Consider the following 51514-nt stretch of genomic DNA (forward strand, 5'->3'; position numbering starts at 1 on the left):
AATACATTAAATTTCCGTTACTTATATGTTATACTTATTTAATCCTAAATTTAATTATAATTCATTTAAAAAATTCAATCCTTCAACTAAAATGAAAATAATATGAAGTTTCAAGAAAACAAGGATACAAATAAAGGGATTAGAACAAGGATACAAATAATATGAAGTTTCAAGAAGACAAGGATACAAATAAAGGGATATAAATAAAGCACGGTACCTGTCATTTTGTTTTCCCAAAGCAGTTTTCCATGACACCATGTCCCCTCCCATCCATTGACATTTCGAATAAGCTTTTTTGTCTTCTTCAATTTAACACCATTCTCAAATGGTTAATTATCAATCATTTCCTCTTGCAATGGTGTTTCTTAGCTTTCCCATTGAAGAAGATTGAACTCAAACCAAACAAATTTGCAGAAGGAACATTGAGAACCACGGGATTAACATGAACACCGTAAGGCTTATGAGCACCACTGGTCTTCTTCAATGGAGGTTTTTGATAGTTTGTTGAAGTGCTTTTATGTGGATTGATCTGCTTAGGGTTATTGGAAGGGTGTTTAGGGTTTGGTTTCGAGCCTGTTGAATTGCTTCTTGACAGAAGTGGTAAAGAACATAAGCTTCTGCCATAACCGCTTCCACAAGTGAAGCTTCTACTCCTTTTGAAACCCCAGAACGACGACGACTTTGAACTGCTTTGCTTTTGATAATCTTCTTTTCGGCTCTCTTTCGTGGAAGTGATGTCAACGTCATCGTGAGGCGGCGGCGGAAACGGAGGAAGCGGAGACTGGTGGTCAGTTTGTTTGGAGGGAATGTTGTTTTTCTTGATGTCTGTAGGAAGGATTTTGCCGCCGGAGAAAAGTTCATCGGCTGATGATGACGGTAGTTGCTGTCCGAGGCTTTCGCCGACGCAGAAATCGAAATCGATGCTTGAATTCAAGGACGAAGGTTTTGATGATCTGAGGGGACGTTGATCGACAGGCACTTCATCGAAATGACAAAGATCGAGAGAAAATGAAATCCTGGGACTCATACCAGAGTTGTCTGAGCAAAGTTCTACTGCCATTTTTGTTTTGTAACTTTTCCAAAGCAAAATCAATCATCCAAATGCAGAAAGTCTGAAACAGCAAATACCATATGGTTATAAATAAGAAAAATTGCATTAAAACATGAAAAAAAAATCAAAATTTATAGGGAGAAATTGATAATGAACACTCAATTATCATGTTGCATCGTTAGTGCTTGATTCTTTCACACAAAAGACAGTCTATCTCAATTAATTGGTCCAACAATAAATTACAACTAATGAGGTTATTATGGATAGTTTTAATATAGGGTTATAGGTTTATTAATTTCTAGAGGGACTGAAAATATTTTAATTTTTAGAGTCAAGGCCTCTATTTGTGGAACATGTTGAGTCAATGAATCCACCAAGATACAATTATCCAAACCACACACACAAACATTGACTAAGACTTCCTATTTTTTTAATAGAAGACTTTCTATTCTTAAATTAAAGAATAAATTATCTATTTTGTCAATTATCTATTATTTAATATTTGTTTTGATTATTTAATTATTAATTTTTTAAAAATATATTTAATATTTAATTTTAGTTTTATTTTAATCACACGTAACTAAAAAGTATTAACAAAAATTCTAATGTGGTCAAATAAATAATTTACCCTAAATTAAATATGAATTGCCTATTACCTTTACATCAACCAAGAAAGTTCATTGGATCTAGATGAGCATAGACCATAGTCCACTACAAAACTCCAACGTCTCAAAAATCTTTGAATTTGTTGTTTCAAAAGTTTTTGTCACGCAAAGTAAACTTTTAATAATCAATATAACTATCCAAATAAATAAAAAAATAATTGTTCCATCCATTTATAATTATTTTTATCAGTCCATATAATAATAATAATAATTCATAAATAAATGTATGAAAGAAAAGAAAAAAAGATAATGCCAGACAAAAGAATGATAATGTTTTTGTTCTGTTCTTTGCCCTAATCATTCTTAGGTTGTCTGGTCCCTCCATCTGCATTCTCCATTTCACGATAATAGTGCAGCTCCTACGAAGGCTCTCCATTGCTTTACAGTAATTGAAAACAACACTGCACTGCGGTTGTTTTCCCACTTTATTTTGATAATAATTTTTTAATCCATGTCGATAATATTTTTTTTTTCAATTATGATTTTCTTTTTTAAATTTGAGAATATTTTTATTAATAGAAAAGTGATTTTTCACCTCATAAGCAATGTTAAATATTAAAAAAAATTATGATTGGAAATGTAATTTTCAAGATAATCTCAATAACTCAAATTTCTAGATTTTGTCGAAGAAAATTATTTTTTGGTGAAATTATATTTTTGTACTTAAATACTATATTTTTAATTTATAACATAATATTTAAAATGAACATTTTATTTTTTTAAATCAATTTTTTACATTAATCTCAAACAGTTAAATTTTAAACTATATTTAAAAAAATAAAAATAGTTTTTTCCAACATTTTTTTAAATCACTTTTTTAAAAATAACATCCAACCGAGCCTTAATATCAATAATTAATATTATTATTCGATTTTTATAAAGTACGAATATCAGATTTTGCGATCAATGCCTCATTTCCCCCATATGCTTTCATTACTTTTATTGTCGGCTCTAAAAGGTTTGTCGTCACTGTACAAAATAATTTCTAAATCGAGTATTAATTAAATATTTTATCGGGAAAAGAAAAAACAACTAGAAAACAATGATCACCTTACTTGATATAACATCACTTTTCTTGTTAAATTATTGATATCCCTCGCTTGATAAATTAGCGATCAAAACCCTATTTTTATTAACTTGGAAACTTCATTTTCCTTTCTTGAAAGCAACTAACCAAATATTAGTTTGGCGTGTATCACTCGACTTATAAAAGAATTTTTTTTAATAGAATCTTGAGCCTAATCTCTCTTGTCGTAATGAAGGATTATAAGATTGTATGTGTTAAAAAAAAATTAGTTCATTGACCATAAACGCGTACATACACTTGCATACGTAACTACTCGAATTCTAAATTTTTATTTTTTAAAATTAAATTAATTAAATTCGAGCCAACAAATTATTTTATCATATCTATTTTTGTAATCAAATTGCCATGCCTACATTAAAAATGAAAAAGAGATTTTTTAAAGAAAGGGCCGTTTCTTTATCAATTATTGAAAGAGAAAAGACGGGGATGGGATAAGGAATAAGCCCAAGCCCCACCACATTCCCTACAACTATTACAAGTTCTAGAGCATGAGATAATAAGAACCGCAATGATGCCACCTGTTTTCTCAATACAGGCGAAAAAGAAATATACAATGTGTTTTTTTACTACCAAAAAAACACCATAATTTTTGACACGGAAACCACAAAATTATAAATTTGAGTATGCTTAAATGTAATTTATTTTACCAAAGAGTTGAAAAACAATTAATAATTAAACATCGGGTAAAAATTATTATAATTAAAATTTAAAATTTACACAACCCATCTAAACAAAACTTTGAATTCTAAAGTGAGTTACTCATGTACCCGATTTCTCTCTAACTTTAGTTTCATATTCTCTTTTGGTGTTTTCTCACATGGCAAGTGACCAAACATAGAAAAGTAGAACAAATTTTCATGAAAAAAGGATTGGGCCATTGCTATTTCAATCTTATTATCAATTGGTCAATATGAAAGAAATGGGCAAAAGGAAGATAAAGGGGGAGTAGTGGCCCATTGTTGACAATTATATTACAACTAAAACCATTGTTTATTGTGAATGTGACAATAACAGATATTATTAAGTATCATAATTATAAAATAATAGATTCAAATAATACGTTTATCATTATATAACAACGGTTATTCTAATAACCTTCTATTAGTAGGAAAAATTATATATATAGTCTCTCTATTATATAACACATTTTAATTGATTATAAAAATTATAAATTGATCATGTGTCAGTTAATAAATTAATATAATATTAAATTTAATAATTAATGTTGATATTTTATTTTAATTTACTTTAAAAAATAATGATTAATATTTAAGTTTTATATAAAATTTAAGTTCTATTAATCCATTTTCAGTCATTATCACTCAATATTCACATACGAATTTTTTTGCCTTAATTTATTTTTAAAATAATATTCTTCTTATATTTTTATATAATAAAAGATTACAATAAAGTGATTAACAACTCTTTGTTTCTCTTCCACTGTTATATTACATTAATTAATTTAAAATTGTATATAAAAATATAAGAGTAAATTAGGAAAAACGAAGATATTATTAGAAAAGAAAAAAGAAATTCAATATACACTGATTCCATATTTCCATTTGAGAGTTCCAAGGTATTCAATTAGAAATATTTTAATTAGAAAAACGAGTAGTGATGAGTACAACTAATGATAAACACCATTAATTTAATTTATAAAAAATTAAATTCTAAACGACTCAACGTATAATTATAAATTAGTTAAAAATTTAAAGATAAATTATTTAAAATAAAGAATAAACTATATCAGTTACCACCTAACTATTGCAACTGAGAAAATTAACATAAAATGATTACCCAATCATTTTTTTTGATATTGAATCAATTAAGTTAAATTTGAATATTAAAATATTTTATAGTATCTTGAACTTGGTTCAAAATATCTGTAGATTTTAAAACGTTAATAAGCATGTGTTTTATTTTTTATTTTGAAAGAAACATAAGCATGTGTTTTAATTGTTATATATAGTGGTTGTTAGAATTCTTTCAAATATATCAATTCTCTTACTCAAACAAAATCAAAATCTAATTCATAGGCATGTGTTTTAATTGTTATAAAAGAGTTGCATAAGTAAAAATTGTTTAACAAAGTTGCATATACGCCCCTAAGACTAAGTGTTAAAAAGATAGAAGAAATCAAGATATTTGATCAATTTTTTTCATAAAATTGATTGAATGTAGGGATTGGCAAAAAAACCCGAATCCGATGGGAAAAACCGAAAACCGAATTAAACGGGGATGGAAAAAAATCGTTTATGCTGAACGAGGACGGGAACAGGGAAAAACCATTTATGCTAAACGGGGACGGGGACGGTAATCCCCGCCCCAATTACCAGATTACCCGACCCGATAAATATTAAAAATAATTATTATATATATATATATATAATATTAATAAATTTAATTTAAATTAAAAATATAAATAATATTTATATATTTAATTTAAATATATATATACCCGACCCGATACCCGTTTAAATAACCGTTTATGCTAAACGAGAATACCCGTTTCCCCGTGGTTTTCCCCGATTACCCGATGGGGATCCCCGTTTAAATCCCCGCGGTTTTTTAAGCGGGAACGGTTATGGGTTTTTTAAACGGGGACGGAGACGGGAGGATCAATACCCGGCCCGTTGCCATCCCTAATTGAACGTCGTTAAGGTCACACATGAATTATAACATACACAAAAATCATTTAGAGTTGTCACAATTATCTCAAACAAGTTATGCATTTATAACATGCTACTAATTTAGTGGTAAGGGTAGTTCGGTTATGCAAGGATATTTTCTTCCAACAATCTAATCTTATTAGTAATATGTTTTGTGTTAAAAAGATATTTGAACACATGAATTATGACATACGCAAAGATCATTTAGAGTCGTCACAATTATCTCAAACAAGTTATGCCTTTATAACATACTATAAATTTTGTTTTTGTGATATATTTTTCTGTCTTTATGGGAAGTTTATCGTTTTTTTCTCAGTCTTTTGATTATTCTTTTTATTTTTATGTTTTCTTAGAGTTGGATTTAAACATATCACAACTGATTAAGATGACGGTTATCTAAAATGTTGTAAATCTTCCTTACTATGAATTATCATATTGACTTTAGATATGTAATTTTGCGCTCATAGATAATTTCTTATGACGTTTGGCTTTGATTTGTAATTTTTAATAATCTTTTAATAGTTTGATTCTTTTTTATAGTTTGTTTTTCGATGCAATTAGATTTATTTGTGATATATTTTTCGTTGGAATCTTTTAGTTGAGTTTTAAAAAAAAAATCGTCCCAAGTATAATTTCGATCCTGCTGCTACTCTTCCTCATTATAGAGTGCTGCGCGAATCTTCTTGGATTTGGAGTGGTTTCCACGCCACTTGTTTAGGTGTAAAGTATGAGCACTCCATAAAGAATTTGCGTCAATTATAAGTAGACAACGGAGAAAGAATTAATTTTTGGCAGGATTCCTGGTCGGGAGCTAGTCCGTTAAAGGAAAGATTTCTTAGGATATTCACGCTAGCCGGATATAAATGTGGTTCTATAGCTGACTTTGGAAGAAAAACGGAGCAAGGGTGAGTCTGGAATATTGTTCTTCGACGGGCGGTGTTTGATTGGGAGGTCCAGCAGTGGGAAGCGTTGATGCATGCCGTCGATAGTTTCGAGAGTTCTCCGGTTTCTTTGGACTGGGTTTAATGGCTTGGGGCAAGCGATGGGTGCTACTCTGTAAAATCTGGTTCGTCGCTCGGTGCCCCATCACATCCCTCTATGTTCAGTTGGAACAAGTGTATTTGGGTAGGCATTGCTCCTTTCAAGGTGGAAGCATTGTCTGGAAGGTGTTGAAGCGGAGGGTTCCGGTAAGGGTCGAACTTGTCCGTAGAGGAATTCGTATTTCTGATGTTAGTTGCCCTTTGTGTTTGAAGGTCCGTGAGTCCTCTGATCACCTTTTCTTCTCGTGTGACTTCTCGTGGAGGGTTTGGGGAGTGTTTCCTGCCATTTGGGATCTCTCTCTAGTCTTTCCTTTCGATCCTATCTCTTTCTTTTCTGGTTGGTACGTTCCCTTACCTTATAATGTGTGTTGTAGTCTTGTTTGGAGGACAATACCATTTGCAGTCCTTTGGTCGATTTGGCTCCATCGGAATGATGTGGTATTTAATCAAAAGAAGGCAAATTTTCGAAATTTAGTCTCTCTTATCAAATTTTGAGTCGCAGTTTGGTTGAAGGTTAAGTATCCTGCTTCTGTGTTAGATGTGGAGTTATTTGCAGGTGATCTTTCGATTGGTGTAGACTCTTTGTTTGTGGGTAAGGAGCTTGATCATGGGTTCCTCCTCCGAGTTGATGGCTAAAATTTAATGTTGATGGTTCCATGAGGTTGGATGGCAGTGGGGAGGGATTGGAGGGGTTCTTCGGGATTCGGATCGCAACTCTTACCTCTCGTTTTCGGTCCCAACTCCCAATTGCTGGTGGGTCTTCTTTGTTGGCGGTATTTTTGTCGGTTGAGCACGCCGTCAAGTTGTTTATTGGGTCTAAATGGTTCCAAGTGTTCGATCTCATCATTGAATGTGATTGTCGAACTCTTGTCGACTGGATTCTACAACCACAACTTGTTCCACCATATTGGGTCTCTAAGATTGGTCCGGTTGCTGCGATAATTGTTCGGGAAAAGTTTGTTGTTCAGCATGTCAGTAGGGAGTGTAACTGGTCGGCTGATCGCCTTGCCAAGTTAGCTTTAAAACTTTGATTCTTCGGGATTATGGGCTTTTGCGGATTTCTGTGGTTTCTATGCTGCTTTTCGGTTTTACTTCGGTTGTGTTAGCTAGAAAACCGGTGTTTGCTCAGATTTAGGGAAGGTGTTTGCTTTTGACTCTGCTTTACCCGTGACTTTTGGCCCTCTTTTTCCTATCATTCTCTTGATTATTTAAAGTCGCGGAAGACTGTCTGCCAGTATCAATGTCTGTTTTGTTGGATTAATGACTCTATATATATTTGTTTTATGTAGTGATTCAGTTAAAGTAGACTTCAAAGGCAGGCTTGGAACAAAGTAGGTTTTATAGTTAAGAAATGCTTGTATCTTTTTGCCATTCATCTCGGCTGGTGATTTGGGTGTTGCTAAGCCTATGTTTGGGTTGGTGTTAAGTAGGGAAAATAAAGAACAGTAAGGGAAACAATCATCCTTTTCTTTATTTGGATTTTTTGTTTATTTAAGCAAGAGGAAGGAAGAGAGGTCACGTACCCATAAACCAGAGATTGTATAAAACAATGGAGTAATAGATTCCAATTTCAAATGTTGAAGCCTCTCTTGGACAAATTACCTGACAACGATTATCCACTAGAGACTGGATTTGATGCATTATCTCGAGCAACATAACAATCTCTTCAATACAGAACGCATGCTTCAATAGCATTAGTTATCTTGCTAAAAAAAGTAGTTATATAATAGATTAAAAGATAGTCTCGTTAGTTAATTTTTTTAATTGGTGTTTTTATTGTAATAACTCAAAGAAGTGTTTTTGTATATATTGTAGATATAGATTAATTATGATTAAAGTGTATAAAGAGTACTCCAATTATAGGGTATTACTTTGTTAAGTCCACTAACTATTAGAAGTTATAAAATAGTCCCCTAATTATAGGACGTTGTTTTTTGTGTTCTCTGACTATTCATATATTCCAAACTCCTCAATTTTCGTTAAAAAATTTACGGTCGTTTGAGTTGGACGTTAACCTAATAGTTGAGATATAATAAAATCTTATTGTAATGATGTTTACTGGCATCGTAGTTGCTTTCAAGCAATGGTTCGACGACATAATATTTCAAGTATTTACTTGAAGTCATAATGTAAATGAAGATTCGATCCACAAAATGCAGCTCAAACAGTTTTGGGATCAATTTTTATTATATCATAGTCAACAAGTTAATGCACAACTCAACTACTGCCAATTTTTTAACAAAAAATTATGAGTTTAGAACATATGAATAGTTGAATGATCATTTTATAACTTTTAATAGTCGAGAACTCAACGAACCAATATCCTATAGTTAAAGTATCATTTTACAAATTTTAATAGTTAGGGATTTAACAAAATAACACCTTATAATCGGGGATCATTTGTGGACTTTACCCATTAACTATTTCTTTAAACATTTTAGAGTTAATACATAAATAAGTGCCCGAATTATGTCTCGAAAAATATTTTAGTACCTAAAGAATTTTTTGATAAAAATAGGTGCCTAACGTTTTCTTAGTTATATTTTTAGGTGGCTACTATATATATATATATATATATATATATATTAATTTTTTAATAATAAAAAAATTGTTTTTAATTAAAAAGTATAATTTATTTATAAAAAAACCTAAATTTTATTGGAATTATAAAAAACCCTAAAATCTCCCATTTCAACCCCATTACCAACCGTTGTCGGTCATCTCCGGCCACTATCGTCATCGTCGAATGGTCACCCACTCATTGATCAATTGTCATTCTTACCGTCCCTAAAAATCCCTAAATCTAAAATCTCGAATACTTAAATCCCTAGTTCTCAATTTCAATTTCTTAACCCCAACGATCGCCGGCCATATCTGGCCATCGTCGTCGTCGTCGAACGGTTGGGTTTTGATCAGAATAGCATGGTAATTCGAATGATGGTGGCGGTGTGGCTTATAGATATCATAATATGCCGGAATCGACGAAGAACAACTACATTAGCTTAAAATCTGACAAAACTTTGAACTCTTCTCCACGGCAAACAATAGCATATTACGACGAAAGATCAACGGGGATTCGATCGAAAGTCAACGTCAGTGATGATGATGGTGACAGTCGTCGTTGGTCGACCAACGACTTTTGGAAGGGGAAATGGGGAAGGGAGAAGGGGGAGGGGGCTGTTGCACGGGGGCTATGGTTTTCTTTTACAAAAAAATATTTTTTTTAATTTTTAAAAAAATTCTCAAAATTTAAAAAATGTGACACATATCACTTAACGGATATATTTAATGACGGTTAATTTTCAGACACTAAAATTATACCATTTAAAACATTAGACACTAATTTTTTTTTTAAAAAAAAATCTTTATATACTAAAATATTTTTTGAGCTACAGTTTCAACACATTTTTGTATTAAGTAAACGTTTTAAGAAACTAGGCATCAATACAGCGTGGCAGGCCCAAATCAAAACGCACGGGATTCTCTTCTATCCGCCACCTGTCGTATGATCATTGGACCACTCCATCTTTCTCTCATACTCTCTTCGTTACCATTTTCCTAGAAAAACAAAATAAATAAAAAAATCAGCCCTCTTGGCCTCTTCAGTCTCCACTCCCTATAATAAATTTATCCGCATTATCATTTCCACCAATAAATCAGAAGGAAAATTAAAGAAGGGGGAAAATATCGTCGATCGGTACGTTATTCTGGGTCAGCTTTTTATTGATAATTTTGGATTTTTTTACTTTACTTTGAGATCTATAGCGTTTTAAGTTTTCTTTATATTCATTTCTCTGATTTTGTTAATGGCTTTTTTGTTGATGCAATGAATGCTTTTACAGCTTTCTTTACTGGTTAATCTTAGTGGTTTGGATTCAATGTGTTTAGGATTTGGTATTTTCTTTGGTTGATTTGACTACTTAGGGTTTTTTTTTTCCTTTCTTTTTGTTGCGATCTGTTCGGTTTCTAGAAATTGGGTGAAAGTGAAACTGGAAATTTTTTTGCCAAGATTTAGAGTGGAAAAGTTTCTCTAACAAAAAACAACAGTTTAGATTCCGTGAAACTGTTGGAACGGAAAAGATAGGAGCTAGTGCTAATTAAATTTAGGACGTACCTTTTGGTATTTTTGATACAAATTAGATCGGATCTGTGATAATTTATGATACCGTTTTGATGCTTTAGGGTTGAAGGGTGAGAATGTATCGAATGATTGTTCTAGATATGGATGCTATTGTTTTGACCCTGGATTTGTTTAGAAACGTTTTTATAATCTTTCTGTTTTGCAGGATTAAGTGTTAGATTGATATTATAAAGATGTCCCCAACAGAATCATCCCGAGAGGAAAATGTTTACATGGCCAAGTTGGCTGAGCAGGCCGAACGTTATGAGGAAATGGTGGAGTTCATGGAGAAAGTTGCAAAGACGGTGGATGTTGAGGAACTGACGGTTGAGGAGCGGAACCTTCTCTCTGTGGCTTACAAAAATGTGATTGGAGCAAGGAGGGCTTCATGGAGGATCATCTCTTCCATTGAGCAGAAGGAAGAGAGCAGAGGAAATGAAGATCATGTTGCACAAATAAAGGAGTATAGGGGCAAGATTGAAGCTGAGCTCAGCAAGATCTGTGATGGGATTTTGAACCTTCTTAAATCTCACATAATCCCTTCGGCCTCATCCGCTGAGTCAAAGGTGTTTTACCTTAAGATGAAGGGTGATTATCACCGGTATCTTGCTGAGTTTAAGACTGGTGCTGAGAGGAAGGAAGCTGCCGAGAGCACTCTGTTGGCTTACAAGTCTGCTCAGGTGGGTGAATTGGTGCTGCTGTTTTGTCAATATTAGTTATTTTCTCTATAATTCCTGAGCATCTACTGAAAGGTTAAGATGGAATTTCTTAGCTTCTCTTTATTTTTGTTTATGATGGCAGGATATCGCTCTTGCTGAGCTTGCTCCTACTCATCCAATTAGGCTTGGCCTTGCTCTTAACTTCTCTGTTTTCTACTATGAAATCCTCAATTCACCTGATCGTGCCTGCAATCTTGCAAAACAGGTGTTTATTCTCTACTGCTTTGCTATTAATGTATTCTTTTATTATTTTTATTCACTTAGTTCAGTCATTGATCTGGAACAGCTAATAAACTAAACTCTGCAGGTTTTTAACTGTCTTGGTGTGGTTCATTGGTTTTGGATGGCATAGTAAATTGTTTTAATTTAATCCTACCCGAACTTGATTTAATTGTGATAGCAGCTCCTTGTATATAAGTTAGCTAGTTGAATGTTTGAGGAGCCAACCTGTTAACACTTAAAAGAATTAATGTGCCATTATTGAATTAAGTTTTCTGTGTTCTAGCTTAGACCAAGTCTGAACTGAAATGTTTGTGTTTGCTTTTATCTATATGAAGTCTGGTAATGTTGCAAATTGATATCCGTTTACTTGGATTTATTAGTTTAGTGTATTCAAGTTATGAGGATTAGATTGTTCTTATGTGAAGAGCCAAAAATGGCTTCTCAATGACATGAAGTGGTTGTCCAAAGGTTGCTTGTCAGCTAAAATGAATTTTTTTAATTGGCAGGCTTTTGATGAGGCTATTTCTGAGTTGGATACTTTGGGCGAGGAATCTTACAAGGATAGTACATTAATCATGCAACTTCTCCGGGACAATCTGACGCTTTGGACATCTGACATCACGGTATCTCACAACACACTGTTTCCCTTCCTTTTGTGTGTATATACAATCATGAAAATTTCGTGCAGCTCTGCTGTCTTTGGACATCGAATAAAAATCTCTTTAAATTGCCATGATTTTTTGCATCGACATGGATTTGAAAAATGTCAAAAGCTATGTTCTCGAGCAAACTGTTTTGCTTTCATCATCATGACTACAATTATCTACATTTCTAGGCATTACATTTTATAGATTAATGCCTGGACTAACATCCCTAAGTTTCAATTGATCTTCAAGATAATCCCTTGCTTCTTTAACCGTACTAAGAATGTTCTGCCACAGTATACATGCAAACACAATTTTTTGATAAAAATGGGAGGCCTCATTAAAAACCCCCTTCATACCCATCAAGCTACGAAGATAGCTTAACGGACATTGGAAAGAGGAAAAGAGTATCTCAAAATTTTATTCCTTAAATACTAAGTACATCAAGAGTTCATTACAGCCATGCACAACCAACATACAACCTCAAAAATGACCAACAATTTGCTGACATCTCATCAAACACCATATCCCTAACTTAGGAAGACTTGCCCCACACAGCAAAACAGTAGGTTGAACTACAAACAGTTACCCAATTCCCGACTTTACAAGCTTGTCAGTCTTCCAATTGCAACATCTCTGAAATATGCCTTACAATTACATTTTTATTCACCACCACGGCACAAATTTCCTTGACCAAAGATTCGAACAAAGCTGGGCAAGAACCAGGATTTTGATCCACTCCAAGGCCTTCAAACAGTCCGATTTCCAAATCAATCTTCCTTTAGATCCCCACTCCTCAAAGAAAAAATTTAATCTTGTTTTAATTGCAAGCAGTTCAGCCAAAATAGGAGGGCCAGTCTCCACCTTTTCTGAGAAAGATCCCAACAACTTACCATTCGAATCATGAATAAGACCACCAATACTAAGCCACTCCACTGTTCCATCAACATTAATCTTCAAAAAACCTGAGGGAGGAGGGGACCAAGCAGGTGAATAGGATATCACTTTCTTGGCTTTCCAATGAATATCTGCCAAAGATGGGTCACTCACTAAGCCATCAAACTGCATATTAGCACTAGGAAATTTTGCAACAAACCATGAAACCAATCTAAATCTAATGAGGAATGACAGTTGAACTGAATCAAAATAACCCTTCTTGAAAACTATTTCATTCCTACACTTCCACATCGACCACATAATCGCACCTGGTATTAACTTCCAAATGTGAGAGTAACAACCCAACTCCATCCAAGCCACTACTAAATCAGCAATATTACATGGAAGCACTGTTGTAACTTTCCAAAAACGCAGAAAAATACACCAAATGATGCGAAACAGTTTCAGGTTCGAGTAGACAAAGAGGGCACAAAACATCTTCCAAGCCTTCAACATCTCGTTTAGCAAGCTCCAATTTAACAGCCAACTTCTGATGAATTATTTGCCATACGAAGGTTTCCACTCTCGGGTGTGCCACCCTGTGCCAAACCTGCTTCGTCCAAACATAATTTATAGGCTGCCATTCGTACATTAGCCTAACACAAGACCTTACTGAATAAATGCCCTCCCCATTCCCCGACCATATGCATCCATCATTATTCTCCTCACCACAAGGAAGATTCTGAAGCAAAGAATTTAGGTTTACCCATTGCTCCACCTCCCAATCAGCAAGGTTCCTTCTCAAAGGAATGTTCCAACACCAACCCCAATGATTCCGTCATCTAAACTCAGCAATTGTTCCCTCCTTATTGACTGATAAAACAAACATTCTCGAAAATTGCACCTTAAGAGGGTAACCACCCAGCCAGTTATCAAGCCAGAACCTTAAAGATTCACCATTTCCAACCTGAAATTTTAAATGATTTTCAAATCACTGCCCAAACTCATCCTCCTCCTCACAATTATTCAGTACTCCTTTCCAAATCCTGGATGTCCTGTTAGTTGATGTAAATTCAATCCGAATAGCTCTCGGATCTACATTAAACTTGTTGCACACCAATCTTTTCCATCAAGTGTCCATTTCTGTCGCAAATTTCCAAGACCATTTCCCAAGGAGTGCTCGATCCAGAAGATTTAAATCTAAAATACCAAGTCCTAAATATTTAGGTTGACACACGGTTGACCAATTAACCCAATGGATCTTCTTCTTATCTTCCGAACCTCCCCACAGAAACTTGGCCATAATAGAATTTAGCTTCTTCAAAACATGGGCTGGTATTCTGAAAATGGACAGGAAATATATGGGCAAAGAACTGAGCACTGATTTGATTAAAACCACTCTCCCAGCTAAAGACAGAGATGCCGCTTTCCACCCAGATAATTTTTTGTAGAATCTTTGGACAACTGGCTCTCAAAGCGCTGCTGAATTCTTTTTCGCTTCAAGGGGAAGTCCAAGGTACTCAATTGGAAACTCCCCACAGAACATCCAAGTTCATCCATCCATTCCTTAATAGCGATCTCCTCCATATTAATTCAAACAATTCTTCTTTTCCCCAAATTCAGCTACAAACCCGACATTAACTCAAAAATACGTAGCACTCTACTAACATTCTTCAGCTGGCCCATAAACACAATTATCTTATCACATTAATTTCAGAACTAATATTCTGATCTGATGTTATTGTTGTTATCTCATGACTCCTGTTAATTGTTTTGTTTATTAATGTCGGATGTTCCTTTTCAAGTTGATGGATTTTCTCAAGTTCTATATTCAGTTGATTTCTTGTTTTGTGATCAATGTGTTTTGTTCCTTGGTTTTAGGATGAGGCTGGAGATGAGATCAAGGAAGCTTCGAAAGAGCCAGGCGAGGGACAGCAGTGATGAGATAAATTCATAAGAATTGTTCTCTGTACCTTATATCTGCAGGTATACAATACATGGATGCACTGTGGGTTGTCACAGAAGGTTTGGGTTTTATATTTTAAATGCATTCATCGTGGAGTCATAACGTTTCTCTGAATTATATATGTGCTGTATTTTTGAACAAGAAGAATTTGATTTGTTTTTCATGTGGTAGTGCTGAATTAGTGGGTTTGCCAATCTATACTTTTCTTTGAATTTTAGTTATTTGCTGTTGTAAGCTATTACCCATGTTTCTAACATTTGCTTGGTGACTTTTAATTCTTAGGATGCTGGAAAGAGTATTTTGAATATTTTATAAAATTAAGAATTATATTTAAACAGGATGGAAATTGATCTTAAATCAATGAAACATTTTAAAAAAATACACTCCATAATTGTGACCCACAAATCCATAGTTTGGAGATGTGTAGTGTAACTAACTCGAGAAAAAAAAATTATCATTATACATTTGAACAAATAACATGTAACTTCGTTTCTCTTAAAGATGCTTAGATTTAATAGAAAATTTATGTTCAAAATTAGTATCTATAAGAGATTTACAAAGTTGTTTCATCTTTAACATATTATGGAGGTTTAATATAAAAATAAGTGTCCAAATTATATCGTCAAAAGCGTTTTAGTGTTTAAAGAATTTTTTATTAAAAATAAGTATGTTTTAGGTGTATGGATGTTAATTGTTATTAAAAATCTTTGTTAAGTGACATGTGTCATATTTTGGTAATTTTTGAGAATTTATTTAAAAATTTTAAAAATATATTTTTGTTTAAAAAAAATCCCCTCCTAGGGTGTTGCAGTCCATCCCCCTTTCCCTTCTCCTTTCCCCTTACAAAAATTGTTGGTCGGTCAATGTTGACTCCCGATCAAACCTTCGATGGTCTTTCATAATAATGTGCTACTGTTTGTTGTGGAGAAACGTTTAAAGGTTCATCGGATTTTAAGCCATTGATGTCGTTCTTCTTAGATTTCGGCCGATTTCGATGTCCATAATTAACACCACCGATATCATTCAAACCACTGTGCTATTTTGATCAAGACTCAACCGTTCAATGATGACAAAGATGGTAGGAGATAGTCGGCAATCGTTGGTAATGGGTTGAAATGAAATATTTTAGTTTTTTAGGGTTTTTTTTATAATTTCAGTAAAAAGCTGTGGTTTTTTATAAATAAATTAAACTTTTTTTTCCTTTTTAATTAATAATAATTTTTTATTATTAAAAAATTTAAAAATGAATGATAGACATCTAAAATTATAATCGAAAAAACGTTATGCATTTATTTTAATGAAAGATTCTTTAGACACTAAGACATTTTTCAAGACATAATTTAGACAATTATTTTTATATTAAGTTTATTACGGAGGAGTCATAGTAGAAAGTACCCAAAAGCAAGAGCAGTAACTGCCCAAGAAATACAGCCGAAGAAGCTGAAGTAGCTAGACTGATGATATGTTCAAGCAAAGTGGTGGAAGAGGCCGGCTATCGCAGAGTTACACTGCCAATCAGACCAGATATCAACATAAAGATTGTTTCCCTAGTAAGGAGAGGCTTTGCGAATGGGTGTTAATGTTGGAAATGGTTTGTGTGTGATTCGTGGTTGTCAGTTGGAAAGCAGGGACCACCTCTTTTTTGAATGTGGCTTTGCTAAGGAGTTGTGGGAAGGCATCTTGGCTTCGTGTGGTCTTCACCGTAGGGCTAGCTTGTCGGGAGCATGAGCTTGCTTGGAGTCTTGTGCATTTGAAAGGTAAAACCCTTCTTACTATGATTCTTCGACTTGCTTGGAGTTGTCATATCTGTAGTGTGTGGGAGGAGAGAAATTGTAGACATTTTCGGGGTGCAGCTCGTTCGATGGATAGTGTGCTGCAAGGTATTAAGGAGTTGGTGCAGATTCGCATAGGGGATGGGGGATAGCTCATGATGCAGAATGCAAGCCTCTGTTTACGTTGGGGGATTGCTTTTATTAACTGACCAACCAGTTGGTCCCCGTATTTAGAATTGAGCAATAAAAATTGATGAATTGAAAATCGACACAATATAATTATCTTGTTGAGTTTAGGATTGATATTCACTGATTACAATGAAGTTATCAACACATGTAATTTGTTTTATATTTTATATACGTTTTATGGTCTGTATTCAAGATCTGTGTTTGTTTTAGTTAATAGTAGGGGTGTTCAAATTCGGGTATCCTAAATTTCTGGTATCCGAAATTTTTTGGTATTAAAATTTTGGCCCGTGACCCGGCCCATAATAATCGAGTACCCGCAAGTCAGATACCCATTAATTCGGGCTATAGAGTACCCGTTTTTTTTCTTTTCAAATTAAAATTATGCTATATGTACAAGCAGTTGTCCTGCCTTCTGCTATACATCAAAGACCAAACCAGATTTTGTAAGTAATACAAATGGCAAATTGACAAGTAAATTCTATCTAAATAGTAAAATACGTAAGCAGAAGACAGTAAGACATTAGCAAAAAACTTAAAATAGTCATTACTCATTTGTATCAAATTTTTTGTATTCTCTTGCCAAAGCATTTCGTATTTATGCATGTATACCTGGTGTTGGTTGAGTGATCGTCTGATCGGACGAGATGACAGAAGTAGAACGACAATGTGAGAGAAGCAATTGATGCGAGCGAATGAGAAATTAGGGATTGAAATTTACGATTGGGGTTGAGAATCGTTTGCATTTGAGATTTACTGAGTGACTTGACTGATTGTGTAGTTAAAAATAATATAAAAAGTAAAAAAAATAAAAAACGGATATCTGGTAATCGGATACCGGTTAAGATAAATTTTCTGACCGAACCCTACCCGAAAACCCGTAAAAAATATTGTGCCGGATACCCGACCTTAAAATTCGGGTATTTTCAAATTTAATGCCCGATTATTTTTAGTCGGGTCGGCGGGTAATCGGGTCGGGTATTTTTGAACATCCTATTATACTTTTAAATTTAAACTTGAATAATTTCCTATAGAGATATCTTAATACGTATTGATTTATATAAAAATGATAATGTTGTATGTATTAGAATTTTCTACTCGAGTATATTTTATACGTTAATAACCGTCCGGTACACGCTGCTGGGCCGAAAAATTAACGAGCCGGGTTTGAAGCCAAGGCCAACTAAATCTCTCAAATGGCCAATTGGATTTCCTTATTAGGGCACGGTAATATTTATTGAAAATTTGGATTCCCGGGAATTTCCTCTCTATTTACTGTAAAAAATAAAGTCTTACTTTCATCTCTCAAATAAAAACTTCCAATAAAAAACCCAACAAGAATTCGATCGGTTGAGACTTGAGAATTCGAGGGGGAAAAAGAAGAAAAGAAGAAGAAATGGCTGTTGTTTCAACTCCTCCTTCCAAAATCGAAGAAGTGAATCGAACTAAGGAAAGTGGAATTCGAACTTCTGAATCTGGAAATGGAAAAACTTGTCACCAGGTTTTTTTCTTCATATTCTTCTTTTTTAAGTTCTTTTTGTAATCGGTTCCTTGGAATTGTTTTTACTTTTTTTCCAGCGTATGTGAAATGGTCCGATCTTGTATATGCTGATTTTGTTCTGCTTACTTGATTGGGAGACTCATGTTTCTTTTCTTTTTCTTGATATATGGTATTTGAATTATTGAGATTTGTAGAACCGGCATGCTTTACTTTTTTCTAAGTTATTCCGTATAGTCATGTTCGTAAGATATTTGCAAAGTTTATCTTGATGCATCACGGAAAATGAAGGCTTGGATTGCATAAAACTATTAGATCACAATGGATACAGAACTTCGTTAATTTATTTGATGTATAATTCTCTGCTTTGAGCTTTTATTTTATTTTCCCAGATGTTTCTTTTACCTTGGGATCAAATTGCTGAAGTGCCGGCAAAAAAGAATTAATCTCTTGGCTCCATGCAAGAACGTGAAAAAGGACAAGCAATGTACCATCAAGTATTGTCAAAAATGTCTATTGAACAGGTTGTTGCTTTGCTCTAACATTTTATTTGTTGAGCAATTCATTTATTTGAATAAAGCAGTTAACTTGAAGTGTTTTTTTTATTTGGATTGGTATTTGATAGATATGGAGAGAAAGAAGATGTTGCATTGTTGGCTGACTGGAAATGTCCTAAGTGCAGAGGCATTTGCAATTGTAGCATGTGCATGTAAGCATACCGAACTGTGGATGTTACTATTGATAATTCTTGGTGTTAACTCTGACCAATTCTTAACTGGGTACTTGTTTTTAGGAAGAAAAAGGGTCACAATCCTACTGGTGTACTAGTATTCACTGCAAAGAAAACTGGGATTTCTTCTGTTTCAGAATTGCTTCAAGCTAAAGGACCTGAAAATTTTAAATATGAAAGGATTGTAAATGATATGGGTGTTTCAGCAAAGAAGCAAACAAAGGTTTGACCTTGTTTTTCTTCCTAATTGTAATAAACTATTGGTTTGTTCCTATTTTTGGGTGATGGGATTTGTCTTTTTGATGTTTACAGGAGTCTGTGGCTACTTCACTGAGGAAGCTTGGGAAGGAAAATTCTTTTGATGGAGACTGTGATTCAAAGGTTAGTTCTCAGAATTTGATTTCATCATTGCCTGAAGAAAAGATGTCTAAGAAAATGAAACGTGAGGGATTGAAAGAATTGTACAGCGACAATGGGGATCATGAAGCTTCTTTGAACAGAACTTGTTCAAAAAGCCTACAACCTTGAAGGAAGCTTCAAATAAAACAATGAAGGCAAGTAGTAGTCTTTCAGATGGAAAGGGGTTGAAGACAGAAATACAAATTGATGATGCTTCCAGTCCCAGCAAAGAACAAAAAACCAAATGTGCTAAAAGCAAGAAATCAGGAGTTTTAAATGGAGTTAAAGTTTTGGAGATCACTAAGAAAAGGAAGTCCACAACTTCTGATGAAAAGTCTGGGGAAAAACTGAAGTCAAAAGAAAATTCTGTGGGCGAGGAAAAGAATTTTAAGAGGCAGGTTCAAGAAAGCAACACCATAGCTCCCATTAAAGACAAAAAGTGTGGTGTAAAAAGTGAGGATTCTCGAGGTTCAAATGATTTTGAAAATGACAATACAATTTGTAAGCTCCAGTCAGTTTTAAAGCCTTGCAAAGATAGAAAACTTGACGTAGACATTCAATTGCCTGAGGGCACCAGCTTAATAACTGTTGCTGGTGTTGATTTACCTCCCAATGATGTCGGTCATGCATTACAGTTCTTAGAGTTTTGTGCAGCTTTTGGAGAGGTATGTAAGATAGGATGATACTATTTTTATTTTTAACATTCAACGCTAGATGCATTATTTTTTAAACCTTGCCTTTATCGTTAGTTGAGTAATATTGAACTATTTGATGGTGAAACCCTTGTTAGGTGAATTTTATTTCTGTAATGTTGATTTAAATTCGTAGGCTTTTGATATGTTTTATGCATCCTTAATCCTTTCATAGGACAAGACCCATAATAGGTGCTTTTGTTCTTTGTGTTGAAATTCTTTATTTTCTTACGTTGGAAAATACTTTTTTTTTCCTGAAAGAAACATTGGAAAATGTTTTTGATTGGAAATACTTATTGTTTAATTATCATGTCAAGTGTAATTTTTTGTTTTTTTTACCTGCCTAAGCTTTCTTAATTAGTATTTTTGGTTATTCTCTTGCTTGATATGTTATAGGTTCTTGATATGAAGAAAGGACAAGCAGAATCTGTAATCAGAGAAATAATACGTGGGCGTGGCAGATGCCGATTACAGTACTCTCCAGTAGTCCAAATCCATATACAATTGTTGTCTCTATTACAGAAAGATACGGGGAAGAAGTATAAATCATTGCCTCTAACTGCTGAATTATGCAGTCTTCATAATTGGCTTCTAGGTCACTAAAGTGAAAATTCTTATAGCCTTGCAAAGGACCAAATATAATTTGATTATCAGTACGAGTAAACTTCGAGTGTTGGGGCTTGGAGTTTCATTGCTGTGGATTACATTCATTTCTGATTAACTTTCCCTCGTATTTACTAGCCGGGATAACCGTATCTTATTGAAATTTCCTAGTTGGGGTATTTAATTATCAGCATGATATCATTAGTCAATAGTTGGAGTTTCATTGTTTTGTTTATTTATTTTTTTAAATGTAAGATAATTTTTAGAAGCATAAATAAAACATAAAGAGTTGATCTGTGGCAACAATTAATTGTTGAAAACAAAATTAAACATTACTTGAAACATCCCCAGAAAAGACAATTTGGGAACAGAGTAACAAGCCTCAATATAGGCTTGAAGGAAAGAACAAGAGACAAGGAAACCTTGAAATTCTAATTTAGACTCTAAAAGCAAATTTTAAATATGAAGGTTAAATTTTTTAATTTTTACGTTTGAGTTCAAGAGTACCTTTAAATATATTTTTTTTTCTTTCTAAAAATTATTGGTTTAGTGTTGTTTATGACTCAAACACTTTTAATAATTTTAACATTAAGTAACGGTGAAATGGTTAGTTTTTTTAAAGGATTGAATCTTGGAAGTTCTTAAATGAAATATGGTTTTAGTTTAAAATGGACTGAAACTTGAAAATAATTGTTTATAAATTATATTTTGCATCCAACGAGATTGATAATGGAATGTTACAACTTCATAATGAGTTGAAATGTATTTCGTATAAAGAATCGTACCCATAACTAGTACGATTGGAATATTGAATGCATGTGATTTCATCCCAGTGATGCTCATAGGAGGATTATTACCATTGGTCTGATATTGCTATGTTTTTCCCAGTTCCATTGAATAACTATAAATGGAATCAACTCTAGAGTAAGCATGCAATTTCAATGAAACTCCTGGAAACATTATGTTATGGGAAAATATAGAGATACGAGCTACCCCCGGGTGCTTGAGAAGAAGAAGGCCCCAAAAATGGTAAAATGGTAATATTTTGGAGGCAAGTGAATATAAAATGATGAGATTGTAAACACTGGGAACAGCAGGTAAATCATATATGAAGATGCAGTGTTTTCACCAGAATGTCATGTTTCAGGGTCTTCCTTCTTTGTTGTTTACTGCCTGTCTATCGTCTCCCTTCAATTTCATCACTCAATCTCTTTTACAACGTTGAATAGACTTGTCAAAAATTTCAAATTTCCTTGAAAAATCCCAGTTTAATTGATGGAACTATGCTGCTTCAACTATTACCCTTGTGCCTCAACAAATCTATAGGTGTATTAGTTTTAAGGCTTTAAAGGCTTTTTTCTGTTGAATTGTCTAACCTCTTCAAAGTTATTTAAGATCAATTCCGTCGTATCATTAAAAAATTCGTTAAAAATCAGTATTTTACATGTAATTTAACTTTTAATTTTTTAATTTTTGTTTTTTCGAAAAAAATAAGATTCATACATTTTTAAGAATCGAATGATTTAGGATTTAAAGTTTAGGCGACAAAGGGTTATCGATAGTAGAGATCTAACGATAGGGGGTTAGATGTTTGATGACGATTATAATGGTTGACTGCGATAAGGGATTTTGGGATTAAAAACTTGGGTATGAGGATTTAAGGATTGAAGGTTTATGAATATTTACATATTTAAGTTTAGGGATTTATATGATTGGGGTGACAACAAGAGAATGACCAACAATGGACGTTCGGGACGGTGGTGACCAGTTGTGCTAATAGGCTTTGGGACGAAGAATTATGGAGATTTAGGTATTTAAATTTAGGGATATATGGGGTTGAGGTGATGACAAGGGGATGATCGAGAATGGTGGTCAGAAAATGAGTGGACGGGCGTTTAATGACGACGTTGGTTGTTGACGACAACAATGAGTCTTGGGATTATGAATTTTAGTGTTTTTTTGTATTTTAGAGAAATTTAGTTTTCTTTTAAACAATAATAGTATTTAATTTTTAAATAAAATTTTAAAAACGCATAAATGTAACATATGTCATGTTTTGAGTGGCTGATAAATTTTTTTATGACCATGATTGATTTGATCTTAAAATGATAACTTTGAAAAATATTAGGTACTTGTTTTAATCCAATAATAATTTTAAACACTTAAATTTAACAAGAAGTATAGTCAGAGCACTTAATTTTTGATTAATCATAATTTTAATTTTACCATTTTTAGAAGAATTAAATCATAATTTCATCATCTAGTAGTACCAAATGTAATTTAACAATATATTAACTTAAAATTGTATGATTTACAGAAGGATCTAAGAATAGTTTTACCATTTTTAAGAGGACGATGGTGCATGGACGTGAACAGAGAGAGAGAGAGGGAGAGCTGGCAGCCATTGTTTATTTGTTTTATGGTATGCTATGAAGGACAAGAAACAAAACATAAACATCACAATCATCCACACTAACTACAACAAAACTCCCAAACCCCAAACAAACTGCCATTACACAGTTTCTGAGTCTAATCAATCTCTTCTTCACAAATGGAAACATAAAGAGAATCCCACACCCATTTTGTTATTTTTTTTAACCATCTTTAGCCGTCTCTAAACTCGGTCAAAACACAAGCTACTTTTCCTCTTCGATTTCTGCTTCCTTCTTTGTCTTATTCTCATCCATGATAAACACCCTCCATCTTGTTTAACTCCTTCTTTTGTTTCTTCATTCTCCCTTGTTTTCCCCTCTTCAACCTGCAATTCTTACATCAAATATCATACTCTGTTATATACATACATACATATATATATATATTATAAGATTGTTCACTTATGCAAAAAGAGATTTGCATTGGATATGATGATTTGGTCTGTTCTGCCATTGAAAAGACTGCGTTTGGTGGAAAAAATGCAGGCTTGTTGAGCCAAATCCAATTGGATCGCGTGTACTTATCAATCTTAAGAGGGACCAATAAAGATATTATTAGTTTTCCCTCACACTGTAAGGCCACACAATTCAATTATTTTCCTGCAGTAAAACAGGCTAGTTTCTAGACTTTAGGGACCAAATAATCTTTACAGTCCCCCACAGTGCAACAATGTCACTGTTCAGACAATCAAGCAATCTTGCAAACAGGCCGCATTAAGGTAAGGGGACATGTAAGACTAATCAAAACAGCTTTATGGAACACACGATTTGGATTGCTAGGAGAAGCAGAGTTTGCATGTATTACATGAAAATTTGCAAGCCTTTGAGCTAGCAGGGTGTGAATCGCTGCACTGGTTTTATGTTCTGTAATAATAAGTTAACTCTTTTGAAGAAATGGGTTTTTCTTTTTTTTTTCTTTTTGTCCTTTGATTTTAAAAGTTACCTCAAAAGGGGAAAATTGAAAATGAAAGTATAAGTCAACAGTCGGAAAAAAATGGTATGAGCATGTTAAAGCAAAAGCCTTAATTATGTTTCTTGGGGCAGAAAATAGAAACATACATTTTCATCAGCTTTCGATTTCGTGTTGGAATCGGTCGAGTCTCCGGTTTCCGTCCCGCGACTCTTCAATGCTCGGTCTAAGATCGAAGGGGTCGAAGCAGGGCTAAGGCTGTCCGAACTGAGATCAGGGGGTGTGCTTTGAGTTCCCACGTCTCGAGTCGAGCTCCCAGCCTTCTTTTCTGCACACTCGAAAACATCATTGGATGAATGAAAACAAAGCGTTTTCTTTTTTTAATTTCGGACACGGACCTGGAAACTGAAGTGTCCTGGAAGACTTGGTTGCAATATGACAGGATGAATGGGAGTAAACAAGAGGAGCAGACATGGTGATTCGGTTTGTAAAGTTCCGAAACGACCTTCCACTTAGTGTCTTTGCAGATAAACATTCCATTGGAACCTCCCCTGAAAGAGGGTTGCAAATGTATTTCTCTGCTTCGTTCCACTTGGAGTTCAGAGCAAACTCCTCTGGTGACAAACATTCCCAAGTATTGTACACTGTTCTTGCCTGCAGTGCTGCAAAAAATAAAACCCAACACAAGGGAAAAAAACACTTGAATTTGAACAGTTCAGAAATCAAACAACTATGGTGTCGACAATCACCTTTAAGAGCTGTTGTAAAAGAGTATGTTGAAGGGTCAATCTCATCTGTAAAAGAAAAAACAAACCATGGGAAAACATTTAGAACAAAACCGGACACAGAACCAGGCTATTGCATGGGAGAGGATTGTACCTTTCAAAGAATATCCAGGAGATGAAGCAGTGCTATAAATGTTTATATTTGATCTAAAAGACCTCGAATCCTCTCTGAAACTCCGGATATACGACCCCGAATATCGTCTCGAAGCGGTGTTTTCGTGGCTGATTCGAGCCTTGACGCTCCATTCCCGCAGACTGAACTCTGGTTCATCATACCTACAAGAAGATTGTTCCATGGCACATGCCATGAGAATGAGAGCAATGACCCTGAAGTGAAAGGCTTCTAAGAGTTGTGTAAATTTCAAAATCTGTGGCTGCCACTTCTGCAGATACCTCTGCTTGGAATCTTTTTTTTAGCAGACTTTCAAATGTGAAAAAGCTACCTTTTTTGTTGAACTCCAATTGAAAATTTAAAGGCTGCTTTCAAAGTGTCTTCTTCTTTTAACCATGCCCCCATATTTCATATTCATAAGCTAAAACAATTTTACTTGATTATATCCTTGTTGTACAAGTAAAAAGTGATAAAGCCGAAAGCAGTAGAAAAGAACATAACAACAACACAACCCAACAAAAGTGAAAATGGTACTCATCATAATCTCATGCCAACCCTACACTCCTATGTCATGTGGACACCAAATGATCAAGGGGTTACATTATTTGGATTCGAGGGTGAATCTAAGATATAAATATGTTAGTAAAAAATACTTCTGAAAAATAATATTGTTAGCATTGATAATAAAAAAATATTATGTTACAGAAAAACGTTAATGTCTTAGAACTAATTGTCTAGCATTATAGTGGACATTGTCCCTCAAGGTTAATATATCCTTCCAAACTTTGTACACATGAAGTGAGGAAATGAAATCGGAACACTGATTTTCACAAAGTGGAGCAGGCCGCCGTGTGTTTCCTTTTGTTGTATTGCTGAAAATAGGTAGGGCAGATAGACTTAATGTGCTGCAGTATGAATTGACATTACAATTAACATGGAATTTGATGTTGATTTAGCTCCAACTCGAGTTAAACTGCACTTTTCTGAAATACAGTATGTGTTCAACTTTAACCCAAAGACACCAGATAAACCCACATCATACCCCTTATTTTGATGGATGGATCATCAGAGATTTTCTGCATACATAAAGACTCGAACTCGAGACCTTACTTTAGCGATATAAAGTTGCTTACCACTTGAATCAACCCATGTTGGTTAGCTTTTTTATATATTTAAATACTTCTTAGATCTTTGTAAATTTTAAAATTAAATTGTGATCTCTAATTTCTAAATTTTAAATGGATGTCTTAATAATTAGACTCTGACATCCTATTCTATTATTATTATTATTCACCAGTAAAGTTTTTTTCCCAATAGTTCCTTTGATGACAAAAGCATAAGCAATTATTAAGTGAAGGGCATGAGAACATTTAATGAGATCTGTTACCAAGAAAACAGAGGGTTGTCAACCTCAACAACTCCAACTCCTCATATAATGCAATACCTAGTTGTGGTCCATGGAAGCAAAGGATATGGTGCCCGAAACAACTCTCATCAACAAGAATCACAGGCATGGACAACAGGACATCATGGGCCAATGGTTGGGGTCCCTCAAATTGGAACACTTGTGAAAGTTAGGTTCTTGTATTGGGTCTGATGGATGGATGGATGGACAACATGAATCATTCAAACTTCAAATGTTTAAAATGCCCTTAAATATCCTTTTCCCCTCCATTCATTCTGGGATCATTTCGCTCCATGTAATTAGGGTATGAATTAGAAGGTGAAAGATACAGGTATTATCAAGCCTGCTTCACACGGACAAGACAATAGCGGGATGTGTTGGGTTGTTTTCGAGTGGGCTGTTTGGAGAGAGGGGGAGGGCCGAGGAGTATGCATGTGCAATGACATGTGCTTGTCATCCTCATTAAAACAAAAGTTAAAATGAAAACTGGGAAGGCTTGTCGTGACCATCACTTTTGTCTGGTTTGTATGGATTTTCCTTGTTCTCATATGTAATAGGGTAAGAGAAGATAAGATAGTAGGTTACCCCAGCACCAGGTTGAGAGCAGTTTTCGTAAAAAACCTCCGAATTATGAAATGCCCTCCGTGGGACTCGATCCCACGATCTCAAGATTAAGAACCTTGTGCTCTACCAACTGAGCTGGATAGTCATCTCTTTGTATAGAATGTACGTTTCACTGAAAGGCCGAGGTTCTCACCCCCACACACCGTGTTGTTGGTGTTCTTTTCTCCATTTGCTTCATTTAATCTTTAAGAATAGATTTAAGGACGACAATAAATTTTATGTTATGAGTACGAATTTATAAAAATTTTAAGGTATCATAAACTTATAAATTTTAAGTGTTGAAAATAGATTTAAAAAAATACAAAAAAATCTAAAATATATACGAATTTTAAGATCTTAGGTAGCAGTCCATCGCTCGATGATTCACTGACAAGTTTTATCATTGATTAAAGATCAATCCATGATTAAGACTAAACCATGGTTAATATCTGGATTGAGATTGTGCATTCATGGTCCTGCACAGAGACGTAATTGAGCTTGAGTAGACGAGAGACTTATCCAGAACCCATCATCGATTAAGAAATTTAAATATAATTAAAATTATTATTCCTATAAGTCAATAATGACACAAGCGACAAGAAATCATGGACTTCAAATTTAATATCACATTTCAACTCAAGTTTTCTTCGTATTAATCTAAATTCAATCTTATATTATCGTACTTTTTTTATTTTATTTTCTTAACTTTTATTCCGAATCTTGATTTAATATCAACATTTGAAGTTTTTGAGTTTATCGAAGTTGATTGTTGTTCAATTGTTTATCAAATCCTTTTAACTATACCAAAGACAATTGTATTTGTTGAAAAAAGTTTTTTAAAATTTATATTGTTGAAAACTTACTGATCATCAATGTTATAAGAAGGATTGAATCGTTTAACAATTTTATGAATTGAGGAAAATATGTTTTACTATATTGACGTATATACTATTATTAGTGATTTTTTACTATTGAAATGCTCTTATAAATTGTTTTGTGTGAATAGTTAAATATTTAATAAAATTTCTTGATCTTTTTTATTTAAAATTTAATATGTTTAATAGATAATTTATTAAACAAAATAAAAAATATATAATTTATAAGAAAACTAATTTTTATTTATTTCTAAAATTCATTTTTAATCATTATTATTAGAGACTTAATTTTTAAGCTTTTGTGGTATGAAAGTTTCATATTTTAGTAAAATATTTTGTGTCCAAACTTTTCTAAATCTCAAGTGGGGGTTCAATTTTGAATGAATATTTTTTTGATCTATGGGTGACTATAAAATAATATATATTCAAAATACTCTTAATTTGGTTGACAATGAATGGTCAAACATTTCTGACTTACGAACTGTTTGAATTTATAATCTCAAAGAACTAAAATATTCATTTAACTACTGAGATGATTTGATTCGTGCGTTTTGATGAATAATTTGACCATGAGATAGGCTTATTTTCGGTAGCGATGAAATTGCACATTTATTGGGTACTAAGCTTGCTACAATTTTCTCATGAACTAACACACTTTTTTTTAATAACTATCGGTATCCGATTTATTAATAGACTAATTCGGATTAGTTACGGTAGAGATTATGATGAGCCTCCCAACCCAGTTTACTACAATTGTTAGGATTCAAACTCCTCATCTTATTTAAAAAATCTAGTACATCATCTCACCAGACTAACTGATTTTTGGTATGAACTAACACACTTTATAATATTATACAAAAATTTTAATTTAACATATTATACATATAATTTAAAAAAAATAAAAAAAAAATTAAAGGTTGACCAAAATGTTGTGTAAATTCGGTAATTATTGCAGGAGGAAAAGGAATACAAAATGGAACAGAAAAAGGAAACCCCGTGAGGCTGTAATATTGAAATAGTGTGGCGAAACAACAGGAGAGATCAAGCGCCGTCCCAATCCCATCATCTAATCAAACCGATCCCAAAGCCATACAGCCGTAAAGAGAAAATAAAAGGGAAAAAAGGAAATGAGGAACCCAATCTCAGTCTCAGAGCAAACATCCACAAGAAACGAGAAAGGAAACAAGACAACTCCTTGTTGCAGCAAGGTAGGGCTGAAAAGGGGGCCATGGACCCCCGAAGAAGACGATTTATTAACCGCTTACATCAAGAAAGAAGGAGAAGGCCGATGGCGGACTCTTCCAAAGCTGGCCGGACTCCTCCGCTGCGGAAAAAGCTGTCGCCTCCGTTGGATGAACTACCTCCGACCCTCCGTCAAGCGAGGTCAGATCACCCCCGACGAAGAGGATCTCATTCTTCGCCTTCACCGCCTTCTTGGCAATCGGTACATTTTCCTGCTCTACACATTTATTTTTAATGAATTTCACTTCTAGGGTTTCTTTCGGGATTCTCGAATCCTTTAGCAGAGCCAGTTTCCAAACATCATCATCATCATAGGGGTTATAGGTTTAGGGTTTCAGTATTTCGAGCTTTCAACTCGATTTTGTTCGAATCCAAATCTCCTGATTTATCAATTTACTGGGCAGATGGTCGCTTATAGCTGGAAGAATACCAGGGCGTACAGACAATGAGATTAAGAACTACTGGAACACACACCTGAGTAAAAAGTTGATCTGCCAAGGCATAGATCCAAGGACCCACAAGCCTTTAAACCCTAACCACTCACCAAGCCATCTCAAAGCTCCTTCATCCTCCAAAAATCATGTATCCGCTACTGGCACAATCCCTAACCCGGATATTAAGCATGCAGCACCTTCTTCCAGCGGAGATCAAATCACGGCTGCTGGCAAAGAAAATGAGTATTCCCAGAATCATAATCAAACTGATGACGCACTAACAGTCGATGGATTCACCGGTCTGCTCAATGGTGAAGGTTGTGGATTAGAAATGAGAAGCAGCAACAGCAACCAAAACCAAGGGATTATAACAAGCAACGAGGAAGATGATGAGGACATAAATTGCTGCAACGATGATGTCCTCTCTTCCTTTCTCAACTCATTGATAAACGAAGATGCTTTTGCCAACCAGAATCCCATGCTACAGCTGACCAATGGAGTTACACAAGCCGATCATGCATTGGTTCCAATCACACCATCAACTTTTCGCCTTGGCCAGGACTGTGATTTAAACCAAAATGACTCCGAGAGGGTTAATGATCGTCATCTCAACTAGCTCTCCCCAACCCTCAGCTTGCCTTGCACTATGAAAATCAATACAACTGCAGAAGATAAAGAAAATGTTATAGGGCTTGGTTATTATTTTATGTATGTTGATAGTCTATTATCGTTCCACTTAATTCCTCATCCTATGTGTGTTTTGTAATCAAAGATAAGTGGGAACAATGCACTGATTTGAACTTATGTCGACATTGTGTGTGATGTGTTTTTCATTTAGCTGATCAATATATTATTTAAGCTTATTTGATTAATCTTCCTTTGATTTCTCAACTTTTAGTTCCATCAATTATCTATAACGTTCACAATTCCCACTCTACGTATGGAAAGACTAACAACTCTAATTTTTACTATTTTTTGCGTTAAATTTGTCGATAGCTAACTCGATTATTTTTTCCAATACATTTTAGAACAGCTATATTGGTGGAACAATTAGTTATTCTAATAAAAGTACCAACGAAGCTAAAGAATCCTTAGTTTTTAGGTCAAACAATATCATGAAGAAAATTATTAACTTAGAAGCAAATAAAACATATACATTGCATACATATTGCAACCAGTGGAAGATTTAGAAATTAAAAATGGGATCCAAAATTTTAATGATCTATTATAAAAATTTTGATTATGCAAATTTTCTTATTTTTTTATTTTCATTAACAAATTAAACTAAATTTAAAATTTTTTTCAAAATAATGGGTGTGCAGTGGCTACCTAGGGAGCCACATACATCCACCCCTGATTGCAACATATCTATGCTTCTCATTATGTATACCTTAGTACCATTTTTATGAAGCACCTAAGGTTTTCACATGTATATATTAGTCTTTAACACGTGCATAACGATTCCTCAAATCACACACACATACATAATGTGGAGAAACTAATACAAAGTTTGCTAGCTAGATATCTATAATATACATGAGTAGTCTTTAACACATGCATAATGATTCCTCAAAAAAGAAAAAAAATACACACGCACATACACATACGTAATATGGAGGAAATAATACAAACTTTGCTTGATATCTGAAATATAAATGAAAAAGCTTTTTTATTTTATTGAAACAGTGTGCTAGAAAATTCTTGAAACTTAACCCTTTATCAACGTTTAGGAGATTTGCAGGAGTGGATGAAAACACTTGTAATCTTTTTCAAGGCAAGTTACATATTATTCAAATGAGAATGTTTTAACTCGAACTAATGAGATCGTGCAGGTCTCTCGAGGAAAACAAATTTCATGCACGTGTTTCAGAGATTAAGATAAAAAAAAAGTCATTTGCAATTGTCTTCGTCACCAGCTGTATGCATGGGTTCCACATCATTCAAATTTTTATGGTTTTGGATATATAGACTGTTAAAGAAAAGGAATTGAGTTGCTACAAAGATAAGGAATTGAGTTATGGTTTCAGAGAATGATGTACTTGTACATGAAAATAAATCGGTAATAATAATAAATCATTTGAATGCGCATAAAAGCAAAACAGCAAAGGAAGTAGAAGATGGGTAAATAAATAGTGAATACCGATCTGCATGCTGAGGACTGAAAGAGAAGAGAAGCAATGTTCATCCCTACAGTAATGCCTCGCCTTCTCACTCCTCCGTGCTCAGTGTAGTATTTGATTTATTGTTGCTGCTTCACATTTATTCAAAAACAATATATTATTAACATATTTTAAGTTAATCTCTATCCATAATAACACGATTTTATGGAAAATGAGAAATGGCTAAAACTTTAAAGTAAAACATACTTTAATAATAGAAATAATTGTATGGGAGGTCCCCAAATTATGACCCTCGCTTTAAATTAGTATTTAAACTTTAAAATATTTCATATCAATCTTCAAACTATGACACTTATTCTAAATTAGTCCATAATATTAAAAAATTCTATGTCAGTCCTTAAACTATAAATATCATTCCATTTTGATCCGTATGTTAACGTGTCATTAACTCTACTAATTAAAAAAATATTTTATTTTTTAAGGTCTTGAAAATTGAACTCATGATCTTCTAACAGATTCTCAAACCTTAAAAAATATATTAATTTTTTCATGTCACGTGTTCAATTCTTTTTACCTTCAAAAAGAGATTGATTTTTTAATCAATAGAGTTAACGACACGTTTAACATAAGAATAAAAATAGTATGATACTAATAGTTTAAGGACTGATATAAAATATTTTAAAGTTTAGGAACCAATTTAAAATGAGTGTCATAGTTTGGGATTGATATATAATATTTTAAATTTTAAATGTTAAATACCAATTTGAACAAGAATCATAGTTTGGGGGACCTCTTGTGTAGTTAGCTCCTAATAATATTGAGAAGTGAAGTAGAGCTGGGCATATAATAAGGCTTCAACTTTGAAGATCTCAACTCATAGGTGGGCTTTTGCTTCATTCCCTACTTTCTTCACAACAAACAACCCAGTCCAAAGTGCTTTCTATTTGGGGTTTATTTTATTTGTAAAATAAAAAATAAAAGCTTTTGTTTTTGTGAGGGTTAAAATATGTATTATTGCATTAATCTACAAATGTATAGTTTTTGTATCTATATACTCAGTACAGATATAATAAATCAGTACATATATAATTTTTGTGAGGGTTAAAATATATACGTTGATAACCATTCAAATGAAGTATTTAATCTTTGTATCTATATCCTCAGTACATATATAATAAGTCAGTACAACACATATTAATCCCTCCCAATTAAGCACTAGTAAACATAAATATAGACAAGAGTAAAAGTAGGAAATTTCATATCCAGATCATAATTAAATTATAAATTTTTGTGAGGGTTAAATTATGTATTATTGCATTAATTTACAAATTTATAAACTTTGAGGGATCACATTACAAAGTTTGACCATTTTGAGGGTTAACAAGAAATTAATTTGCTTATATTATTTAGCCTAGTGCAGTTATACACCCAACCCCTCTGGGTCATCTACCAGTCTTGATTTCCTTGAAAACCCTCTTTAGATTGGTAGCTGATTGACTCGCCCGTTCCCGAATTATTACTTCTCCCAATTCAACCTCCTTTCATTGAACCATTATTATATTTCTATTAATCTAGGACCGTCCTAAGGTAGTTTAGTTCGTGCATTCAAACATTGTTTCAAAAACTAATTATCGATAAAATATTATTTTAAATATTTTTAAAATTTTAAATTTAAATAAATAATTCGACTTTTAAACCGAAACAATTCAAGCTAAAACGCAACACAACTCTGTTTTGCATCAATATAGTAATGCGCATGACAAAAAGAAACACGGAGCCAAACAAAATTCAGCATCCAAGTACAAATGATTCTACCATGATTGTTCTGCCAAATAAACAACGACAAAAAGGCTCATGATTATAAAACAAATGAAAGGAAAACGAACGAGTGACCTGAAATCTTCGATGCAACGGAAGAGTCGTCGAAGCCACGCCCTGCTTCTCAGGGCCGAATACATTGGTATGTAAGCTATTTCACGAGGCGATATTTTCCGGAAAGGTGAAGTTAAAAAGGAGGAGGAGAATGTGTAGCATTAGAGGTTTGAAGAAAGAAGGGAGTTCGTTAAGGGTGCAACATTGTATAGGGGAATTGGAGTGAATGGTAGATTTTGATAAAACCGGACCAACCAAACGTTCTTGCCGTCAAAACCAGAACTAAATAAAAACGTTAGCCTGACCAACCTGTCTTTCTTTTTTAGAATTTTCTTCACTTCGGTTGCTATATATTCTACATTCAAATTCATCATCATTAATTACTCGACTTCAAATGACAACAGTCTTAGCGAATGAATAGCTCAAGGGAAAGAGAATATATTAATGGAGAGTTTTTAACCACTTGTTTTACGTACTGTTAACGCGAATGAACGAATTTAAAAACGAAGATTATGAGCCAATCTCTCTCTTTTGACCTTTCTCCTCGTGGACACTCCATCTTCACTGCTTCTATGTTTCCTCTTCGTATCTTCCATCCTTCGTCCTTCTCCCTAGAAGCTCCATATATTCAAGCTCATTCAGTCATGTTTATTTCTACAAAAGAGAATAAAATTTTAATGTAAAAATTATCAACTGTCGCTAAACAGTGAATTCAAATAAATGAAATTTTATATATCCACATTTTCACATAAGTTTAAAAGTTAACAACTGTCGTATATGTATGGAGCTAGATAATTAGTCATTTATTCTATGATATTTTTAAATAAAATTAATTATCAAGTACAATTATATAACATTTTTATATTTAAATTTAAATATTAATTAAAATTTGATTCAATATATGAATATGTTATCTACTTTAAAATAAAATTTAAGCATGATTCGATGTTATTTACTTCCACGAAACCTAAACTCATCTTCTTATATCCTAGAACCTAAATTAATCTCAAACACTCTTTCAATGTCGATATAGAACTCACCTTCATAATATAGTCTTCAATAATTGTAAAAATCACAAAAAAAATTATATTTCTTTAAAATAATTTTATCTCATAATTCATAATTTTATAAGTTAAAGACCTATTATTTATGCATTAAACAAATATGGCCATCAAAACTCTTATTCTATAATAATTCTTATCTAAATACACTTAATCATCGAATAATCTGCTACCATTATAATTATAATAAAATTCAACTTAATTATATATTGGAATTTGAGTCAAGATTAAACACATTTGAATGGTTGGCCAAGGTGTTCTTTTTTGTTATCTCGTATTCCTTGTTATGTGTTCTAGACTCACTAAGAGTATTCTCATTTCTTTTCTTAGAGTTCACTTTATTCTGAATAGATTTAGAATTTATTAAAAGAAAAAAGAATTTGAGTTAATATAACAATAATAATAATTTATTTATGATAAAATAAAAACCTTGGAGACGTGGTATTTGAATTTTGAAAGCAATGAAAAATAAAAGAGATGGAGGTAGGAGAAGTTGAGGGTAGGCGAATACAAGCAAAGAGAAGGAAAGGTGAGTCTTAGGGCTTGGTTAGAAGAAGTTAGGTAGTTGGAGTTGACCGCCGAGTGTGTAGAGGGAGTATAGTATTTGTGAGCGTTGACAACTCAGAAACAAGGGTGACCAACACCCATTTATTTGCTTAATATTCACAGGGCAAAGATGACAAGAAAGATTTTTATACATATGATACACTAGACCTTTACTTGCCTTTGCCACAGGACTAGTGTTGGGATTTTCGGAAGCTCAAATCGACAACCGGAACGGTTTGCAAAGAGGGGTCGGAACGGTTTAGGGAATATCAAAATATTACTCCAAATCTTTCAAAAGTCATTTTTAATCCTTACTCAAGTGTAAAATTAAATTTTAATCTTAAAACTATTTCAAAATAATTTTACAAAGTATTTCGAACCGTTTCAAAGCCAAAAATTCCAGAATGTCCAGAGGGAACCGATTCCCCCTGAATGGTTTGGCTCCGAGAATTCCAGTATGCTCGGAGGGAACCGATTCCCCCCATTGTTCAACGGTCGAAATATTTGAATTTTACACTTAGGGAACCGATTCCCCATGAGGGGTACCGATTCCCCCCACGCTCCAAGCAGAAATATTAATTGTTTTCACACTTAAACGGCTCCAAAAACTTCATTAATGATCCCCCAACGTTCAGAAGTGATTCAAGGTGTATTTAAGCAAGCTTAGAAGCCATTGATCAATAACAAGAAACATCAAGCAACTAGAATCAAGAGAGAATCAAAGAGAAAGCATCAAACCTCAAGTTAGAGCATTTCAAGCCTATTTTTCATTCAATGTTCATTTTGCTTTCAAGAACACTTATTGTGCTCAATTGTATTTATTCTTGAGTGCTCTTTCTTTATTCTAGAATTGTGCAAACATATTTACCTTGTGAGGTTTTTCTTGTAAGCTTGCAAATTTGTAATATTCTCTTTGAGAAAAGAGTGTTCTCAAGAATTAGGGTATATTCTTGAGGGAGTTGTAAGGTTATCTCTTTGGCCTCAAAAGAAAGAACAAATGAGTGAATTTATTGGAAAATCCTTAGTGTGGATAGCTAAGGTAGTGGACGTAGACTTTGGCTGATAAAGTCGAACCACTCTAAATCGCTGTGCAATTACTTTCAATTTTCTGCAAAAGCTTCCACAAAATTTTAATTGCCAATTCACCCCCTCTTGGCCGATTCCGTCAATCGATTAACTCAACAATTGGCATCAGAGCCTAACTCATTTGAAAGTTTAATCACCTCTTGAGTCGATTCGGAAAGAGTTACATCGATAATCAAAGTCATCAATGGCCTCTACTTCAAACTTCGACTCCGGTCTCGATTCGATGCCCGTCAACAAGACTCTTTCTTCAATGGGACTAACTATGCCTATTGGAAAAATAGGATGATATACTTCATTCAAGCAAGTGACATGGGAGCATGGAATATCGTAGAAGAATGATACATCAAGCCTCTCACTCATCCAAGATTGTGGAGTGAAGGAGAGACAAAAATGTTCCAGCTCAACTCCAAAGCCATCCATATCATATTTTGTGCTCTTGGACCAGATGAATACGAAAGAGTTTCATTTTGCACAACCGCCAAAGAAATATGGGACAAACTTCAAGTCAGTCATGAAGGTACCGATGAGGTAAAAAAATCTAAAATTAGTATTCTAACGCATAGCTATGAAAATTTCAGGATGAAACCTAATGAAGATATCAAAGCTATGACGGATAGATTTTCAACGATTGTCAATAGTCTCAAATCATATGGAGAGATCATCTCAAATGAAAAGCTTGTGAGGAAGTTAGTCTACTCCCTTCCAAAATCGTGGCAAACAAAGAAGATGGCAATCATCGAGTCTAAGGACCTAACGTCCTTAACTCTTGAAGAGCTAATCGGTTCACTCCTCACTCATGAAATGATTCTTGAAGATGAGGTGGACCTTGATAAGATTGAAGAGACACCAAAGGAGAAGGAGAAGAAGAAAAAACATTGGAGTTGCTCTCAAATCCACAAAAGATGAGAGTGATTCGGATGAAGATGCCGATGATGAGGAAATGGCATTGTTTTCCAAACGGTTCAGAAAAAAGATGAGACCTTACCGAGGGAGAAAATTCAAATGAAATGAAGGCCTCAAAAATGAACCAAAAGAGAAGGACCCGATCATTTGCTATGAATGCAAAAAGTCGGGGCATGTTAAATATGATTGCCCACAATTGAAGAGAAAGGGTCAATCAAAGAATAAGCACAAGGCTCATGTGGCTACATGGAGCGATGAAGAAGGTTTCGATGAAGAGAAACAATAAGTAGCAAACTTGTGCTTGATGGCATTCGGGGAAGATTCTAAGGTAACCTCTAACTCATCTGATTTTGATGATTTATCCTATGATGAGTTATTAGAGGAATATAATAGGTTGGCTTCGGATTATGAGAAATTGTTTTTAAAATATAAAAATGAAATTTCAAAATTGAAAAATGAAAATAAATTCATATCCAAAACCAACAACTATCTTGAAAGTAAAATCAAAGATTTGCAAATCAAACTAGAAAATTAATGATCATCAAAAGAAAATTGATGATCTTAAAGCTTCTTTTGATAAAGTTGGAACAAAACGTTTTGAAAATGGAGAAAATTCAAAATCCAACTTTGTTAGAAAAAGTTTTAAAAACTACAATCATAGAGGTCCCCAAATAACCTCTAATGGAAAAATCATTAAAAGTATATGGGTTCCTAAAGAGCTCATTACTACTAAAGATAAGGATATCCTACACAAATGGATACCTAAGGGGACAAGGATTTTGGAAACTAATGAATATGGACCCAAAAGAATTTGGGTACCAAAAATCAAAAATTAATCTATGTTTGTAGGAAAAGAAACATTGCTACAAGGCACGAGAAACAAATCTAAATTCATGGTACCTTGATAGTGGATGCTCGAGACACATGACCGGGGACAAAAACCGGTTCATAGAGCTTAACGCCAAAAATGGAGGAGAAGTGACTTTTGGTGATGATTCAAAAGGTCGTATAGGTACAATAGGTAATACCTTTTCCATACAAATTAAAAATGTGTTATATGTGAATGGATTAAAGCATAATCTCTTGAGTATTAGTCAATTATGTGATAAGGGATTCTGTAACACCCCCAACCCGTATCCGATCCGGATACGAGTCCGAAGTGTCACATTGACTTTTTAAACATTTATTCGTATAAAATAGTGAGTAATTTAAAAACTTTGATAACATTTAACTTATTCAAAACGTTTACGAAATATATATATCAGAGTTCATACAATTTATGTCTTTAGACTACATGCCAACTACACTCTATATACAGTACATATATTTTCTGATCTGACATTTGGTAAGGAAAACTGACCTGTCTTGCTCCGCATTATTCTTTACTCTTCTCGAAACCTACGTGTGAAACAATCACACGCTAAGTCGAAGACTTAGTGAGGCATAACGACTTATAATGCACTTCATAACATATATCAATACATGCATGTTCTGTTCTATCATGTTATACCAATTCCATGCATTCTTCGTATCATATAAAATCATATAATACATATATACAATAACATGTCAACACATATAAATCATACACGTATATACTTCTATTTATGAATTCATGCATTTTACTATGGAAATAGACTTGTTGCAAGTCTTATTTTCATTTAACATCATATAATACTAATATGCACTCACCTGGCCTCACTAGTCAATATCGATCTGTTATCATTCCTTGATCGATCTTACTTGCCAAACGTTCCAGAATTGCTTTATGCGTAGAATCTACATACATGTACATTTTGAGGCAATCATTAGATACCTACACCTTGTAATTGGATACTAGCAACTTAAACGAACTTATTAAACCAATATTCACATTTTCCTTTAGGGGGAATCGGTTCCCTACTATGGGGGTATCAATTCCCTCCAAACATTCTGGAATTCTGTCGTTTGAAGGGGTATCGGTTCCCCTTGAATGGGTACCGATTCCCCTTGCCCAGAAATCATATTTTCAACCCGAAAATTACTTCATTTTCACTCAAACACTTCATATATCATCTCCTTTTCATTCTTAACTCTAGTACACATACTTAAACCAATCTATATTCATTTATTTCTTCTTAAACCTCAAAATCCTATCTTCCATATGTAATTCAAAAATCATATCAAATTTTCTATATGTTCAAAATCAAATTCTATCACTCCAAATCTCTTAATTTAACCATTGACAAGTCAAATTTAACTTCAAATTCTACTTTATCAATTCTTTTCCAAAGTTTCATATAAAAACTCCAAATCTTTAATCTCTCTTAACCCCTCCATTCTTTGATTTTTACTGTAACCCAAGCTTTCCTTATGTTTATCTATCAACTAAAGATCAAAACCAAGCTTAAAATTCAAATAATAATCAACTAATAAAACTCTCACCTTTGCCTTGCTCTCCCACGTATGAAGAAGAAGAAAGGAGAAGAGAACTCTGGATGTTTCTCCCATTTCCCACGTGTATATAATTCCTTAAATGATCAAATGACCATTTTACCCTTAATTTCCTTTAATAATTACCAAATAACCTTAAATATATATTCAAATAATCATTGAATTCTTTCATTCTTCTACTTTAGTCACCAATTTTTGAAACCTTACAATTTGGTCACTAACCCGGTATTGCGGATGTTACAGATTCAATGTCATATTTGAAACTAATGGTTGTAAAGTCATTGACATTGCATCTAATAGATGAGCATGATAGATTGATGATTATGCAGTGCATAGGAGTTATGGCATAGGAGACTATGACATTCTAGCATGAGTGTTTTGCAACGGTTAGTTCAAGGAGAATTGGTTCGAGGGCTGCCTAAACTAAAATTTGATAATGATAAAATCTGTGATGTTTGTGCTAAAGGAAAACAAAAGCGAGTTTCTTTTAAATCTATTAATGATGTTTCAACTAGTAGAGTATTACAATTGATCCATATAGATCTTTTTGGGCCAACTAGGACTACTAGCTTGGGTGGAAAACAATATGCATTTGTCTTGGTAGATGACTATTCTAGATATACTTGGGTTATATTCTTAAGTACTAAAGATGAAGCATTAGAAAATTTCATCACATTTTCAAAAGTAATCCAAAACGAAAAAGGTTACTCTATCACTAGTGTTAGAAGTGATCATTGCACTGAATTTGAAAATCTTGGATTTAATGAGTCTTGTAATTCTAATGGTATTAGCCATAATTTTTCAGCACCTAGAACCCCTCAACAAAATGGAGTTGTTGAGAGAAAAAATCGAACTTTAGAAGAAATGGCTAGAACCATGCTTTGTGAAAATAATTTGCCAAAATATTTTTGGGCGGAAGCCACAAATGCCGCTTGTTATGTTGTAAATCGAGTAATGATTAGGCCAATTTTAAAGAAAACTCCATATGAAATTTTCAAAAATAAAAAGCCTAACATTAGCTATTTTCATCCTTTTGGATGTAAATGTTTTGTTTTAAACAACGGTAAAAAAAACCTTGGCAAATTTGATGCTAAAAGTGATGAAGGAATTTTTCTGGGTTATTCCTTAAATTCTAAAGCTTATCAAGTATTTAATAAAAAAACTTTGGTTGTAGAAGAGTCTATACATGTTGTTTTCGATGATAATCTCCTTCCGAGGAAGGATTCTTGTTTGAATGATGATGTAGGTATTATACATACAAATGACGTTAGACATGACGTTGGAGAATCATCATCAAAGGAAGAAACGAAAGATGAGGAAACTCATGATCCTCTTGAGAATCCAACCATTGAAGAAAGGGAAGTATCTTATCCAAGAGAGTACAACTATGTCAAGGATGGTGAGATTATAGGTGATCCATCCAAATGGGTAACAACTCAATCTTCTCTTAGAAATATTTGTAATTATGTTGCATTTATTTCATGCATAGAGCCTAAGAATATTAAACAAGCATTAAAAGATGAACATTGGATTATGGCTATGCAAGAAGAATTAAATGAATTTGAGAGAAGTAAAGTATGGACATTAGTTGAAAGGTCTAGTAATAAATATATTGTAGGTACTAGAAGGGTATTTAGGAATAAGCTTGATGAGAGTGGTAATATAGTGAGAAACAAGGCTAAACTTGTTGCTCAAGGGTATACTCAAGAAGAGGGCATAGACTATGATGAAACATACGCTCCCGTAGCTAGGATGGAAGCAATTAGAATGTTATTAGCATTTGCATGTTTTCATGAATTTAAACTATATCAAATGGATGTTAAAAGTGCATTTTTAAATGGTTTTATAAAAGAATAAGTGTATGTGGAACAACCTCCAGGTTTTGAAGATTCAAAATTTCTGGATCATGTTCTTAAATTGACAAAAGCACTTTATGGTTTTTCCTAGAGCTTGGTATGAAAGATTGTTAAATTTTTTAATTGAAAAGGGTTTTTCAAAAGGGAAGGTTGACACTACATTGTTTTTAAAGCATAAAGGTAAAGATTTATTAGTAGTTCAAATCTATGTTGATGATATAATATTTAGTTCTACTAATGATGTTCTTTGCCAAGAATTTTCTAAGCTAATGCAAAGCGATTTCGAAATGAGCATGATGAGGGAGCTCTCATTTTTCTTGGGACTCCAAATCAAGCAAAGAAAAGATGGCATCTTCATCAATCAAGCTAAGTACGTCAAAGATATGCTCAAGAAGTTTGGACTGTAAAATGAAAAACCTCATGACACTCCAATGAGCTCTTCAACAAAGCTTGACTTAGATGAAGGAGGTAAATGTGTAGATGTTAAATTATATAGGTCAATGATTGGATCTCTACTTTATCTAACTGCAAGTAGACCGGACATTATGTTTAGTGTTTGCTTATGTGCTAGATTTCAATCATGCCCTAAGGAATCACATTTACTAGCTGTTAAGAGAATCTTTAGATACCTTAAGGACACTCCTAGTTTAGGACTTTGGTATCCTAGAGACTCTAGCTTTAGCTTGCATGCCTTTTCTGATGCGGATTATAGAGGATGCAAATTAGATAGGAAAAACACCTCCGGTACTTGCCAATTCCTTGGAAATATGTTGATTTCTTGGTTTTCAAAGAAACAAAATTGTGTTGCATTATCTACCACTGAAGTCGAATACATTTCAGCTGGTAGTTATTGTGCACAAGTTTTATGGATGAAACAACAACGTTTTGATTATGGAATTGAAGTAGGTACCATTCCTATCAAGTGTGACAATATTAGTGCTATTTGTCTCACTAAAAATCTCATCCAACGCTCTAGAACTAAGCACATTGAAATAAGACATCACTTCATTAGAGACCATGTCACTAAGGAAGATTTAGTTCTAGAATTTGTTGATACTTTGCATCAATTAGCGGATATCTTTACAAAACCTTTAGACAATGAACGTTTTTGGACACTTAGGAGAGAATTAGGTTTAACTGACCTATCTTCACTTAGTGTTTAAAATAAATTTAGCACTTTTAAGAATAAATGAAAAATGCTTATAATAATTTTTTATTGCATTCTCTGCTATTAGTTAGGGGAGTTTATGATTTTTGATGAAAAATTAACTTTATGTTCAAATGTAGTTTAAGGATTAATTTGATTGATTGAACATAATTAATTTTTGATATATGAGTTGCCAATACCACTAGAGAATATTAATTTAGCATTTTTAGTGTTTATAATGCATATTTTTGAATTATAGGGCAGAGGGAATCGATACCCCCTTGAAGGGGAACCGATACCCCCCTGGGGTTCTGGTTTTATCGGGCATAACCCTTATTTTTAGCTCAAACTCTTTTTTCTTCTCTTCCTTGCCGTCGTTTCCCCTCTATACTCTCCCTATCTCCATTTTTGCCTCAAATCAACGTTTTTAATCAGAATTCTCTTCAAATATCATCTCCTAAACCTGCTAGCATCATTAAAATCGTGCAAACAACATCAAAATCCACTCAATCTCATCTTTCAAGGTAAATTTTTCTAAACTCTCTATTCCATTGATTTTGAACATAGGACTAGTTTTAATTAGTTCTAAATAGAAATAGTGATCGAGCATTGCTTATTAGTGTTTAGAAACTAAATTTTACAACTAATTTCATAAAAAAACACAAGATTTTTCCAAATTTTTTGAAATTTTTGAAATAAAAAAAAATTATTGTGTTTTGATTGAATTACGTTTTTATAAAAACTATACATATATTGATTTTCAAAACTTTATTTTTCAATAAGTTTTTTGAAAACTTTGCCCATTAAGATTGGTTTAGAGAACCTTGAAATATTGAGAACTCAATTGAGTTTTGGGATTAATTGAATTGCATACATGTGTTTTCTAAATTGCAGGTTATCCATTCTATTATGATTTCCTAAACAATGTCCAATCCTAAACGTGCTAGGTCATCATCTAGTTGCTCAAACCATCAACCAAATCCTCCTCATATTCCTGAAATTTCAATTCCTAATCCTAATCCCATTGATCCTAATATGACTATCCAAAACTCGTGCTTCAATAATCCTGGTCCTAGAAATCATCGTTTTTGGTATTATCAATATTTTGACTCTCACAAAATTAGAGAAGAACGTATCCCTTCTCGTCAAGCTATGATAGATATCGATTTTAGATATCTTCCTCTTTTACAAGAGTGTAAATTTGATAAACTTTGTGACCTTGAACCTATAGTTTACCATCAACTTGTTCGCATATTCTATTCTAATGTCGTGTGTGTTAAAAACCGAGCTCAAACCAAAACCATTGTAGTTCGTTCCTATCTCCTAGGACAATTCATCCATCTTGACTCGACTTACATAGCTAATGAATTAGGATTAGATAATGATGGTATATCAAATGAAAAACAACCTTTAAGTTCTCCTTATAAAAGAAGGGATAGTGCGAGTGTCTTAGATCTTCATGATCGTTTCCTTCATATAATGATTTCTTGGTGGTTTCGACCATCCGGAGGTCGTTACTCTACTCTTCGTGCTTTAGATCTTTGGTGGTTACATTGTTTCCAAAACAATACTAAAATAAATCTTCCTGAGATTATTTTTGCTGAAATCGTTGAAACCGTAAACTTAGTACCAAAAAAGAAACTTTGTTCCTCTCTAGTTTATGGTTGCATTCTAAGTAATTTATTTTCTAAAGTCGGCTTAGAGTAGGTCTATATGTCATCTTTCCTCTCAAGAAACAAATTAATCTTCTTTCCTTAACGAGAGCGGGATGGATAAAGAATAAGGACACTGGTGAATGGGTTCGATCTTCTGAAGATACTCCGGGAGCTAGTTCTTCACGAGCTCCTCCAGCAGATGCCGACGATCCCGAACTTGAGCAATTAATGCAAGATATTGACGAAGCCGACGATGAGCCGGAACAACATGAGGAACAAGCTCAGCAAGAATATTATGTGCCTCCATATTTTCAATCATTCATGGAGACATTTGATTTCCGTTATGCATCCTTGGATTCTCGCTTCACTTCCATAGAATCTCACTTCTCGACTATGGAAGCTCAACAATTGGAAATTCTCTGGGAGATGCGTGCAAAAAATGAGGCAACCAACGCTCGTATTAATGAACTCACTCATGAAATGGAAGCTATGTGAGCTCATTTCCCACCTCTCGATCCTCCTACGGATGCTTGAACTTTAATCTTTGCTTTGCTTGTTTGGATTAAACTTGGATATTTGCGTTATTGTTAAAACATTTTGAATGCTTTTGGATTGTTTATTTTTGGTTGTTCGAACTTATGTTTAATACATTTGATTTGGATTTTGTGTTTATTTTGCATCTTTAGACATATATGACCAATTATCCATTACATGTTTATGAATATTGATTATGGAACTAATGGCTAACGTTTCTCTTGATTATGATCTTAGCAGCTTATATTTAGTTATCAATTGGCTAATTTTTTTCAAAAACTTATTTAAAATCTTTTAAAGGTCTTTTTGATTTAACAAAAAAGGGGAGAAATATTAAAGTGTTTTTAAAGGGGAGAAGTGTTAGAGTAAGGGGGAGTAATTTCAAAACTTGATTTCAAAATCTTAAAATTACTAAAATGTTTTGTTATATCAAAAAGGGGAGATTGTTGAAAACATTTTGATATTTTGATATAACAAATTAAGATAAATGAATTTTAAGATTTTCCAAAAAGATTTTCTAAGTATATTCAATATAATTATTCGAATATCAAAATATTACTCCAAATCTTTCAAAAGTCATTTTTAATCCTTACTCAAGTGTAAAATTAAGTTTTAATCTTAAAACTATTTCAAAATAATTTTACAAAGTATTTTGAACCGTTTTAAAGCCAAAAATTCCAGAATGTCCAGAGGAAACCGATTCCCCCCCAAGGGGGTACCGATTACCCCCTGAATGGTTTGGCTCCGAGAATTCCAGTATGCTCGGAGGGAACCGATTCCCCCCAGGGGTACCGATTCCCCCCACTGTTCAACGGTCGAAATATTTGAATTTTACACTTAGGGAACCGATTCCCCATGAGGGGTATCGATTCTCCCCACGCTTCAAGTAGAAATATTAATTGTTTTCACACTTAAACGGCTCCAAAAACTTCATTAATGATCTCCAACGTTCAGAAGTGATTCAAGGTGTATTTAAGCAAGCTTAGAAGCCATTGATCAATAACAAGAAACATCAAGCAACTATAATCAAGAGAGAATCAAAGAGAAAGCATCAAACCTCAAGTTTGAGCATTTCAAGCCTATTTTTCATTCAATATTCATTTTGCTTTCAAGAACACTTATTGTGTTCAATTGTATTTATTCTTGAGTGTTCTTTCTTTGTTCTAGATTTGTGCAAACATATTTACCTTGTGAGGTTTTTCTTGTAAGTTTGCAAATTTGTAATCTTCTCTTTGAGAAAAGAGTGTTCTCAAGAATTGGGGTATATTTTTGAGGGAGTTGTAAGGTTATCTCTTTGGCCTCAAAAGAAAGAACAAATTAGTGAATTTGTTGGAAAATCCTTAGTGTGGATAGCTAAGGTAGTAAACGTAGACTTTGGTTGATAAAGTCGAACACTCTAAATCGTTGTGCAATTACTTTCAATTTTCTTCAAAAGCTTCCACAAAATTTTAATTGCCAATTCACCCCCTCTTGGCTGATTCCGTCAATCGATTAACTCAACAGATTTATAGTGGTTCGACTTTCTCAAACAAAGTCTACGTCCACTACCTTAGCTCCTCACCAAGGATTTTCCAACAAATTCACTAATTTGTTCTTTCTTTTGAGGATAAAGAGTAACCTTACAAACTCCCTAGTTTTTCCGAGCTAAACTAGAACCTTTTCCCTAGCTTTTACACGGGATAAGCTAGAACCTTTCCCCTTTACAAAAGGATAAAAGATGTAAACAAGAAAACCTCTCTAAGGTAGGTGTTTACAAGATTGAGCTCACAAGAACAAAATATTTACAAGAGAAAGATAAAATAAGAATGAAAAACTCTTCTCTTCTGTTTGATTACTTTGATAGTTGTTCTCTTTACTTCTTCAAGTGTCCTTAGCTTGTATTTATAGCTTTGAATGTGTTTGAAGTCGTATATAGTCGTTGGGGATGTTTTGGAGCCGTTTAGGGATGAGAAACAATTAATAAAACAGCTTGGAGCGTGGGGGGAATCGGTATCCCCTCATGGGGAATCGGTTCCCTAAGTACAATCTGTTTTTAACCGTTAGACAGGGGGAATCGGTACCCCCTGTGGGGGAATCTGTTCCCCCTAGGCAATCTGATTTTTCTTGAAACCCTTTAAAAAGAAAATATTTTTGGCTCGATTAAGGCTCGAAATACTTTGTAAAATTGTTTTAAAATAGTTTAAGTATAAAACACAATTTTACACTTTAGTAAGGATTAAAATGAACTTTGAAAGACTTGGAGTAATATTTTGATATTCGAATAATTACATCGAATATACTTAGAAAATCTTTTGTAAAATCTTAAAATTCATTTAACTTAATTTGTTATATCAAAACATCAAAATGTTTTCAACAATCTCCCCTTTTTTGATATAACAAAACATTTGAGTAATTTTAAGATTTTGAAATAAAGTTTGAAATTACTCCCCCTCACTTTAACACTTCTCCCCTTTAACACCTCTCCCCTTTAACACCTTAACACTTCTCCCCCTTTTTGTTAAATCAAAAAGACTCTAATCTTTGAAGTTCAAAATAACTTTGGAGAGTAAGTAGTAAATTTGACATTTTAAAAATCATTTGAAAAAATCAAAGCTCCCCCTCAATAAATGCATTCCAAATAAAATTTTGCTTTTAGGATCTTGACACTTAAACAAAATTGAATTTCAACAAAGAATAATAAACATGTTAGTAGCATATGAAATTCAATATATCCAAGACTAAAATACTTTATGCAATACCAATTGTTGAATTTAAGATCATATGCATAAAGTTTTCTAAAAATGTTATGCATTTGAAAAATTTAATATCAATTATTAGAGAGATATCATTTTTATTTAAACCACATGCATAAACATTCAAATTTAGGTCAAATGTTTTTAAAGATTTATAAAATCAAATTATTTGAAAAGTTGATATCAATTGTTAGAGAGATATCATTTGCATTAAAACAAATTTTGACCAAAATTTTATTATGATGAACTAAAAATTCTGAAAAATCATTACAACTTTAAAATGTTCATCATAATCATCTTTTCAACATACATGAGATTAAAACAATGATGCATAATCATTTAAAACCAAAACTCATGCATGCTTAAAATCAAATGAGCAACCAAATAATCCAAAATTAAAAGTATTAAGCTTAGAGGTTACCCATTCCTTTTTCATATGTGGCTAGAGCATTTTGAATATCATCATTTTCATCACAATTGCTTCCACACACCTACAAGAGACATTTAAGTAGATTTTGGTATCCAAATTGCTTTGGATCCTTGAACGTTAGTTACAATGCCCCTTGTTCCTTTCGGAACCCATACTTGACTAATTTTAAAACGTTTTCCTTTCTTCAAAGGACAAGTATGTTCCAAATGACCATGATAATGACAATGTGAGCATATTATCATTATTGAACTAAATAAATATTTAAAATGCTTTCTTTTTCTTTTGTTAAGCATTCAAGCTTATCTTTTAAATCAAAATTTTTTTTTTCAAAACTATCAATTTTTATTTTTGAAAGCTCTAAATCCTTTTTCAAAATTTCATTTTGGCTTTTAAAATCTATTTTTGTTTTCAAAAGAAAATCGTTTTCATTTTAAATTTTGAAATCATTTTCTTATATTTGGAGTTCATGGTCTCAAACTCTGAATATAACCTATTAAAAGCATCTTGTAACTCATCAAACGTATATGAATTAAATTCATTTGAGTTAAAAGATACCTCGGGCTCTTCATAAGCCATTAGAGACACCACCTTTGTTGGTTCTTCTTTCTTGTTTCCATGGATTTCCTCGAGCTTATTCCAAATCTCCTTGGCACTTGAACATGAAGAAACCCCTTCATAGATTTCAGGACCAAATGCACAAAACAACATGTGCACGGCCTTGGCATTAAGTTGAGATTTCTTCTGTTCTTTGTAACTCCGCTTCTTCTCCTTCTTTTTTGGAGAAGAGTAGCCATTCTCGATTATCTCCCATACATCAAGATCATTGGATTGGATGAATACATTCATTAATTTCTTCCAATGATGATAGTTGACTCCATTGAAGTATGGAGGTTTGTCGATTGGTAGGGAGTCTTCCATGTGGAACGAGCCGGAGGTAGGAAGTCATCTTCTCGGTTGTGTAGGGAATTGGTATAGCTTCTTCTAGGATCGTCTCAAGGTGGTTAAACCTTCCTAACGAGTTAGGCTCTGATGCCAATTGTTGGGATTTTCGAAAGCTCAAATCGATAATCGGAATGGTTTACAAAGAGGGTTCAGAATAGTTTTGCGTTTAGGGAGTAAGGAGATTGAAAGATAGAATTGCACAGTGATTTATAGTGGTTTGACTTTCTCAAAAAAATCTGCGTCCACTACCTTAGCTCCTCACCAAGGATTTTCCAACAAATTCACCAATTTGTTCTTTCTTTTGAGGAAAAAGAGTAACCTTACAAACTCCCTAGTTTTTCCGAGCTAAACTAGAACCTTTTCCCTAGCTTTTACACGGGATAAGCTAGAATCTTTCCCCTTTACAAAAGGATAAAAGATGTAAACAATAAAACCTCTCTAAGGTAGGTGTTTACAAGATTGAGCTCACAAGAACAAAATATTTACAAGAGAAAGATGAAATAAGAATGAAAAACTCTTCTCTTGTGTTTGATTACTTTGATAGTTGTTCTCTTTACTTCCTCAAGTGTCCTTAGCTTGTATTTATAGCTTGGAATGTGTTTGAAGTCTTATATAGTCGTTGGGGATGTTTTGGAGTCGTTTGAGGATGAGAAACAATTAATAAAACAGCTTGGAGTGTGGGGGAATCGGTACCCCCTCATGGGGAATCGGTTCCCTAAGTGCAATCTATTTTTGACCGTTAGACATAGGGAATCTGTTCCCCCTGGGGGGGAATCTATTCCCCATGAGCAATCTGATTTTTCTTGAAACCCTTTAAAAAGAAAATATTTTTGGCTCGATTAAGGCTCGAAATACTTTGTAAAATTGTTTTAAAATAGTTTAAGTATAAAACACAATTTTACACTTTAGTAAGGATTAAAATGAACTTTGAAAGACTTGGAAGTAATATTTTGATATTCGAATAACTACATCGAATATACTTAGAAAATCTTTTGTAAAATCTTAAAATTCATTTAACTTAATTTGTTATATCGAAACATCAAAATGTTTTCAACAACCAATAAGCTACACGTAAAATAGGACTAGAAAGGGATAGAATATCCTCGGAGATAAGTTGAACCCACGCCCAACTCTCGCACCAGTTGTAACACCCTGAATCCCAGGTTAGTAGTTCGGGTCAATCCAAGACCCAAAATTAAGCCCAAATGACCTTATAAAATAGTTAAACCAATTTTATGTTAGTGGGTTTGTGTTGGGCCCAAAAGATTTGGGTGATAGGTGATTAGTGTTTTATGAAGAGAAAGTAGATGGGCTAATAGTGCAATTTTCTCTTATTGTTTTAAAGCTGAAAATCCTCCCCTTTTTTATATCATGTTTACATGAAACACCTCACAATTTTCTCACCAAACACTCCTTTCTTCTTCTTCAACATTTTCTCTTTTCTTCTTCATTTCTTAAGTGCGGAATTTTAAGGATTCAAACTTAGTTTGTTGTCGCCAAGGTAAGAATGTTTCTCTCCATCCTTCAAGCTTTGTTTTAAGCTCCATTTTGTAAGTTTTAGATTTTTTTTTTCAAAATGAGGTTTCCTTGAAGGTAGAGTGAATCCTAATTGATTCAAGAGGTGTTTTAGCAACCAATGCAGTAAGGTAACACGCTTATAGCTTTCTCATATTAAGTGTAGATCATGGAAAGTTAAGTGAGTTAAAAAGTTAAGTTTAAAGCATGTTTAGAAATTTTCATAGTAGATTGTTCATTTAATGTTATAAGCATGGTATAAAGCCTTATTTATGCTCCTTGTATTCACATAAAACTTTAAACATGTTTGGGACCTCACTAAGGTCTTTGAGATTGAAAAATAGAGCTTTTAGTATTTGTTTTATGACTTTTGCAGGTAGAATATCGATATTATAGGGATAGTATCGATACTTGTTCTTCGTTTTGGGCAGATTCGTGAGTTTCTGGGCAAGAGTATCAATACTCTTGAAAGAGTATCGAAACTTTAGGTCAAAGTTTCGAAACTCCCATAAAGTTTCGAAACTGGGCAGAACAGAATGTTTAAAAGTATCAATACTTATAAAAAGTATCGGAACTTTAAAAGGAGTATCGATACTCTAAGGATAGTATCAATACTTTCAGTATGTTTTAAGCAGTAAAGATAGTTTTTGAGTGTTTTAGACTCGAGTTACCCTAACACTTTAGTAATTCCTCAGATAAGAACTACAAGTGAGAATGTTAGTGTTATTTTTCAAATGTAGAAACAAGTTAAAGTTAGGAGAAATAAAACTAGCCTTGTTTGAATGCTCGGGAAAACGACCAGGACACCCGAATTCCTTTAGAAAAGCTAGTAGAGTCGATAGTATAGATTCAGTCTAGATATCCTTAGGTAGGGTCGAAGCCCTTCTGACTAACTATGTTTTTGAGTCCTTAAAACTCTTTAGAAGAAAGGGTGGGTTAGTCAGG

General features: G+C 33.5%; 5 protein-coding genes across 6 annotated transcripts; 3 read left to right on the forward strand and 2 right to left on the reverse strand.

Moving 5' to 3' along the window:
* Positions 1-306: 306 nt before the first annotated feature.
* Positions 307-12255, reverse strand: LOC120154186. The gene is made up of 2 exons (XM_039166004.1): positions 12241-12255; positions 307-1112 (listed from the first exon to the last, which is right to left on the reverse strand). Exon 2 carries the CDS (start codon positions 1058-1060, stop codon positions 341-343), a length of 720 nt encoding a protein of 239 aa, XP_039021935.1. The 5' UTR covers positions 1061-1112; positions 12241-12255; the 3' UTR covers positions 307-340.
* Positions 10061-15219, forward strand: LOC120154185 (14-3-3-like protein A). Its single transcript, XM_039166003.1, has 5 exons — positions 10061-10209; positions 10799-11312; positions 11434-11556; positions 12080-12196; positions 14975-15219. The coding sequence occupies exons 2-5, from the start codon at positions 10827-10829 to the stop codon at positions 15032-15034; spliced, it is 786 nt and encodes a 261-aa protein (XP_039021934.1). The 5' UTR covers positions 10061-10209; positions 10799-10826; the 3' UTR covers positions 15035-15219.
* A 3101-nt stretch (positions 15220-18320) lies between these two features.
* Positions 18321-20954, forward strand: LOC120154085. Its single transcript, XM_039165922.1, has 8 exons — positions 18321-18518; positions 18942-19039; positions 19141-19224; positions 19309-19468; positions 19558-19743; positions 19776-19972; positions 20099-20309; positions 20733-20954. The coding sequence occupies exons 1-8, from the start codon at positions 18414-18416 to the stop codon at positions 20937-20939; spliced, it is 1248 nt and encodes a 415-aa protein (XP_039021853.1). The 5' UTR covers positions 18321-18413; the 3' UTR covers positions 20940-20954.
* Positions 20955-23320: 2366 nt separating this feature from the next.
* Positions 23321-25531, reverse strand: LOC120153981. Its single transcript, XM_039165837.1, has 5 exons — positions 25161-25531; positions 25031-25075; positions 24680-24943; positions 24431-24609; positions 23321-23697 (listed from the first exon to the last, which is right to left on the reverse strand). The coding sequence occupies exons 1-5, from the start codon at positions 25372-25374 to the stop codon at positions 23554-23556; spliced, it is 846 nt and encodes a 281-aa protein (XP_039021768.1). The 5' UTR covers positions 25375-25531; the 3' UTR covers positions 23321-23553.
* Positions 25532-29097: 3566 nt separating this feature from the next.
* Positions 29098-30609, forward strand: LOC120153936 (transcription repressor MYB5-like). 2 transcript variants are annotated; one of them, XM_039165797.1, is made up of 3 exons: positions 29099-29232; positions 29263-29505; positions 29708-30609. In XM_039165797.1, exons 1-3 carry the CDS (start codon positions 29189-29191, stop codon positions 30351-30353), a joined length of 933 nt encoding a protein of 310 aa, XP_039021728.1. In that variant the 5' UTR covers positions 29099-29188; the 3' UTR covers positions 30354-30609. The 2 variants fall into 2 exon arrangements, with proteins under 2 accessions (XP_039021727.1, XP_039021728.1); XM_039165796.1 differs by having other exon boundaries at positions 29098-29505.
* Positions 30610-51514: the final 20905 nt, after the last annotated feature.

Source organism: Hibiscus syriacus, unplaced genomic scaffold (genome assembly GCF_006381635.1).
Source record: "Hibiscus syriacus cultivar Baekdansim isolate YM2019G1 unplaced genomic scaffold, ASM638163v2 tig00111105_pilon, whole genome shotgun sequence".
Lineage (NCBI taxonomy): Eukaryota > Viridiplantae > Streptophyta > Magnoliopsida > Malvales > Malvaceae > Hibiscus > Hibiscus syriacus.

What these genes read in the sequence shown, in the direction of transcription:
- LOC120153981 (XM_039165837.1), bottom strand. Translation starts at nt 25,374, where the DNA reads ATGGCATGTGCCATGGAACAATCTTCTTGTAGGTATGATGAACCAGAG. An exon ending in TCCTGGATATTCTTTGAAAG is followed by an intron (nt 25,076 to 25,160) that starts GTACAATCCTCT and finishes TTTCTTTTACAG; the next exon opens with ATGAGATTGACCCTTCAACA. An exon ending in TTTTACAACAGCTCTTAAAG is followed by an intron (nt 24,944 to 25,030) that starts GTGATTGTCGAC and finishes TATTTTTTGCAG; the next exon opens with CACTGCAGGCAAGAACAGTG.
- LOC120154185 (XM_039166003.1), top strand. Translation starts at nt 10,827, where the DNA reads ATGTCCCCAACAGAATCATCCCGAGAGGAAAATGTTTACATGGCCAAG. An exon ending in CCTGCAATCTTGCAAAACAG is followed by an intron (nt 11,557 to 12,079) that starts GTGTTTATTCTC and finishes TTTAATTGGCAG; the next exon opens with GCTTTTGATGAGGCTATTTC. An exon ending in TTTGGACATCTGACATCACG is followed by an intron (nt 12,197 to 14,974) that starts GTATCTCACAAC and finishes CCTTGGTTTTAG; the next exon opens with GATGAGGCTGGAGATGAGAT.
- LOC120153936 (XM_039165796.1), top strand. Translation starts at nt 29,189, where the DNA reads ATGAGGAACCCAATCTCAGTCTCAGAGCAAACATCCACAAGAAACGAG. An exon ending in CACCGCCTTCTTGGCAATCG is followed by an intron (nt 29,506 to 29,707) that starts GTACATTTTCCT and finishes TTTACTGGGCAG; the next exon opens with ATGGTCGCTTATAGCTGGAA.
- LOC120154085 (XM_039165922.1), top strand. Translation starts at nt 18,414, where the DNA reads ATGGCTGTTGTTTCAACTCCTCCTTCCAAAATCGAAGAAGTGAATCGA. An exon ending in CAAAAATGTCTATTGAACAG is followed by an intron (nt 19,040 to 19,140) that starts GTTGTTGCTTTG and finishes GGTATTTGATAG; the next exon opens with ATATGGAGAGAAAGAAGATG. An exon ending in TTTGTGCAGCTTTTGGAGAG is followed by an intron (nt 20,310 to 20,732) that starts GTATGTAAGATA and finishes GATATGTTATAG; the next exon opens with GTTCTTGATATGAAGAAAGG.
- LOC120154186 (XM_039166004.1), bottom strand. Translation starts at nt 1,060, where the DNA reads ATGGCAGTAGAACTTTGCTCAGACAACTCTGGTATGAGTCCCAGGATT.